Source organism: Quercus robur, chromosome 2, assembly GCF_932294415.1.
Source record: "Quercus robur chromosome 2, dhQueRobu3.1, whole genome shotgun sequence".
Lineage (NCBI taxonomy): Eukaryota > Viridiplantae > Streptophyta > Magnoliopsida > Fagales > Fagaceae > Quercus > Quercus robur.
The window spans coordinates 22,883,662-22,952,496 of record NC_065535.1 but is presented as its reverse complement, the minus strand read 5'-3'; the positions used below and the strand labels follow the sequence as shown (position 1 = coordinate 22,952,496).

Genomic DNA, 68,835 nt, shown 5'->3' with positions numbered 1-68,835 from the left:
CTATGTTAGTAAAACCTGGTCATTAATGTACTACGTATTTATAGGTTAACCCGTGCTTTATATGTTGAAAATTGTTACACAGGTTTCTATATCTTAAGTTATAATAACCTGGTTGCACATGCCATGCATGTTCAGCATTCACATATGTGCATATGTGAGACTATTAAACATGGGGGTTTTCTTTTCAAACACCCTCCCAATTTTTTAATCATGAATGAAACCATGTCAATTCCTGCCAAAGTTACTGTAGTATCACATTTATGTAAGCATGTCGTCTACAGGGGCAGCCCTAGACATTTTGGGGCCTAAGGCGAGAACTAAAAATGTATGTGTATGTGTGTTTATGTATATGTACGTGTATGTGTGTGTTTATGTCTGTGTATGTGTATGTTTATATTTATATGTATGTGCATGTGTATGAGTGTGTATGTGTATGTGTATGTGTGTGTATGTGTATGTTTATATTCATTTATGTTTATGTATGTGTGTATGTTTATGTATGTTTATATTTATAAACATAAACACATATACACATAAATATACATGAACACAAACACAAATAAACATACATAAAAACAAACAAACAAATATAAACACACATACATATAAACACACATACACAAACATAAAGAACAACACACATACAAATAAACACACATACATAAACATAAACATATATAGACATAAACACACACACAGACTGAGAAAAATTAAACCCTCATATAGATTGGAAAAAATTGCAAATTAACACCAATTCTTAAATAATTTTGTTAGTTACTTTGGTGTGCTAAATTGAGCCTTTATGTGTGTTTATGTTTATATTTAAGTTTATGTGTGTGTATGTTTACGTTTATGTGAGTTTATACGTATTTATGTGTATGTATGTTTATATTATGTATATGTATATTTATGTGTATGTGTATGTATGTGTGTGTATGTGTGCTTATGTATATGTGTTTATGTATGTGTATGCGTGTTTATGTTTGTTTGTTTTTGTTTATGTTTGTTTATGCGTGTTTATGTTTATTTGTTTGTTTTTGTGTACGTTTGTTTGTGTTTGTGTTCATGTATGTTTATGTGTATATGTGTTTATATTTATATTTATAATACATAAATATACACACATACATAAATATGCATAAACATAAATGAACATAAACATACACATACATACACATACACATACATAAATATCCACACGTACATAAACATACACACATACATAAATATAAATGAACATAAACATAAATATAAACACACATGCACATACACATAAACATAAACATACACATACATAAACATACACATATACATATACACTCATACACATACACATACATAAACATACATACACATACATTTTTAGTTCTCATCTTAGGGTCCGTTTGGATACAGCTGAAAATTGAAAATTACTGTAGCAAAACGTGAATACTGTAGCATAGCTGAAAATATATAAGGGGCGCGTTTTACTGTAGCGTAACTGAAAATATATAAGGGGCGCGTTTTACTGTAGCTCAGCTGAAAAAATCCTTTTTTTTTTTTGTTTTTTTTTTTTTTGTTTTTCCTCTCTCTCTCTGCTATTCACTCCTCACCCTCTAGAGAAGATAGTTCCGCGCCCACCAAAGAATAGAAGACAAGGTTCAACGCCGGCGAAGAGCTCAGAAGAGAAATCGATGATGAACGTCACCCAGTCCGACACCGACAAATACAACCCAGTCTTTCATAAACCCATTTCACCCTTTTCCCTAATTTCAGTCCTCTCCCACCCATGACAGTGCTCCTTGAAACCCAAAACTGAATTAGCCTGAGCTCAAAAACCAGAAGCAACCGTGCAGAAATGAATCTCACTTCCCTAAGGTGAGTGTTCTCAATTTTTTTTTTCACTATTTTCTATAAAGTCTTGTTCGAATTTCATTTCTTGTTAATGAGTTTCTTTTAATTTGCTGGAATTACTTCATTTGATTTGATAGAGTGCAAGTTCAGTCATCTCTATTCATTTGTTGGAATTTCAGTTCTTGTTAATGGGTTCATTTGATTTCTTTTTACAAATTTTTGATCTTGTTAATGGGTTAATGGGTTTCTTTTAAATCAGATTTTTGCTGAAGTCGGTTCATGTTTATGATCACTCATTGTTTTGAGTGCTGCATGAATGCTATTGAGTTTGCACCAACTCGTGGGAAGAAGGGATTCTGCAGTGAGTGTTTGAAGCTTGTTCTATGTGCAGAAGAAAACGTGGACCAGAGAAGCTGTTAGGGTGCTTTTGCACCAAAAAAAAAAAAAGCAAAAACTCATAAGCAAAAAAATAAGCAAAAAGAGGATAAATTGGAGAGGTATAAAACTCATCTGGTACTGTTCATGGGCTGTGTGAACAGTACCCGTGAACAGTACCAGAGAAGCTGTTAGGGTGCTTTTGCACCAAAAAAAAAGAAGGAAAAAAAGCAAAAACTCATAAGCAAAAAGAGGATAAATTGGAGAGAACATAACATATTGGGTTCGTTCAATGCGTTTTCTGTTTATGCTCTGGAGTTTCATTGTTGAAACGGTGCGTTTTTTATTGTTGGAGTTTACATGCATAGACGGTTTAGCGTTTCAGTGTTTTAATGAAATGATGTGCATAGATATTCATTTTGCGTTTCAGCGTGGAGGAGCAGCGTTTTACTGTAGCTGGGTCCCACGTCTTGGAAAAACGCAAATGCAGAATTGGGCAGAAAACGCCAAATCCAAACATAACCTTAGGCCCCAAAATGTCTGGGGCCGCCCTTGTAGACGACATGCTTACACAAATGTGATACTACAGTAACTTTGGCAGGAATTGACATGGTTTCATTCACGATTAAAAAATTGGGAGGGTGTTTGAAAAGAAAACCCCCATGTTTAATAGTTTCACATATGCATATATGTGAATGCTAAACATGCATGGCATGTGCAACCAGGTTATTATAACTTAAGATATAGAAGCCTGTGTAACAATTTTCAATATATAAAGCACGGGTTAACTCATAAATACATAGTACATTAATGACCAGGTTTTACTAACATAGTTCGAATAGAAGAACCAAAATGTTCCCAACCTAATAGTATTGTGTCTTAAAAAATTCTAAGAGAACTTTTCACAAACACCTTTCATACTCTTTTCACACTGAATTCACATCAAACTACAAGCACAAACCACATAAGCTCTTCAAAGACCCACATCCAAAAAAGATTTGCAAATCCTTATATAACCATATCAAGCACTATTTACAAGAAAATTACCGGTTTTTACTCAGTTTCTCGGCAAACAAAAAAAGTGTCAAATCAAGAAAAAACTGAGAGAGAGAGAGAGAGAGAGAGAGAGAGAGAGAGAGAGAGAGAGAGAGAGAGATTTCTGACCTATGGTAGAGGACTACGTAGACCACAAGAGCTTCGGGAACACGAGTTTTTGATTAGGCAGCTTGAGAATGATGGCTATGGCAGCTGAGTAAGAATGAGAACTGAACTAGGAAACTTTTTCGGGATTTTATTTTTTATTTTTAAAATAATTACTTATTTATATGGGTCGGGCTGGATAATACCCGTTGACATATGGGCTTTTGACATGAGCCACCACCAAGTAAAGCTAGGGATATTACTTCTATCATTTCGATCAAAAAAAAAAAAAAGAAGAAGAAAAAGCTAGGGATATCAGTATCACTAATTAACGTATTACCTATTTACAAAAAGGGGAAATTGCAATTTACCCACCTGTGGTTTAATCCGTTTTAACAATGCCTATCCGTGATTTAAAGGTTGTCACTTAACGCACTTGAGGTGAGCTCCATTAGACCCCTGTTACCCACCTCTGCCCTTTCCGTTAGAAAATCTCATTTACTATATAAGCCAAAATTAGAACATAATTAGAACCCTAAAAAAGGACTGAGCTCTCTCCCTCTCTTTACCTTCGAACCCTCAAAAATCCCCAAAATTATTTCCACTATATCAAGATCCCTAAAAAACCCTAAACCCATTTCCCTCTATACTCCGATTGCCTAAGCTTAATCCCCGAACATGTCTTCTTCAAGTTATTACTCGGGTTGCAGTCACCATTCATGCTTTGCTGATAGTTGTCGGCTACGGATTGCTCTGACCTTGAACAATTTTGGGAGAAGGTTTTATGGGTGCAGCTACTATGATGTGGTGAGTAATAGTTGGTTTTCTTTTTTTTCCTTTTTCAGTTTTTTTATTTTCTGGTTTTGTTGGCTTTATGAATAACCCTAATTTGATTTTGTTTGTAGGATGATGAACATACTTGAAAATACTTTAGGTGGTTGGATGGCAAAACATGTAAGCGTGGATCCGAAGTTGCACCCATTGTCCTTGCAAGATTCAGCATGTACAAGAATTAAGCAAGAGTTGTAGAGGAAGAGGAAAATGAGACTTTTGATAGGGAAACAGCAGCTATTGAGAGGGAAAACAAAGCCAAGCGAATGGAAGATAAAACTAGGGTGAGAGAGAGGATATCTAAAGAGAAGTTACAAAAGTACAAACTTGCACTTGTTGTGTCATGGGGGTTTTTTGCTATTTTTTATGTGTTTTCTGGTAGGATGGGAGAATTTGGAACAAAGGCATTGTGTCTGCCTTAAAGGCAAGTTGTTGTAGTTATTGTATAGTTTTGGGTACTACCACTTTTGACAAGTGTATTCTATGTATTTGGCACTATGTAATATTATTGTTTATTTGAATAGAGTATGCAATTTGTTCTTTTATGTGATGTATTCTTCTTTATGTGATGTGTTCTTTATGTAATTTGTTCTTGTTTATGTAATGCTACCTTGTTTGTGTAGTGTGTTCTTTATGTAATGTGATCTTGTAATTTGAATAGAGCATGCTGCCTTGTTTATGTAATGTATAATGCTGCCTTGTAATTTGTTCTTTATGTAATGTGATCTTGTAATTTGAATAAAGCATGCTGCCCTGTAATGTATTATTTATATAATGTGTTCTTGTAATTTGAATAGGGTATGCAACCTGTTCTTTATAAAGATTGTGTATGTTGTACATCAATTGGGTAGGCAAGGACAGGCACCCCACAAGATTCTGTTTACATCAATTGAAGAAGCATAAAGAAGTATGTTTTCAAGTAAGACCATTCCATACATATATATTAATAAGCATTGTTCAAAAACTGCCAAATTTCATCTAACATTAATGGCTAAATACTGACAAATTTCATCTAACCAAGAGTACCATTCAATACTATATATAATAAGCATTGTTCAAAAACAAGTGGACTCCATTAACATTAATGGCTAAACACTGCCAAATTACATCTACATAATAAGTGGTTCTGTCCCCATTAAGACAATAACAAAATAACTTTACAGTATAACGTTCTGCACAATAACAAAAAAACAAAAAAGTGATGACATGCCACTATCAGACAAGCACAATAACAAAAAAAAGTAAAGTAAAGTTTCTACTTCCACATTCTCCAATCTTCATTTTCCAAAGACCTTGTCCTTGCCTTTGCCCCTATCTGTTGAGAACATTGCACCAGATGTCTCAGCTTTTATTCCACCTTCTCTCCCATATGAGAACAGATGACTGCTCCCAATTACCCTTGGTGGTACCAACTCCCTTCGAGGCTGCAAAATACATAGAAACTCCATATCAAGATCTAATCCAATGTTTTATGTAAGTATAAAGGGTGGTGTTTGTGTTTGTGTTTGTGTATATACCTAAGATTCAGCTCTTCTTGTGTCCTATGTTTCCTTAGGAGTACGAGAGATGGGCTGGAACCATTGAGCTATAGGTGCTTTACTTGCTGGTGGTTTGCTTGAATCTGCTGCAGATGGTGGTGGTCTGCTTGAAGCTGAAGCAGATGTTTCAGTTGGCTGCCTCAGTGGCTGCTTTTGTGGCTGGTTGACTGGTTGACTTGCTTGATGGGTGGTTGGCTTTCTTGTTGAATGGCTAGCTACCCCACTTGTTGGTTGATTGGTTGTCTGCTTGGCCTTCTTGTTTACTGGTCTAGGTGGGTGCCTTGCTTACTGGTTGGCTGCCTTGTTTGTAGATCTGGGTGGCTGCCTTGCTTGAATGGCGGTTGCCTGGTTGGCCTTCTTGTTTGCTAATCTTGCTGACTACCTTGCTTGCTCATTGGTTGCCTGGTTAGCTGCCTGAGTGGTTGGTTGCCTTGCAAATCTCATTGGTGGTTGCCTATGTGGTTGGTTGCCTGCCTGCCTGCCTGCTTGGTTGGCAAACCAGGGTGGTTGCCTTGCAAACCTCCTTGGTGGTTGCCTAGGTGGCTGACTGGCTAGTTGGCTGGTTGACTGGCTAGTTGGCTGCTTGTTCCTTGTCCCTACAAACAAAATTACCTTGCATCAGAAATAGATTTGTAATATAATTGTCATAATGAACACATTCTTGCTTTACTTACAAATTTTTTTTGCCTCTCAAGTCTCTGCCTCCTTTGCCATGGTGTCTCACCAGTTATTCCAGCCTTACACCTCCCTGAATTATGCTCCTTCTAATGGCAAAACTCACATTTTATAGGTCTATATGACCTAGAAACTTTGTATGGGTTGTTTGGCTCATCTGCATCTTTCTTCCTTTTCATTGGTGGCCTGCCTGTAGGCTTGTACACAATTGGAGCAACAGGGGTAGGAAGGTTGGTTTCAACCCATTCATCTTGGCCAGACAGTGGGGTAATCATCTCCTTATATGCAGCCACATAGGCATCCTTTCTAAAGCATGCATGCACATAATCCTCAGGCCTCTCCAAGTTTTTATAGATTGCTGCAACACCATGCTTACATGAGATTCCTGTCAAATCCCAAACTCTACAAGCACAACACTTTCTTGTAAGGTTAACCACATGCCTCTCATACTCATTATCAACCTCATATATATAGCATCCTGATGGAATAGCAGAAAATGACTTAGAATCAACTTTCAACTACTCAAGTTTCATCACTACGTTTGGACATATGTCACTAGTGAATTTTTCAATCCCAAACCTCTTACTGTACATTCTAGTCATCAACCTAACCCTAATCCACTCTAGCATGGCAATGATAGGCTTATCCCTAGTTTCTAGTATTATAAAATTAAATGACTCACTAAGATTATTCACATAACAATCAGAGATGGCCTTTGGAGTGAAATGTGACTTGGTCCATTGGGTTGGTTGGATGTCTGCTAGATACTCCTATGTTTCTTTGTCCAATTCCTTCATATCTTGCATTCTCTTCTCAAACTCCCTAACTGTTGTTGCTGCAGCACACTTCCATAATGCAGCCTTCAATTCTAAACCCTTGAAGTTTAACTTAAAGTTGTTGTAAATATGCTTCACACAAAATCTATGTTCAATTGTTGGAAACAACATCTCCATGGCAGGTATCAATCCTTGGTTATCATAAATACAATAAAAAAACATCCAAAGAACAAAAATAAACACCATTTGCCTAAGAAAAAAAACAAAACTTTCAAAAAGTATAAATGTAATGATTAAGAACAAACAGGAGTATCAAAAAACAAGTGAATTGTTGTATTACCTTCTGCCTATCTGAAATGAACACCAGATTTAGCTCATCTGGCCTCCCAATATCATCTGCAAATGTCTGTAAAAACCACACCCAAGAATCATTGTTTTCTTGCTCAACTACACCTAGTGCAATAGGGAAAATATTGTCATTCCCATCCCTTACAGTTGCTGATAATATATGTCCACCATACTTGCCCTTCAAGTGGCAACCATCTAATCCTACAGGTGGCCTGCACCCTTCCAAGAATCCAACTTTCTGTGCATTGTATCTCACATACATCCTCTTGAACTTAGGTTGTGTGTTAGGCTCAGTAATCTCAGTTTGCAAAATCACCTTACTCCCCACATTAGTTACTCTTATCATCTCTGCATAGCCCCTAAACTTCCCATACTGCAACCTCTCATCACTTAATATGAACTCTCTAGCTTTCCTCTTAGCTCTGTACACTCGATTTATGCTCAAGTCCACATATACATCCTGAATAACTCGATGCTTCACACCAGAAACTGCCCAATAAGGGTTTTTGTTGAAATCATCCAAGTATTTCCTAGCCACATATGTAGAAGTGACCTGGCTATGCTTGAATGTCCTCCCACATGTACAAGTTAGAACCATGTTCTTTATTTAGAAGGTTAACTCCCCTGCAGTTTGTGATGCATATACCCTCCAACCACATTCATACTTGCAGTGGATAGAAACTTTGATCTTCTCATTAAGCTTGAACTTAATGTCCACAGGCTTCCTCACTGCATATTCCCTCAGGGCAGCCCTAAACACCTTCTCATTTGGGAACTTCATACCCTTGCATAACTCTGGGTTACTCATGCCAGTCTTCTCATTAAACTATGGACATCTCACCCTTTCATCCTCATCCTTTGAACTATTTATGCTCCTAGTGTCATCATCATCAAGAACTTTTTCAGCCCAATCATTATTATTACCAGCTTGATCACTTGCAGTAGCTTGATCACTGGCAACAGCTTCTAGTCTCTCCCCATTATCTGTAACTGGCTCTCTCACACCATCTCCATCGTTTACATTTTCAGTATCTTTTTCATGCTCTCTCATATTGGGCACTTGAGCACCAAATATGTCATCAAGATAATCTAGTCCTTCATACCCTTCATCTAGCCAATCAAGTTCATTCACATAAACAACTTGATCACTACCAACAGTTTGTCCATGGGTAGCATGGTCATCCACATGCACAGCTCCACCTCAACTGCCATCCCTTAAACCCTCAACAAGTTCTACACTAACATCATTTTGGTTAACCACAGATGATTTAATAGTATTGGTCACCTCCTCACAATCAGTATCATTATCAGTATCATCATCTTCATCATTCATTTCCCATGATTGGTCTACTGTAACTAGTTGATCTGGTTCAACTATAGTTTCTTCAATAGCAATTGGTTTAACTTCAGGTTTTACATAAAGTGTGACTTCATTTGTTGGCCATTCAGCATGTAGTTCACACATGTAGGTCACATCATCATCTGAATTAATTAACCTTAACCCTTGCTCTAAGTCACTACCAGGTATTAAATAATAAATCCTACTGTTAATGGGTCCCCCAACCTCAGCACAAATGTCTTGTATCTCAAAATGACTTAGTAGATCTGGATCAACATTAGCCATTGTAGATACCTCACCACCTACATACTCTAAACCAGGGTTCCACTCAAAATTCCCACTATGGTGAATGGTAAAATCAAAACGAATTTCAGCAGCCATCTGCAGGAGTTAAAACACATGCACAAACAATAGTAATTAAATACATAACCAACACACGCATAGAGAGCAACAATGACAAAAGCAAAATAATTTCAGTTGCACAACAAACACCAAGTAATGTGGGGTCAGAGACAAGAAACACAACCAACTAAACGATTTGTCTCCATGGGACCACAGACAACCTAAAAATGCATCTAACCAAAATATTCCTAGGGACCACAGTTATCAATGTCAACTATAAAAGAACAAAACCCAACAATGGTAAACCACTAATTTTATGACAAAAACTTTAATCCGAATCACCTTCATCAATTGTTACACAATGAAAAAGAATAAACACAACAACGGTAAACCCTAGAAACTCATTTCATACCTGATATAGAGGAAAACCCAAGCTTCAGCTTCAGCACACCTCCTCCTTGCTTGCAAGTGTTCGGGGATTAAGCTTTGGCAATCAAAGTAAAGAGAGAAAGGGATTATGGTTTGGGGATTTTTGAGGGTTCGAAGGTAGAGAGAGGGAAAGGGCAGAGGGTTCTTTTTTAGAGTTCTAATTGTGTTCTAATTTTGGCTTATATAGTAAATGAGATTTTCTAACGGAAATGGCAGAGGTGGGTAACGGGGGTCTAACGAAGCCTACATCAGGTGAGTTAAGTGATAACTTTTAAACCACGGGTGGACATTGTTAAAATGGGCCAAATCACAGGTGGGTAAATTGCAATTTCCCCTTACAAAAATGCAATTCAAATATTAATTTATTATATTGTTTAAATACTCATAATTATATTTTTGTCATATCAATTTGTAAATTTTTTATTTTAAAAAAATGCAAATGTTAACAAGCAGTGCATAGGTGCTTGTTAAGGTTGTATAAAAGTGAGTCCCATTTAATAAAAAAATTAAATGAATAAATGAAAAGGACATAAAACTAGTCATTTTGGTTATTTTAATATTTTTTGGGGATAATTATAGTAAACTCACCTGTGGTTTGGTCCGTTTTCACTTTGCCTACTCGTGGTTTAAAACTTTACACTTTACCCACCTGAACTTCAATCCGTTACTCATCCGTTACCCACGGTGGGCAAAGTGGGCAAAGTGTAAAGTTTTAAATCACAGCTAGGCAAAGTGAAAACGGATCATACCACAGGTAGGTTTACTGTAATTATCCCTATTTTTTTTTTCTTTACAAAGTTGACCCCACACTGGAAAATATGATATAAAGCTGCAGAAAAAGAGAAAATTGTACCCAAAAAAGGGTCAAAAGTTGCTATCCGTTGACACAACCCTTGAAAAAATTGTAAGTTACTTAAAGTAATATTTGAAATACTTTAAACATTTTTTCGAGCAAATGATTGTCGCTATCTCTTCCAATAACTCCCAATTCTGTCTAGCACATGAGAAATGGGGCTTAAAAGCCTTAAATAGGTAGGCTAAAGGGTTAGAACAACAGAGAATTTCGTAATAGAATTCTATCAAGTTCAGTGAAGTTCGTACTTAGAGGTGAACTCACTGTCCAATAGAATTTCAAACTTGAAGTTTGTATCTTCTTTGCCTTTTGCCTTGCAATTTGTAGGAATGAAACATGCTACCACTATTTTCCATTTTTGCGTTCTGAAACTTCACAAGCCCAATACAAGTAAAAGCCCACAAAATTACATAAAAACAATGAAATTTTAAAACCCAAAGTTAAATTAAATTTGTCTTTGAATTAGCCAACACTATAGGACTTAACATTCATAATATACTACAGTCATCATATTGTTTCCAATCAAATTTGTCATGGAATTAGTCTACACTACAAGACTCAACATTCATAATATACTACAGTCATCATATAACGGTATATTTTTTATGAGATTTTTCTCAAAAAAAAACATTTGTGATATTATGGGATATGAAATGACTTCTTCCATAAAATTCATCCATAAATTTCATCAATAGAAACAAAGCTCAAATTCATAAATTGACATTAATAAAGCTCAAATTCATCCAAAAATTTCATCAATAGAAACAAAATTGCTATTTTGTACTATATTCCAGTTATATAAACTAAAATTTGAAGTCTAAATCATTCCATTTAAGTTCTTTTTCCAACTGAACCATTATTGAAATTTTATAAGTACTACTTAAAAAGGAAGAAGAAGAAGAAAGAAAAGAAAAACCCACGATCCAATATGAATTAAATTGGCAAGCTTCATTAGTAATTTATTCACACTTCTTGAAAATTATTCTAACAAAAATTACAGCATCACACACAACATCTAACCACATTGATGCACCCATTCCCTGTATATAATTTCTGTAAATACATCTGCAATCTTTTTAAAAGAGAAAAAAAAAAAAATTCCTGATTAATATCACACGCTTTTCCACTTTGCACCAGAACTTACTAGTTTGGTATAAGCATTCTTAAAATCTTCAAAGAACATGCTCTGATTTTCAGCATACTTTGTGATCCATCTGTGCAATAGAAGGAGTGAGCTTCCCTTCAGTTAAGCAAAAAGAAAACAGACAAATATTGCACCAAAATTATGTTATCATTTTTCTAAATTGAAAGCTCATATGCCAGTGAATTTTCAGCTAAATTCCTAAAGAGAGAGAGGGAGAGAGTTCTAATTATTTTTCCATGGCTTTATTGGTTCCAGGACACCATTTGGAAGCCACTGCCATGAACCACAATAAGTGCATATTCAAGTATGATCAAGTCACCTACATCAGGTCCAAACTTTAGAAAACCTCGGATTTTAAAACACAAGGTGAGCAATTTGGATTAGTTAGGCAAAATCTGTGAACAAGTTGATAAAAATTCAAGATGAAGTTGACTGGGTCAGAAACAGTGTGAGAGAAAACTAGATGCATGTATTAAATTCAGGAATTTGGAAAATGACAGGTTTTGTCTGCAGTTTGGACATCACTCTGTGAAATTCAATCGATTTTTTTCCTAAAATCTGAATATAAAGTGTGATAAAACCCAATATTCTCAAACATGTTCAAATAAAATGTCAATTATCAAGGACATTTGTGTTGCTTCTACAGTTCATGTATTGCATTGTTTAGGATCATTTTGCACCACACCCACTAGCAAGTATGTTTCCAAATTTCATATATCTTTCCACCCAATCAGATTCATTTTCCTAAACTTTTTTTTATAAAACAAGCACATACCCTACTATAGCTATTGAGTGCTCAGCAAATTAGTGAAACAATACAGATCATAAGGGAAGCTCAAGAGATCTATGAAAGACAAAGAACCTTAAGCATTCGTTATCATCAGTAAGTGCACGATCTGAAGGAAGCCCAACCATGCTTGCCATACCACCTGCATGCAAAGAACAGAATAAGTAAATGAATAAGGAGAAAAGATTTTTCTGATAATTAAAATAAAAAGTGTAAGTTGCTTAAATTAAATTTGTTGATAATAGTTGTTAAAGACAAAACCGAAAATAAAAATGTTAACCCCATCTCACTCCTCCCTTTCAATCATACCAAATATATCATGCATTAATCTTACATTTATATAGGCTAGACTTGAGCAAGCAATTTAAGGCCAATAATGCCGCATATGGCAGAGTTTAAAGAAGACAAAAGAAAGTATTAATAGATAAACATCTCGGGCCAAAGATAAAGGCAATCATCAATAAACAACTCAGAAGATTGCTGGACTAAAATGATTTTTATGATCAGTTAACTACCTGAAGACGTCCATGGCTTCTGCAGAAGAATTTTAAAGTATGAATTGTCAAAAACAGTTGGATTTCCAAAACCTTTACTTCCAAGGGTATGAGCTCCAGACAGAACAACAAGATCTTGTGTTCTGCACAAAAAATTAAGAGAGTCTTGCTTCAAGTAAGGCCTTTGTGAAGTTACTTACACAGTAAAATATGCCAAAGATGCATACCTATTAGCTATGACCTACTAAGGTTTCAGTTGTATAGCTCAAGTAAATAACATAAAAATTTAGACTAGTTAACACCTAAAATTTTAACTATTAAAATATTTATCAGCAATTCATAGCTTTATCACTTGGGGACAGGCTTAAACAGGTATTTAAGCTTTAAATTTGTCAAATCCACAAATCTAAAAGTAAGTAGATTCGGCATTGCAGCATGTATAAATGTCAATATGGGTTCCATAATAAGCAATTTAAATTCAAAACACATGGACCCCAAAACTTTCTATTAATTCACAGGTAGGAAGTACACTTTAGCTCTATCCAATTATTGTAAATATGCTTTTATCTACACTTCTAATAAACTGAGTACTTTGCAGGTAAGGGACAGAATTTACAAGTGTCATACAAGAATTCGTCAAAGTCTTGGTGCTTGGCCAGAATTGATACTTCATTCATTTTGTAGTGCATAGGTAATGGTATGTTTTTTTTAAGAAGTCTTGCATGTGTGTTGCCCAATGATAAAGGATGTCATCATTTGCGTGACATTGACAGGTAGGCCTGTTGTGTAATGCATGGTGGGTGGGTTATAATGCACACATAACCATCATGTTAACAGTTTGATGGCTGATGCTAGCATTTTCCCTAGTTCTTTTGAAGTATTAAAGAAAAATTGAAATCTGGCTCATCATGCTCTTATTTCATGAGATATGACCTGGTACAGCCATTGTAGAACAGTTATTGCCAGGAAAGAAAACCAATGAAAACAAATATCAAAACGAAGGAAAATGAAATGACTGTTTGCAATCTAAGGTTTTATGTTGCTTTTGAGTTCCCAAAAAGGAAAAGTTCCATCAATTAGGAAAAAGAGTATTGTAATGACAATTGAATGGAGGCTGATTTTATATTGTGAGAAGTCCTGGATTCAAAATTCAAACTTATTTTCTTTATCTACCATTTCTAAGCTACCAAGCCAAGCATTAAATAAACTGAAGGATCTGTCTAACGTAAATGTAACTACTTAGTAATGCACAACCAAGCATGTTAAGTTAAAGTTGATAACAAAGGAGAATTTAAAAAGTTATTAAAAAGGCTAATAAGCACAGTAAAATTTTAAAATTGTACAATAAATTACCCAAAATCCAAATCCCCCTTTAAATTCAGTGCTATAGCTGTCCAGCTGACAAGTTCACCTTTTGTGCCCCAGGAAATTAATAAAGAAGGAAAAAAATGGAATTATACTTAATACATCTAAATTTAGTTCTAGACAAAATTATTTTACAACCAAGAAGAGGTTATCCATCTTTCTAAAGCACCACGTCACTAATTATTTACAGCAACTGCGCTGAAGATGATGACAAATATGTAAATTGTTAATAGGAACATGTGAATAAAAAAGGATTTTTGCAAACTATAAACTCACGATAAGCCTTTTCTTTGAAAGCTTTGCTTCAAACCAGGAGCATCCAGAGATTCTTGAGGAAGTTTCCCTTCTGGATCAGGCTCCCTATTAAGAAAAAAGTAATTATCAAAATCATAGGCAGCGAGCCTTCAATTAGGTATTTTCGAATTAATGCTGCACAAAAGAAGGATTTGAGGTTCTCCAAACTAAAAAGTAAACATTAAGTGGCAAACAACTCAAACACTCATTAAAAAAGACAAAGCTTGAGTTTAATATTTTGGAAGGATCTTAGGACACCAAGTGACCCGACATTCAGTTTTCTGCCATGTCATAAATTAGGATAATAAGCTAGCCTCTTACATTGAATCTAGTCTGCCTAAGGGAACTGGAATTGTTGGACCTCCACACAATGAAACTGCTTCAGCTCCCGCCACAGCAATCATGTCTGCCCATGATACTAATAATGGAAAAAAAATTTCAAAACATGATGGCAGGCACCAAAATATTCCCATTAAATTCAAACCCTTGAATAGTGGCATTTTCAGAAATAAAAACCTGGTTTTACTGCATCCACTTCAGTCTTTGCTTTCTCTAAAATCTAAAAAACAATGCAAGTACACTGGGTGTCAGCTGGTCAGAGACTGTATGAAAGTTAATCATTTTCATGTTCACATTCAAGAAATACAGAACAATAAACTTTCTATTGAAAATCATAACAAGGAGTTGCATAGATACATACAAGTCTACAATATATGTCTGCCTATAAGTAAAAAGTTGTGTAGGAGAGCATGCCTTCATAGGTTTTTTAAGACCTGCATTTTCTGGTCTATCAAGTTCATAAACGATGGAACCATTCATACCACCTGCAGTAATAATAATGATGCATAGTAAAAGAAGAGAAGAGTAAAAAAAATAAGAGTTGTAATTTGGTGGAAAAACAGGCTTAAAAAATTTCAGAATGAAATGTATGATTGTCTTTTATGTTGGAATCAGTTGGCAATAAAGCAGAATTTAACTGAACTACTCATAGCTTTACCCTAGTTACTCAACTTTACTAATGTCTGGAACCTCTATGTTGCCAATCCAATAAAAATTAAACTATCACTAGCATTTGCATCTTGTTCCTGTTATGAAAATGAACTATCAAGGTGAAAGAGATGAATGCAGAATATAAGTCTCTACTATGGATGGCACCTAATATCTGGAGACATTTTGTGAACTATAAAGCCTCAAATTATCTTTCCCATCTTTAGAACATTAAAACTTTAATACTTTTCCAAGACTTACACCAGTTTAACCAAAGAATGTTCTCTAGTCTGCTGTCTTACATCAGTTATAGTACAAGAGTGGTTCAAAAATGATTAATCTAGCTATCAATAGTAAGCATAAATCTGGCAACGAATTACAAACCAGACCGATAATCTATTGTAAGAAAACACATCAAATAGGTAAATCAATTGACTTAGATAAAAGACAGAATATAGCATAATGTATCCTACTAGTAAGCAACATCCACAATATTATCACTCTATAAAGCATCCCAATAACATTTCATCCGGACCATACCTGAATTTTCATCCATATCAAAAGTTCCTGCATCGTGAAAAACCAAACGAAGCACACCAGCTGCCTTTGCCTTTGACAATACCTTCCTGACCTCTTCCTTTATGAGCAGGTAGTTCTCACTTGTAGTTGTAGCCAGCCTTCAATGTTCATAGAGAAGTATAAAGTAAAACAGAAATGAGAACAGCATCTAGTCAGAGGATACATAAGCACACAATTATATAACATCTGGGTATGTAGTTTAACTATATTCTCCACTGTTCCAAAAGTTTATGGTACCTAATAACACCTAATTTAAAAATAAAACCTATCAAATTGAATTCATATTATACACTACAGTTTTATAAACGAGCAATGTTTATTTTACACTCTCACTTACAAACATAGTACACATACTCACCAATTTTGCAAATAAATCATGACTTGAAGTCATGATTTCCAATAGTTCAAAAAGTTGAGTGTGTGCAATAGAAATTTCCTTTTCTAAATTATATGCAAAATATCATTAGAGACTACTGCTGATGTGGTTTTTTTTTTTTTTTTTTTATTTTTTATTTTTTTTTTTTTTTATAGTTCTTTTAGGACAACTTTTGCCACAATTTACTGAGATGTTCAACCACTTTCACATAGACCCACCACTTCAACGAGTTGTGGCAACCGTTGTGACCCAGACTGACTTTACCTAAGCCAAGCAAGTAGTATCTAATATCTGTTCAGAATCATCAATTACATCGAAAAAAACATAAAAAAAGAAGAAGTAAAAATGGAAAAGAATTCAGGTATGAATTGAAGGTAAGAAGAAGTGTTGGCAGTAACTAACTAACCCAGCAGCCTTAACTGCAGAGGCCTCATGATTGAAAAGAAGAAGCAATGGCGTTGTTGTGGCTGCTACAAATACAAGTGATCTCCTTCTACTTGTACTTGCACCTGAGACAGACTCATTCTCAATGCTTATGTGATTGTGATTGTGATTGTGAGTGGAAGCCCTGGGCTTAGTGGCGTGGAATTCGACCGTTGGGAGGGGTGAACATTGTGACCTGGCGGGAAATTTGAATTTGAATATGAATGAAGAAGTGGAGGAGCAGGAGCAGAGGAGAGGGCCGGGTTTACAGTTGAAGAGAATCGATGAACTCATACTCATTATCTGTAATGGACGGTTCACAGTCTCTGCTTTTGTTTCAAAGGTGGTGGGTCATTACATTAAATGGGAAAGTTGAAGTTGCTTACTGAGTGGAAAAATAGAAAGCAGCTCGTCCTTGTTAAAAAAGTGATTTTCCGCCGCTAATAAATATTGAGGAGCAATGTCTTTGTAATATTTTCACAATAAATTATAGATAGTTAATTATTATTGGTTTTAATTTGAACCTAATATTAAAATTATTTTTTTGTCAACTTATAACATTCAGTAACAACCTGTCATTTAAAATTTTTTTATAACATTTCTCATAATTATTAGGTGGTGATGTGGTGCTCAATTCTTTTATATTTATAGTAGACTCTATTAATTAAATTTATTATGAAATCTATTATGAATGTGAGATAAAAAGAGCATCACATCACTATTTGCTCTAAAAATACTTAATAATTTTCTATCTACCACTATAGTTGAGACCACATTAGTAAGTTATGGTAAAAATTGCAAGCTTAAAGGTGATAATAAATGAGAGAATTCCTTATATTATTTAATTAGCAATTTTGGATTTTAATTCTAATATGTAATATTTTTAGCTTTTTGAGATACAAAATTATTAATTAAGTTTAAAAGTAGATTTATTGGTGGCTAATATTTCTTAATACTACTAAAATTTTTGTATTTAGGTGTTGCTAAAATCTCATTTTTAATTAATTATATGACTAAGAACTTGATTTACAGTAGGATTTTATTGATTCTAAAAAAAAAGTAGGATTTTATTTATTTATTTTAAATTTCTTTATGCAAAAACAATTATAACAAATATTACCATTAAAAGTTGACACATTATTTTTTTTATATCAATTTAGCACGTAATTCAATAAATTAATTCTAACCAAACTAATATGGATTTCATTTAGAGAAACCAAATATCATGGCTAAAAGAATAAATATAACAAGAGATGAAAATTTTTTTTTTTTGAAAAAGGAGTTTCACTATGCCTAGGTTAAGGTCAGTATGGTGAAGAAAATTTGAAATCTAATTTCCAATTTTGATTTTGGTGTTGAGAATTGTGGGGACCGGCCCAAAATAACAGGCTGGCTGGGCCCTAGGCCCGTCCGAGGAGTCAGCGTGGCCCAAGCAACCCTTATTCAGGCCCACTGGGGCAAAGAGAACATGTCCAGGGAGTAATTTCTCCTCGGATACTACAAATTCCGGAGCAAAAGTACATCCTATCCACTATAGTCAATCTTCCCAATATGTAAAAATGAAAGAAACCCAAAATATCTCAGTAAAGGCTGCCATCATCACATTAAATACATTACAACTACTATCTTGGTCGTATTAATGAGGAAAAGACCCCTGAACAGTGCTACCTTGGCTACTGCAACTCACAAAGAATTGAGAGGGGTGTTTGATGGGACAGGTGCTTAAGTGGGGGTTTGGATGATCAACAAGTGTAAAGCCCAGATGATATGAAAGGGCCTATATAATATGTAAAAGTCCCCCAAGAGAGGGCCGGAGAAAAAAGAGGAGAGAATATTGTAGAGAAATCTTACTGCATTAATCTGTGTCCATTAATCAAGTTTTGAGCCTTATCATTTGTGAGGGACCTCTCTTCACGGTGGCATTTTTTCGTTCTTGTTTCTGTATTTCCTTAACTCATGCAACAAACCGTTTAAACTAACTGAAATCAAATTCTTTAGCCCATACTCTACAAAAAATTCATTGTGTGAGACTTTTTGGGCCAAGACTTGACCGACAAGGATTGGGCCACCAAAATGGAGACCCTACAAGAATAATGAATTTTTTGATGTGTGGCCATGTGAGAGATTGGATTGAGAATAATGGATTGTTTTGAACAACCTTACTTGAGGATCCCAAGATTTTGGGTTCAACAAAAGTAGAGTAATGTTAAGTTTACAATATTTTCATAACAAATTTTAAGTGGCAAGTGATTACTAGTTTTTTAAATTGGACCCACCACTAATATCACTTTTTTATCCATTAATATTAACTTGCTACCTAAAATTTGTTGTGAAAACATTGTAAACGTAGCATTTCTCATAAAAAAATCTTGGCCCCCAAACACAATTCTTAACCCTTAAAAAAAACCCAAATAACATCAATAAAAATTAGCCTAAATAACAACAAAAATAACCCATACAACAACTAGATTATGCCCAACAACAACAAAATGAATAAAGTTTACAACAAAAAGCCCATTCAACAATAAAAACTCCTAATCATTTAGATTCCTAACTCACTCACCAATTCCATAAAAATAATCTCTAATTTCATTTTTCCTAAAAGACAATATCAAGAGATATATTGTGGCGATGAACTTTCTTTGATGACGTCAGTAGCTCTGCTCTCTCAGTTTTATAAATTGCAAGTGGAGTAGCTTTGCTCTCCTCGGCGACTCGACTTGCAGTCTGAATAGTTATCATCCCTCTCTCTCTCTCCATTTGTACCTTCTTTATTATAATTTCAGATTTTCTCTCACTTTATTACTCTAATCTCAACATTCTCATTGCTCATTTTATCTCTCATACCTTCTCTATTATAATTTCAGATTCTCTCTCACCTTATTATTCTAATCATTCTGATAGCTCATTTTATCTCTCATTAGTCCTTTTATGTGTTTTTTATTTTGTTAGTAGAAGGAAATTGTAAAACATTAAGTAGTAGTCTTTTTTTTTTTTTTTTTGTGTGTGTGTGTGTGTAATGTCGATATATTCAAATTCTATTTTTTATTTATTAGATTTTATATAATTTGAGTTTTTTAACGAATATCAAAAAATAAAATAAAAAAAATTTCTAGAGCCCCTGAGATTACTTAGAGGCATGAGACAATTCTCTAAAAGAATTTGGCAAAATAGCCAACTTGGGGATCAGGGTGCCTCCTCACAAAAGACTCATCCAATATTAACAAAATAAGACACTTAAACCACCCATTGGAATAACCAGTGCAACCGTGTTTAGCATATTTATTTTCCGGCTGCCAAAGTAATTTTCATTGAAAATGATGGCACATTAAATCAGCTAACTAGTGGCTTACTATTCTTGGAAAGTGTTAGCAATATAAACAGCTATGTGCAACAAAACAAACCTGAAAAGTTAACAAATACCTCCAAGGGATTAGTTTAAAAAATATTTTTAAAAACTTTTTATGGAAAGAGAAAAAAATAATTAATTTTTTTTGAGTTTTTTATATTTTTCATAATAATAATATCAAAACTTTCCTAAAATGATTCATTAACAAATGAGAAATGTTATGTCCACAACATTTTCATAACAAGTCCTAAATAACAGATTGCTTTTGGCTGTTATTGATGGACAAAAACATAAATTCAGTAGTAAATCCAAATTAGAAATTACCACCTAAGTAGAATTTGTTGTAAAAGTATAATGAAAATATTATAGACGTAGCAAATCTCTTAACAAATATTTGGATCCCAAAACTAATACTATTTGCACCAAAAAGCTTGTAATTCAACAGACTCAACAAAAACACTGAAATCCAAATCTCTTTTTCCTAATTGTAACTATCGATTTTCCTCCCTGTCGAGATTAATTTTGAGGTCACTCCAATTGTAAAAGGGCTCTTAATTGGGCCCAAGCAGAACCAACCTCTGCAATATTTTTAAGGGCCTCCGATGCAAGTTTCAAGCAGTAAAGACACAATAAATTATAAGGACAATAAAAACAAAATTTCATATTATGATTTTTTGTGTTTTTGTTTGAAGAACATACGATGAAAATAAGTGTCTTGCTAAACATCATCACAATAATGTTCTTGAAATACTATCTGCGAACCTTTTTTCTACAATTACCTCCAAAATCAAGATAAGGATATCGGAATAAGAGCCTTGTAACTCAATAACATCAACCTGTCTCATTTGTAAGGAGAATCAGGGTTCAAATTCCCCTCCCCACTAGTTGGTTGTAACTTGTAACAGTTTATCAAAATTTTTTAAAAATAAAAACAAGAATTCTAATGAGGATAAAAATAATTACACGTGCCATCTATGAGGATCTCAACTCCTTGACTCCATCTACTCCAAAGCAAACAATGATCTGGTTTATTTATTACTGGATGTGCCGTTTCCGCTACTGCCAACCCAATATTGTTTGACTGCAACCAATATCTTCTCAGGCACAAGGGGACCATCCTCATGATCCATCAGCCTGATAGTCCATCTCATGCCTCCAGCAATTTTCTTAACCTTGTTCATGACATCAACTTCATCCCTCAAGATGACAGCCCCTTCAGGCCTCAATATCCTATCCATCTCCAGAAGGATGTCTTCCAGTTGGCACCTATTCAAGCATTTGCATATATTTTGTCATAACTTAAAGGTAGTAAAAACTTCTTACAAATGAGGTTGTCTATCAGAAGAAAACCCCATATAACCAGGATTTAGTTAATAAATTAAGATCATATAAATTGCAGCAACCTATTTTTTTACTAAGTATAGGAGATCAAGGAGTTACAGAACTTTTTGCACATATAGTGCTATGTCCACTTCAGCTCTCAAGAAAAAATCAAGCCTCGAAAGCCATTGTTATCATTTGTTAGGTTTTAGATTGTTGACTAAATTCCTATGTCAAAACAAAATGTCACAAGGGTAATTCATTCATGTTCGAGTTGTGCTAAGTTGAGCCAAGAAGCAAATTGAAAAATTTAAGCTTTAGAATACTCGCTCAATTGAAATCATTCTTGCTTGAGTGAATGTCAGACAGAAAGTTCTTGGGACCTCACTTGACAGAAAATTTGACAGAATGTGAAACCTGCACTGACCGAAAATTGTGTGAATAGTAAATTGAATTGTTGTCACCTATTTACCTAGTTTTCTCTATGTCAACCAACCCTTGCTACAAAGAGAGTGAAAGGCTGTTATACACGAGCAAATCTAGGAACCAAATCTCCTTGAGCTTAAAGAGTCCTAAATTCCTCTATATTTTTTTAGAGATACATTTTGAGAGTTCCTAGAGCCCTGAGCTTAAAACACTGTGAGTTTTATTCATCCAAACCACACAAAACCCAACCCTTTGTCAGTGAATTCATTGATAGAAAACCTCCAAAGAATTCTTTGGAGCATTGGATTTCCAGGTCCTTGTGGACAAGGTTATTCATGAAGAAAGTTCCTGTAGAAAAATTTCAGAGTTCTAGGGCCACTAGGTGGGAAGGCAAGTGGGGTGTTTACTAAGGTTACATAGAGAATTTAGCTACAAAGGTTTTGTAAGTAGGCTATTGTAATTGTTACTTTTTTTGGCATAAGGGGTTGAATCCTCTGGAGTGGTTTTTCCTTTAAAGAGTTTCTTCATTGGTTTTCCACTTTGTTTCCAGATCTGTGTGTTGTTTATTGCTTTCAGTATCTTTATTGCTTTTGATTTGGTGATTGATAACTGTGGTTGAAGTACTTGTTTGTGTTGTCTATTTGTGCTAATCTGTTTGGAATCAATCAATCCGTATGCTTCTAGTTGTTTGGGGGTCTAACTCGAATTTTTCATCATTGATTCAAAACCTCACAGAAAAGTTAGTGGGCACTCCTATGTTGTTTACAATTTCTAGCATCGTAGCTTTTTGCTGAGTTCCAATAAAGTAGGACACATTAGCATGAAAATGATATATATATATATATATGTATGATATGTTATGAAAATACCTGGAAATTCAGCACCTATGACTACAAAAACAATCGTCAATCTTAAGGCTTCCAGGTCAATTAATTTAAAGTCGCCAAAACCTGATATGACTTCTGGCATACAGGAAGAAGAAGAAGAAGAAGAAGAAGAAGAGGCTTACCTGTTCTGGTACAAGCTGAATACACCACTAGCATGAATAAAATCATATGTCCTTGGGTAAGTAGAGAAGCCTTCACACCTGATCATATATATAGGGAATAAAAAAGTTATCGAGATTACATAGCCTTTGGCATTGTGATAAAGAAATGGAACTGGTAACAAGAATGAAAGCTTGTACTATTTGACATTCTTATGTTGCCCTCAGCATTGTGATAGACATTACCAAAAAATTTGAAAAAATTAATTAGCGATCATATTGCACATATGCTTAATGAGTTGCAAAAGAAGTTGCTATGCTATCAACAAAAATAAGAAAAGGGAAGCTTATAAATGAATCCCTCAGAGAATGTACCAAAAAAATTCAAATTCAACATAAGCAGCTATTATTTGGTCATATAATAACAGATTTTCATCTTTATCAAAATTGCAATTAAAACTCTCATGCTAACAAATCTCAGCAATTACGGTATATAAAAATATAGGGAAAGTGTAAGAGACTTTAAGGGGGCAACAAAGAGAGAGAAAATTGTAGGGACATACCAGTCATGATACATGCCAATTAGACCTCTCTCATAGATAACACCTAAAGTGTTCTTGGAAATTGTAGGCACCACATTCATCACCCAAGATTTCGGTGATTCAAGTGCTGCTGCAAATCCTCCAAGGCCTGCATTCATATCCATCACATTCCGATATCTTGTAGTGCCAATCAATCTATTGATCCTTTTGTAGGCATTTACACGTTTTTTCCAAAGTTTATTGTCCTCTTCGTAAGATTCTGCTGTAACCCCTTCAATGAATCCCTTAGCTATTCGGGGAGGAACTGCAAAAAGCCTAGCTGGAAACTTCTTCAACTCCCCTCCTGCTACTTCATCTTCACTACTTACCTCAGGGAAAGGAGTTACACATGTGCCCATTTTCTTGTACCTAATATACACCACAAAAATAAGAATTAGGATGATAATACCAAAAGCAACAATTTTAACAAATTTGAGAAAAACAAAAACATCTGAAAAGTCTATCACTGGATTTGCAAAACAGTAAAATTCAATGCCAACATTTAATTGGAGTAAGGCAAATTCATAGATTTTTATATAACATTTTACCAAAAAGAAGGGAGTTGATCAAATTAGATGGTTGCAGATTCAACCCTTATTTATCAACTAAATGGAATTTCGAGGCACAATTGTGCTTGTATTAATCCATACTGGCTCAAATTGGATCGATTCAACCAGTACAGGACAACAAAGTGCAATACACAATAATATCCCATATATCAGGGAGTTAATTGTCATGGATACAAATCAACCAACATATTAAGTTATACATACAAAAGTCCATTCCTCCCAACCACTACTTACATGCACTGCCTCCACATAACAGAGAATGAAGCTTGCTTAGCATGCAGTTGCCTTAGTTAAAGTAAAAACAGAACAAGTACTCACAAAGAAATAGATAACAGATCATAGGGAGTTAGGATTCTGAGTGTTGGATGACACAACTTCACAATGGCTTCATTATAATTTTTGTAAGGCAAATACCACATTTGGTCCTTAAAATTCATCCAATTTTCCAATTTGGTCCCTAGGTTTTCAAAAATAGCAATCAAATCCTTACATTACACAAAACACTGATGTATCATCTGTCTAGACGCATTTACAACAAAAAATGGTCTAGGTGTCTTACAAAATACATGCATTCAGCCTAAATAGTTTTAAAATGCCACACTATCAGCATAGCCTAGATCTGAGAACCCAAGCCATGTGGCATCATAGTGCCAGATTTGTTTTTGATAAGTAATAAGATTTTTATTAAAAAGAAAATGAAGTAACTCCCAAGAACATAAACAGTAAGGAAGCTACAAATAACATTGAAATGACATAAGTCAAGGAACTCATCTAGTGAGGAAAAGGGGTGACTACTTAAAGCAAGCCAGCCAATCTAGCAAGGAAAACATACAACCATAGTACCAGATGGTCCAATAGTGTGGCACTTTTATCCATTTGTGCTGCTCACATCTATTTTTTTAAGACACCTAAACCTTTTTAAAAAAAAATTATAAATGTGCCCAATCAAATGACATATTAGCATTTTGAGTATTGTAAGGACCAAATTTGGACCATTTTACATTTTTCAAGGATTTGATTGTTACTTTTGAAACTCTAGGGACCAAATTGGAAAATTGGACAAGCTTTAGGGCACAAAGACATGCTTCTAACTTTGGCTAGCTCATTTATGTGGAAACTTAGCAAACATGTAGCTTGAAGGCAGCACTAAAGTAATCCATGACCATAGTATTTCTTCAAGCATTAATAAGTATAATAGGACAACTGTTGAAAAGAATAAGTACCAAAGATTTCAATTGATAGAATTGTTTCATACCTCTATCAGTGAATAACTATAACAAAAACAAACACAATTAAGAAAAAATTCAAATTCCCTTAAACCATAAAATGACTGACTGATGGCTGAAGTATCAAAGACAAGTGACTATCTCATACCTCAAACAGTGAACAATATCACAGAAACCTAGTAAAAATATAATTGAGCAAAGATTTTTTCAACCATAAATTATAAACGAACACTGATGGTAGTACCAAATGTGTTATACAAGTAAAAATGTCGTACCTCTAACAGAAAATAACATTAAAGCAACCATAGCATCATAGCATCACAGGGACTCACCAGACATCATCAGCATCCTTTGATGTACATATATTGGCAGAGTTTCTTTGGCAGGATTTGGCATTTACTTTTTTTCTCCAGATTGCGATATCTCCCTTCTCATACTTCTTTTCCCAGCAAAGAAGTTCAGCCAGCTTTTCAATCTTTGTTTGCTCAGCATTGAGATCCTCCTTAGACCGCTTCCATGTTTGGTAATATGTCTTCCAATTGATTGGAGGGCCGGACAAAATCCAGTATCCACCAGGTCTGAGAACTCGATCAACTTCCATGAGGTACATTCCATCTGTATAGAGAGGTTCATATGTGAAATTAACTTCCACCAGGTATAAAAAAATTCTACCACCTATGTTCTAAATTGAGAGTCCATTTTTTAAACCATTTTCTACCATTTTGGTGTGATTTTTCATTAACTACAGAAAACATTTTCCATTGACTAGCATTTTCAGTCACACCAAAACACACAAAACATTTTATGCTGAAACAAACGGGTCTAAGTTTAAGTACTTTTTGCATAATACAAAAAGTACAACGATCAATACATGATTGTCAACCAAGATATTGGACATTCCTAGCACTTACCATTTGCAGTCCATGGTATTAGACATCGAGAGCACTGAGCCATATCAAAGGCTCTTGATGGGTATGGAAGATTTATTGATCCAAGAACACCTATAATAGCAGGAACACCTCGCTCCAATGCAAACTGAACCTGGGCTTCATGATTGTCCCTTGGTGCAAAGGACATAGCCAATACATTTCTTTTCAGCAAGTATGCACCCCAGCTTGCAACCTGTGTTATGGACAAAATTATTAGTCCAGCAACCATTACTGAATTGAAAAGCCAACTGTGAAGCACATTAGGCAGCTTGTAGAAATAACAAATGAGCTACTGCCATCATATTGATACTATAAATTGGAGCAATAAATTATATTATATAATTATAATGTGAACCTTGTCAGAAAGAAATCACATTCATATGGATAGTTTAAACCCCCAAAAAAATGCCAAGTAGTCCAGAATAGAAACTACAAGATGGGTATTCAAGAGCATAAAGCTAATGTTGATTCTCAATATATCAAGCCCTTCAAGGAAGATACATCAACTGCTTGTGACTTTCAGGCCTCAGTACAGGCATTGGCATTTTAACAATGACATCAAGACAGACATTATGCACGACGAGCATCTCTATTTTATAGTTTCCACGTAACACAGAGAGGAAGAGGCCTAATTGGGTTATGTGTTAAAGGCTTCTGAACTGGAAAGAAAACAGACAGTTCAAGGGCTCAACATGCATCCAGGCAAGCTAGAGGGAGAAGGAAGATTGGGAAGGGGGGAATTGGGAACAATTTGAGTTCTAAACTATTGATGAATATTACTATGTACATATATGTAGACACATAAACAATAAATAAATAAATCATTGTAAGTTGAACAATCAACATACTCCACAACCAGTATCCAGTGCTGTTCTGACTGTGCCATCTGCAATTGGAATAACAGATGCAAGTTCGTCAATATATGCATCCGCGCCTTGAGGAAACATTGTTCCCCCACCTGGAAATTTGAACACATCTCCCTGAAACTGCACCCAATTCTGGACTGCCTTCTCAACAGTCAGATGTTTATAAGGAACATTAGCATAGTGGACATAGTCCCGGCTTTTAGGCCAAGGGAATGGAGTCACATATCCCTTGGGTGCTGGGATAAGACACTGCAATTTTTCCTCCTCTGGAGGGCAATGTCTTTCCCTGTATATCATATTTTCCCTTGGGAATTTCATTGCTCGGTCTTGTTCTTGGCAAGGAGTATAATCAGTATATTGGATGTCACAAGGCTTGAACACTTTGGCTCTGGGTTCATCATGTTCAATAATTTCAAGATCATTGTGATGAGCCTCAAAATCTAGAATGGTAACGTTGTTGCAATCTGTCTGCCTGGTTATTTCCAATGGTATGCCATCCCCTTTTCTGAAACCACTCTTCTGCCATGCTCCCAAAAGGTAAAAGAAACAGCACAAACCAATGACGACAAATATAGTCAACGTGCCTCGTGTTCTGTAGCCTGGTAAGTGATACTTGGAGCCCATCATATGATTAAGACAATTCCCTCAAACCTACATTATTGTGCATCAAAATTAGAAAGCAAAACCTTGAAACATATCATCAAGGGTTGAGAAGTAATATTAATCTTGGGGAAAATACATTTATAACTGTACCAACTATGTAATATTTATCTATAACCAGAATAAGTGTATTGACTAGTTTAACTATTACATAAACATATATCCAAGAGGCTTCATGTAAAAAATAGATCAATTTAAATCTAAAGATAATGACCAATTGGGACAATTGAAAAAATGCAACTCCAGCACATAGTTTCACTCTTTTAGACAATAGTGCTTGCATTCAAAAGATACAAACTTTAGAGTAAGAACTTTGCGGATGGGAAATGTGAATTTACAATCACATCATGATCAATATCTCTTTACATCAGTTATTTACACACTATGATTTATTGGCAGGCCAATTCTCATTGCTATAATAAAAATATGGATTTAATTAAATCAAGAAGTGGCATACTGGAATTTTCTTCATTATACAATCTAAAACAGCTACAGAGATCTCTTATATTTCTTTATCAAGTTGGTAAACTAATGGAACTTTACAGCCAAATCTGACATATTTGAGTGTCTAGATAACAAAAAGAACTCATAAACAAGAAGCAGCAGAACTAAACTCTTAAGAAATCGCAAGCTTCTCAAATACCCAGAAGAAGGAAAAAACACAAGTGCATAGATCTTATAAGAATACACAGTAAAAACCCAAAAAAGAAGAAAAAAGAGATCAAATGCTTTACCAGAGTGAGAAAGAGTGGTCAATAGCTCCAAAGAGATGATATGATGATTTTGAAGTGAGTTCTACCAGCTATGTAGTTAAGGGTCTCTCTCTCCTTCACTCTGAATCTCCCACACTTATTCAGTGCCAGTGACAGTGAGCGCCGCCACAGAGAGAGAGAGAGTTTGCGCGTGCAAATTGGAGAGAGAGAGAGAGAGAGTTTGAGCTTTTATAACTAGTTTAAATTTGAAGTTAGATACTTTATAGTATTAGATTAGAATTAGATACGTAGATAGTTTGAGTAGTAACAGTGATCCACTTCTTCGTGGGAAGAGTTGGAAATTTGGAGGACTATTTTTTTTTTTTTTTTGGCTTCAACAAGTTGTAAATAATAGAGAAAAAAACAGTATTCATGTAAGTTTACAACTCATTACTATGCGGTAAATTATGAATATTAGTGAGTTGTGACAAAAATTATATAAATAGTTAAAAGAACATTATAGTCACAAGGCTAGAAAGGAAGTAGAAATTGGATCTTATTTAGTGGCCCCACTGCCCGTGATTAGCTGTTTAAAGTGATCACAGCACACCCGCACATGGTGTTGGTGTCTATTTAGTCACGCGAAGTGATTATTAGTCAAGTTTACACAGATCCTTGCACATGAATAATTTTACAACTTTTACCTTCTTTTTTTATTACTTGAAAAGAAAAAGATCTGATCCCAAAAAAAAAAAAAAAAAAAAAAAAAAAGCCAATGGGGCTGAGGATTCTTAGGCCCTGTTTGGTTTAGAGCTCACTCAAACCTCATTACTCAATTCTCATAACTCTAGCTCAAAATTTCCCATACTCTTCTCATTTTTCTGTTTGGCTCCAAATTCTCAGCGGTATTTCAATTGAAAATCTCAGTTTTATGTACAGCTGTGGGACCCATTGAGGTCTTCTCACCAAAGATCACCATGAAAGCCACTTCACAAAGAACAATTCCAAAGAGTAAAAATTATTAAAAAAAAAAAAGGGTTAGAAATTCTCTTATGTCTGAAGCAGTATAGAATGGCTGGAAAAAACTTGCTACAGTTGATTAAAAAAAAAAAAAAAAACCGACCCATTAAGGCAGTCAGAGACCCAAAAAGATACACACACGGCTTGTCACAGCAGAATCTGGTACCAGGAGCTGTCACCAAGGGAAATGGCGAGCAAGGCCGAGAGTTGTGGAAGAAGAAGAAGGAGATTAGTGATCATGGAGATTTCAGAGAGCAATCTCACCTTTGACCTTTCAGAAACAACAACAATAGAGGCTGAGAGAAACACACATGTCCAAGAAGAGGTTAGGAGAAATGAGGGAAAAGAAATAAAGGCTGAAATGAACAGTGGTGTAGCCGTTGGCTGGGCAATATTGCTCTGCTACGGATGTGATTTAACATGTGGGTGGGACCTATTTAGTGATGAAAATTACAATATTGCCGCAAAACTCATATTTCATTAACATCCGGGAAAATCAACCAAACAGATATTATACATGTGGGGCCTACGGTTTTTGAGTTATGGGTTTTGTTAACTGAGTTTGGCAAAATCCAAACAACACCTTAATTTTCTAAAATTTGTGATTTTTTGGGCTTAATCCATTTGAGCTTTCGGATTTTGTCATAATTGTACAAAGCTGAATTTTTAAGGAAAGCCCAAACGACTTTTCATTGTAGTGGAACGGATTCATGGGTTTTAGGCCCAATTCAAGGATTTTTTGAGTGAGTCAGCCCAAAGAGGAGAGTTTGGTCATGGCCCATGATTCCATTTTCTTGAAATGAGATTATATGCGTCGGCCGAGGGAGAAAAGTTTATTGTTCTTCTTCTATTTTAAAACCCATGTCCGAGCCCATTTTTAGTTCTTAGGACTTGGGTCATGCCAAATTAGTCTAAAATGACCAAAATATATCCTTGGAACCACAAAAATAACTAAAATGAACTACGAATATCCAAAAACCTCTTACCAACTTTGCAATGTCTGTTTCCCTGAGAGATTGCAATGTCTGGATTGTTGGTTATAGTGAGTAGATCTGGCTGAAGGCCTCCACATGTTCCAAACCAGATTGTTCTAGATATCTGCATTGGAAAAATAGGTGTATGCTGGTCTCTGGTTCATAAATTTGAGCCCATTCTCCAAATTAACATTTTGATCCCACTTACATGCTTATTGAATTTAAAAATGTATGAAAAATCTTAGTACCAGTGTGAAACATTGCTTTATCATGATTTGTATGAAAAATCTTAGTACCAGTGTGATTAGTCAATGAACTGCTCATGTTGACAATATTTTTATTTGCCTGGTAATAAGCAAATTGAAAATTACTTGACTGTGAAGCAGGTTACTCAGTAGTATGTGACAAAGTTGTAGAAGGCATTATATATTAGGTGCATTATGAGCTGACTCATCTATGTTGTAGTGAGAGTCAAAAAAAATCTTGTTACAAACATCTTGCCAAAGTTGCAAAAAGCATCTCTATATAGCAAAAGACAGCTAATCTGGGAATCCATAGAGATTAAAACTACCAGACTTTTGCACATATAATATCATTCATAAGCAATTCCTTTCTTTATAAGTAATAACAGTTTTGTTATATAAAAAATAAAATAGGTATAGCACTTTTACGCAGTTAGTATATAAGAGATACACAAAAGATAATGAAAAAAGGAGATCTAAAAATTCCAAGAAACCAACAAAGAAGCAAAACCCCTAATTGTTCTGATCCAAAGCAACTTCAACTCAAGCACTGAGACATCAGTTTCATCAAATGTCCTAGCATTCCTCTCCCACCAATTACTCATTCTTAAAAAAAGAGGAATTGACATTTATAAGCAATGCATGATTAATGAAAACATGAGGGGTAGTGTATCCTTCTTTTCTCTTCATTTACAATTTTCTATCTAAATCTAAAAGTATAGCTTAGAACTGGTTCCTTTTACTTTTAATAGGGTTCCGGGGGTGTTAAGTAATTGGTTCGAGTATTATGCTCTTTTGGTTTTTTCTAGCTTGGACCAAAATCATGAAGTGATCTGCCATTGTACAATATAACCTAATTGGTACCTTATCAAAAACATTGGAATCGTCCCTGTTCAGCATAATGATATCCAAGAACTCGCAATGAAATATGGATAGCAGGCTCAAATGGTAAGAATTGAGATAGACCATTAAAGCATTAACTGGTGGACTGTGAATCATGTTAATATATATATATATATATATATATAGCTAAGTATTAGAGAGGGTACCCCAAACCATAACACATGCACTTCCCTTCTAATATTTTCTTTCAGCCCTTTTACTTTGTGGAAGAAGGGGGTTGGCAACTTTTACATCACCTCTTTTATTTCAAATCATGAAATGGGATCAAATTTCTTGATTTTTTTTTCTTCATGATTTTGCAAAACTATTATCATAATCAAGACTATTTATTTACAAAGCAAGCAGGAGCACATGAACATGTAAGAAAGCTCAAGCTATGGCTAGTATTACAAATTTGAGTATTCAAAAATGAAAAATTTACAAGAACTTAAAACTAAGGAAAATAATACATAACTCATCCAGGAACACTACCTCCTATCTTCAGTAACTGTTTTGAATGTCATCTTGGGCCAGAAAGCCGCACAGCAGAAAGATAAGCATCGCTGTTGCAGTCTGATGGGCCTGAGGAAGTGCCTTCCCCACTGACTGATCTAAAGAAGCTTGAATATAGCCGAAATCCCAGAGGAGAGGAAGTGGGAGGGTGAGGAACAGCACTGAGTCCTTCAAGCATTTGGAAAACCTTGGTCATTGATGGCCTTAGATGCATATCTTCCTGTATGCACCACAACGCAACCTTAATGGCAGTAGAAACTCTCTCATCATTTACATTTATATTCAGTCTTGAATCGATGATGTCTCCCAGTTTCCCTTCTTCTAACATCTTAAAAGCATAGGATGGGAAATGGGATTTCTCTGAAGTTTCCTCTGGCTCAAAATTTTTTCTTCCACTAATGATCTCTAACAATACCATCCCATAGCTATAAACATCACTTTTCTCTGATATGGCATAGTTTGTGATCCACTCTGGTGCAAGGTACCCCCTTGTGCCCCTTAGTGTTGTGAAAACATGGCTTTGCTCTCGAGTCATTAGCTTAGCTAATCCAAAATCTGAGACTTTGGCAAGGAAATTATCATCAAGAAGCACATTTTCTGGTTTTATATCACAGTGGACAATCTTGGCATCGCAATCTTCATGGAGGTAAGCTAGTCCTTTTGCTGTTCCCAATGCAATATTGAATCTGGTCTCCCAATCCAACAGGAACTGATCATCATTGTTTTTCTTGAATATCCATTTATCCAAAGACCTATTTGCCATGTACTCATAAGCAAGAAGCCGATGACTTCCTTCAGCACAGAAGCCTTTAAGCCTGACCAAGTGAACATGATGGATGCTGCCAATGATGCTAACTTCTGCTCGAAACTCTTTCTTTCCTTGTCCAATGCCTTCTAACTTCTTCACAGCCAGTTGAGTTCCATCAGGGAGAGACCCTTTGTAAACTGAGCCAAAACCTCCTTGCCCAAGCTTCACAGAGAAGTTATTAGTTGCACTTTGAAGGTCTTTGTAATTGAAACGAATCGGCATCCCAGACAAGTTCTCCAAAAAATTATCCTCTTCTGAAGTCTCCCGTGGAGATTCAGGCAATTGTCTCTTTGCTCTGTAGTATCGAAATCCCACATAAAGTAGACCAATGATGATAAGTACTGTTGAAATAGCTATAATCACAACAAATGGAAAGCCTTTGTGGTTGCTTCCACCTCCTCCATTACTTACGCCACTGCCTCCATCACTCAAGACCTTAATGTATGAAATGAAGCCAGAGCCTTTACCAGAGTTTTGGAAGCTACCTATGCTGTCAAGTAGAAAACAAGCTCCTGTACTGTTTTGGAAGAATAAAGCGAGGCAAGAGCAGTTACCATCACAGGAGGCTTTGCAACTGTTCAAATCAGTAATAGAAGAGGGTGTAAGGAACCCAAGTGCAAAATAGTTGAGCACATTTCCAGCATTTAACAGCTCTGTACGACCGTTTGAGTGATCACATGGAGAGACAATCCCAGTGTTGCAATTTCGGGAGCTAAGAATTGAAGGGCATTGGCACATGTTTTCACTGAAACATGTGACATATGCACTACAAGGTTCCGGGGTGCTGCATGGATCGTTCGGTATTTTTGTTTTTGAAGCACTACTTGACTGTCCATCTTCGAGATTGTAGAATGAGATAAAGCCATCATTTCCTAGGACTGCAATCCAAGTGGCATTTGTGTCAGTGTAGGTTGAGAAAATAAACTGCCACTGTAAGTCTTTGTTTTGATCATAGATATTCCATGAATTTGCAATGAGAGATGCATTAGTGACCACACCACCAACTTGATCGATTGTCTTTCTGCTGTCCTTCCCCATAGACCAATAAGGCTGCGGAGTTGGAAAACCTGCAGAAAGTATCATGTCGCTTGACTTGATCTCAAGAATATAAGTCAAGTTCTTAGAGCTGGGATTGCTTACGAGCTTCATTCCTTCAACAAAATCTTGGTTTGGCAATAGGGTATCTGTGGGATTTTTAAAACTCTGCCAAACTATTTCACTTCTATTCCCATACATAACCAAATTTCCCGAGTTCTGCAATTCAATAGCTGAAACTCCTTTGCCTTTAGTATCTGGTGTCCAAGCCACACCATTTCCTTTCTGTAAGTACACATTACCCTTCGCATCAAACACAAATTGATCAGAATTTGCAACTGGGGAATCTCTATTTGCGGACCAGACTGTTCTTGAACTCTGCAAATGGATGATTACTAGTAGGAACAATGTGACATCTGGGGTTGTAACGAAGCCAAAAGCAAAATTCGAGTTGTTGGATAAAAGAAAATGTCCATTATTATCAATAAATAACATCTGAGACGCTAGAAACCCAGGCTGAATTTTGCCAAAACTTTGAATACTAGCCAAACTTGTCTCAGAGAGAAGGACAACAGATAGCCATGTGAAGCCCATGAAAAGAAAGAAGCTCCAAGTTTCCATGGCTAATCCAACAACATAAGACTCACACAAATTTGGGAAAACCCAAAAGTCTAGGAAGAAGTATAGAATTGAAGATTGTAAGGAGGACGTGGAAAAAGAAAAATTGACATTCAAGCCTTTACATTTGAACACAGTACCAAAAACCCAAAAACTAAAACTCGCTAAGGAAATGGTTAAGAATTTGAACAAATGTCAATTGGGTCAATTGCCAAACTGCAGAATTGTCCAAAAATTCGGCTAAAAGTTATGGAGACATGATATAATAACAAACAAAAAGAGAACCTATTTGTTCCCAGTTCCCACTTACAAAAAAGTCTCTTCAGCTGTCCTCTCGTAACCCAGTTCCTTTTGAATCCCAACTTAGACTTTGGCAACAAAGCTTGTAAAACCCAAAATAGGAAATTTAAGAAAGCACATCAGGAAACATGATTAAAGATCAGAATTTCTATATTTGATACTGAAGAAAGAACCAATAGGACAGAAAAGAGAGAGACAGAGATGATAGGGCCAGCTAAACTGGTACACTGCACATGGCCATAAATTGAAAGAGGCCCACCTACTTAAACTATGGCTGGCATGGAACTACTACCGCTCACTTAGCCATGACACGAGAACAAGTTGTTAGGAAAAGAAAACACAATAAAATAATGTGAAAAAAAGAAGAGGAAATATATATCACAAAAGAACAAGAAATGGATAAACAAGGAGAAGCTATTTCAGCTAAAATATGGTATATAAGACAGGAAGCAGTGATTTTTTTTTTGTTTACCTCATTATCATATATTGGGTGAGGTTGAAGAAATTAAAAAGTGGATTTTTTTTTTGTTGTTGTTTCAGACATGGGACTCTCTCTGTTCTGCTTTTTATCACAGGGAGAGTTGGAAGTTTAAGATCTGAGGTAGGTTGTTTTGTTTGAACAACTTTGGTTTTACATTGTAAGGCGGTTTCGCAACAGTTCTAGGAAATGCGTAGAGCTTTGTTTAATGAAGGTTGACAGATCCAATGATTTCTGCTGAACAAAATATACATGCCCCCCTTCCCTATCTATCCAAGGGATGAAAGGGCGGAGACCTTTGACTTTATCATGTTGTCAAAGAGTTGAACAATGAATTTTCATGTTGTCAAAGATTTCAACAAATGGACTATATAGAACCCATGGTAATAATATATTAGCATGTGATATTTTTCGTTTTTAAAGGAACAGACAGTAAAAAGTGGCAATTATAAAATGACTTTTTGTTACCCGGGTATGAGGAATTTTTTTTTCCATTTGGTCTTAAATTTTTAACAATTTCGTTAGCGGCGATTTTACCAAACAATGTAGAAAAATAGCTTCTTGAGTTTTATTATAGAACTCGAGTCTTAAATGCTCGAGTTCTAGAGCTGGCAAACAAAAATTATCCACGTGGAACTCGAGTTCCTTCATTAACATATCCCCTTCAACTCTATTTCTTCGTTCTGGGTTTCTTCATCTTCCTAGGTTTCTTCTTCTTCTTCATCTTCGTTCTATTCTTCTTCTACTGGGCTTCATCTTCGTTCTGTTCTTAAGAAAAGGAAAATTGGAATTTACCAAGAGTAGAATAGCAAGCAATGGTGGATTTGAGAACCAAAAACGCAATTCTAACGAAGAGAAACGGCAGCACGATCCCGAGCACCAGCACCACCGGAAGCAAAAGTTTGGCTTGGAATCTGACAACTCAATGCCGTCGTTGGATTGTGTTTCCGCTCATTTTTTAGTGCGAGATCTAGAAGGAAAATATATATATAGAAAGCAAAAGAGATTTGAGATTTGAAATGCAAGGAGAGAGTGAAAATGGTAATGGAAAAGCATTTACCTCAATTTGGGAGACTCAATGAGATCACACAACTTCATTGTTAAGGTAGGGTTTTCTGGGTTCTTTCTTTCTTCGGTCGGGTTCTTTCTTCTTTTTCTGGGTTTATATTGTTTGAAATCAAGTGTAAAACACTCGAGATTCATGTTTTTTTATACTCAACTGTTAGAAACTTGAGATCTATGTGGCATAACCGTGTCCAACTCAGCAAACTCAACAAGTAGAAAGCGAGTCTTTAAGGCTCGAGATTGATATGGAACTCGAGTTTCTAAAATTCAAGATGCTAGTTTCCATTATTCTTACAAACCTGTATTAACTTACTATATTCTATTCCCTCACAATGTTAGTTTGCAAATATCCCCTGGGTATGAGTATATTTATGACCATGACATGGTTATTCGAAATTTGAATTTAGGGTAATTTTTTATTTTTGGTTATTGAAATTTAGTCACTTTAGTGTAACTTCAATGTTAGTTTTTTGAGGGGAACTTCAATGCTAGTTGATTATCAAAAAACTTCAATGTTAGTCTCTTAAATTTAACAAATTTGGATATAGTCTATGAAATTTCATATTATAAACAATTTGGTCCTACGTTTATTTTTTATTTTATTTTATTCAGTTTAAAGTTTTGAAATTTTAATATAAAAATAGAATTGAAAAAGAAGCATGTATAAATGTACATACAACTGCTACAAAAATTACAAAAAAATGTCAACCAATTGAGCTAAAAGACTCTTAAATTTAAGAATTTGAATCAATAAGAAAATGTAACTTAGGTAGGAGATAAATCTTGCCGTCTACGTGATTTTCTTATTACAAATTTTTTTCATAATACTAGCAAGAGAATAATATATATATATATATATATATTAATATATTATACAAGATATAATTTCTACTATAGCCTAATCTAAGTGTATATGTGTATGAAGCTCCCTCCTGGAGATTAAATCTTGTTATTGAAATTAAATCTTGGAAATCATCTATTGTTTCTGTAAGGACACGATTCGTAACGAACCACAACAGTGTTGGGCTCGCTCGTAAAAAGGCCCAAACAATATCATTTGTAGAGCATGGGTTTGAAAGGTTAGGCCTTGGTCACCAGGCGGTGGGTTTTTTGTGATATCCGTACATGATTAAGTCGTCTTCGCCCCTGGAGTCTTTCTCCTGGAGGCGGGCTGGGAGGCTCTGGTTTTTGGCCATTTTTCCCAGCCTCTTCTATGAGTTACTTACTTTTCCTTTTATAGTAGCCTGTGTTTTTTTATCCTTCGTCCACGTGTAGGATCGACATTCCAAGACTGATACTTGTCCCATCAGCCCATACCCGGAGTGGTTGGGGGTGGTTGAAAAAGCTGGAGAGTATGGCTCTGTCAGGTGCAGAGTATTGAATGACAGTAAGGGCAACTTTTTCCAGTCGTTACACTTTCCAGCATACCCCTTTCTATTGGTACAGATATTTTAGATTTTTTCCCAAGTTGTTTCTATACCATTTTTGCCCTTTCTTCCGAGGAGACTTCAGACAGGCTGAGGACTGAATCGTCCTCGGCTGTATCCCCGTGCTATTTTGTACTTGCATTACCGTGCCTGAACCATAACCTTCCTCGGCTTGGGCCTTTTGGCTCCAACGAATAAATGGAGCTGGCCCAAAAATTGTTGGGCCCCACAGTTTCTAAATACAATAAATATATTAATTTTCATTGTTAAGTGAATTATAATTATTACTATTTAGAATATTTTTATTTATTAGTTTATGTTTATGCTCTTTTACCTACAATTATTTTATTTAATAGTTAAACTCAACTTTGATAACTATTGGCCTTTGTAATTATATTAATAAAAATTTTGTTGTGTTAACATTTTGTCTTCACTCAATCACTCCCATTTCCCGCGTCTCACATCCCACATCCCTTGTCCAAATTTTTTTTTTTTTTTTTTTAGAATCACCATTTGTCTAATTGTTTAATTGTCTTTTAATGTTAACATTTGCCACCCACTAACTTATTGCCCAATGCTCCCATTCCCTTATCAACAAATAACAAATTAAAAGCACATTTAGTTTTTTCTTTTTCTTTTTAGGAAAAGACATGGAACTTTTATTAAGAAACAGTGGCCAAATTATCTTTTAATGTTAACATTTGCTACCCACTAACTTATTGCCCAATGCTCCCATTCCCTTATCAACAAATAACAAATTAAAAGCACATTTAGTTTTTTCTTTTTAGGAAAAGACATGGAACTTTTATTAAGAAACAGTGGCCAAATCAACCTGAAATACAGCGTTAAATTGTGGAGGAACAGACTCTATCCACACAGCATAGTAAGAGACATTTGTCGCATGGCTAGCTAAACTATGAGTTAACTTTTTTTTTTTTTTTTTTTTTTGGGGGAATAGGGGAAGAGGAAACCTAGACTTAATACTTTGCGGAATGGAATAAAGACTTAAACTCACATGCCAACTCTAAAACTGCATGCGGCAGTTGGAGTCGCGGAGCGAGTTATAAATCCCTCTCCTAACACAGACCTAAGCAATGTGCTATGAGCTAACTTATTACCTTCTCTCCTAGTATAAGAGTAAAGTAGTTTGACAAAGGACCTAGAATAGAACTTAGCATCTTCAAAGAGTAAACCTTGGGAAGCCAAAGGTGAACTCTCCTCCTATAGAGCTTTAATGGTTAACCATGAATCTCCTTCCAGAACAGCTTGGGTAACACCTACTTTTGCAGCAAACAAAAGAGCTCTGGCCACAACTAGCCAAAGCTTCCACCTCCTCTGCTTGGTAAGCCTTGAGTAAGATCTCAGAAAGAGAGGCAATAGCAAAGACCTTGTGCATCCTTAATGATAACCCTAATACCAGACTTATTCTCAGCTTTGAAAGTGGCACCATCAAATTTGATTTTAAACAAATCAACTAGGAGGGGGTTGCCAGGAAACATGGAGGCATGTCGGGGTTGGGTTCGAAATGGGTTGCACAACTAGGAATTCTTCCTAACATTCCTTAGAGACTTGGGCAAGTTGAAAAGGCACATTTAGATTAAACCACTCCACTCACATATTCTGTCAAAAGTATAAATTAATTGAAAAGTGTTATCTCCATAACATATTCACAACACTTTCATAACAAATTTTACGTGGTAAGTTGTTAATGATTATAATTTGAAACTACCATTGAAATTATTATTTTTTCCTAACAATAGCAGCTAGTAACAACTTGTCAATTATGATTTGTTGTGAAAATGTTGTGAATATATGATTTCTCAAATTAATTATAATTTTATTTGCAAGAATAGATTGTTGAGAGCATCAACATATAGATTGCTTAAGCTCTTAATATCAAGTCAAGACATTAATTAATTTTCAAATGTAAGTAGGGATCAAATCTCAAATTTCTTATTCTACAATAAGAGACTTTAACATATGAATTAGAATTAGTTGCAAAACTGCATGGTAATGTGTGACTGCAAATTGATTTTTTTTTTTTTTTTAACATATATCCATTGACAACAAATTTATGGATTCAATTATAAGAGTGATTTTTCGAAAATGAAAACTCTTTACAAATTTTCTTTAAAAAATTGTGATAGATTAAATTAAAAGAGAATCTTAAATTTATTTAAATGGTTCTAAAGCAAAATAAATGACTGATTTTTTTTTTCTTTCACTAGACATGGTCCCAAGGGGGAAAAAATTACTTTCCCACTTGTTACCCAACACCCTCTTCTCCCCTCCCTTTAAAGTTCAAGCGCTAAACGTCTATAACAAAAGAGAACGAAAGAAAGATGGGAAAAAATAATAATAATAATAAAAGACGGATCAAGAAAATATTGTGGAAATAGATCTAAAAAAAATTACACCTCAAAATTTTTATTGGGTTGCATTTACATGATTGTTTAACTAAATATTTATACATTTATGGCGGCTATAGGGATAATAGGCTCAGTAGAACATATCTATGTACATATTGGGCCAGGCGCCCAATCCGAAGACATTAAGTAGTCTGAGGACGAGTAAACATTTTCATGAGAATCCGTGTTAGTAAGTGAGGAGGTGAAGTGTGATCATGATCATCCAAAAGGGTGGTCTAAGGAGGAATGCCTCCTCAGCTAAGCAAAGCCGAGGTCGGAAGGTATGGTCTAACATCTAAAGTAATGTTCCGGACAATTCCACTGACTAGAATAAGTATCAAGAAGGAACAGGATATAGGGAGGCTATAAAATATCTAAAGGGAAAGCTGCTACCACCGCATTAAATGCTCTGCAGCTAATTCTCTGACCGCATTAATGAGGAAGTGATACCTGAATAGTAACTTTGAGCCTTACAGCTACTACCCAAAAACTTCAAGAATGTGTTAATGAGACAATGATCAACACCAATAATCTGATCTGCACATGGAAGGTGAAGATGAAAGGGAAACATAATATAAAATGGAAGAGAGACCCTGAGAGAAGGGGATCAAGAAATTAAGAGAAAAACAATGTAGCAATCAAGAATTGAACTTCTAATCAAATTTGAGAGAAATATAAAAGAACTGATTTCCTCGGACTGTGCCGATGACGATTTTCTTTAAATTAAACTAGTTTATCTTCATTTTATTGTCATCTAAATCCACTTTACTTGTTGTTTGATTCATTAAAGTCCAGTTTTTCAACCCATTCTCTACAAATTCATTATATTGGGCTTTTTGGGCCTAAGTTCATTTATCCTTTGGGCTAAGGACTCATATTGCATCCTTACAATTGGCATCGTCTGTGGGGAATTCTTATGTTGTAGTGAGTTTGACGTTCAATTATGGTAAGTTCAGGTCCAAACCAGGCAAAATCTAGGGGTCCCAATGTGAAGATCATTTTGTCAATCTTGAGCGAAGAAGGGATTGAGAGGTTAGTGTGCATACCAGCCATACTAGCAGGAGCCAATCCCGAAATAGGAGCCACATTTCTCATGAGGAGGATACTAGAGCCCTGTAACTAGAGATTGATCATTTGAAGAGAAAGCTGCGCTACGAATGGCGAAGGCGAACTCCTTCTAACTCTGACTTCTCTTCTCACGATAAGAAGGATGATAGTTATAGACCCAGGTCAAGGACACCTCATAATGAGTCCTTCTCGTATGATAAGGACTATCTCCATGAACGCAGAAACAGCAGCTCATCCTCTAGAGGCTTGAGAAATGATGCGATGAGCAAAGCGTTCAACCAAATTTCCAGATCACATTTCACGCTTAGAATTGAAGGAATGAGACTCCCTCGGCGGTTCACTCAGTCCACGTTCATCATGTATAATGGTTGAACAGACCCTGTGGAGCATGTAAGCCACTTCAACCAGAGGATGATAGTACATTTCAATAACGAAGCTCTAATGTGCAAAGTATTCTTATCCAATTTGGAGCCTATGGCAATGAGGTGGTTTGATGGCCTGGAAGCAGGTTCCATTGATTCCTTCAAAGAACTCACTCGGGCGTTTAGATCTCGCTTTATTATGTGCAGTAAGATTCCTCGGTCCTTAGATTTCTTGTTGTCTATGTCCATGAGAAAAGGGGAAATCCTGAAAACCTACTGGAACAAATACTGGGAAATGTTCAATGAGATAGATGGTGATTTTGATGATGTGGCCATAAGGACTTTCAAGGTCGGCCTACCTGCCAAGTATGGTTTGAGGAAGTCCTTGACTGGGAAACCTGCTAGCAGTGTAAATCTGCTCATGGATCGAATTGATAAGTATAAGCAAGTCGAGAAGGACCAACAACAAGGCAAGGAGAAGGGTAAGGTTGTTCCTCAAGAGAGGAGGGATTTTAGGTTGAACCGTTACAATAATAGCAAACCCTAAAGGGATTTTGTTGGACAATCTGGGTCTACGGCTCCTCAGGTAGTTAACATGATATTCCGAGAGTCAGTAAATCAAATCTTGGAGAAAATCAAGAATGAGCCATATTTCAAATGGCCAAAAAAGATGGGAGGAGACCCCATGAGGCACAACCAAAGTCTTCATTGCCAAATACCATTAGGAATAAGGACACACCACCGAGGACTGTAGAACTTTGTGGAATCACTTGAAGCAACTGATCAAGGATGGAAGGTTGAAACAGTTTTTGCATCGGCCCAATGGGCACAAAGACCAAGTAGGCTCAAGGGCTCAAGGGAACGCTTCTTCAAGACCCCTTTTAGGTACAATTAATGTCATTTTTGCAGCTCCTGGGAGAACTGGCTCGCAGTCCTCTAGGGTGATGTCTGTAGTTCGGCTACCCATCGATGACTCTAATCCTAAGTTGAAGAGAGCTAGAGTGGAGGTCCGACCAACATTGAGCTTTTCGGATGAGGACAAGGTTGGAACCATACAGCCACACAATGATGCTTTAATGGTCACGCTTAGGATAAGAGGGTATGATGTGAAGAGAGTGTTGGTAGACCAGGGCAGTGGTGTAGAGATTATGTACCTTGACTTATACAAAGGGTTGAACCTGAAGTCTGAGGATTTGATAGCTTATGATTCACCTTTGGTAAGTTTTGATGGAAAAGTTGTCATTCTAAAGGGTCAGATTAGACTACTTGTGCAAGCAGGTTTAGAGGTAATGGAGGTGGACTTCATTGTGATGGATGCTTATTCTCCCTACACGGCCATTATGGCAAGACTCTAGCTCCATGCCTTGGGGGCTGTTTCTTCCACCCTGCATTTGAAGGTAAAATACCTGTCTGAGAACCAGATTGAAGAGTTTGTTGGAAGTCAATCCATGGCTAGGCAGTGCTTGGTGGCTGTAATTATGCACCAGCTTGAAGCTGAGTGATTGGCCTCTGTTGAGGGGGGCTTATAGCAATCAAGGATTCTGGTCCTATCTACGGATGTGGTGTCGGAAAGGGCAAAGTGTAAGAAGCTAGAAGAAATTGTTATAGATGGTGATCCAGAGAAGTTCTTTCAGGTTAGAGAGAACGTTGATGTGTTTGCATGGAATGCTTATGAAGCTTCTGGGGTGGATCCAGACTTCATTTGCCATCATCTGAATGTCAACCTAGCTGTTCTCCCTAAGAAGCAACCACCTTGGCGCTCATCTAAAGAACATTCTGATGTTGTTAAGGGGGAGGTGAACAAGCTTAAGTATGCTGGAGCTATTAAGGAAGTGTCCTACCCTAAATGGTTGTCCAATACAGTGGTAGTAAAGAAGAAAAGCGAAAAATGGCAAGTGTGTGTGGATTTCACAAACTTGAACAAGGCCTATCTAAAGGACTCCTTCCCATGCCTTGGATTGATCAGCTAATGGACGCAACTATAGGCCATCCTCGGATGAGCTTTTTGAATGCCTTCCAAAGGTACCACCAAATACCACTGGATTTGAGTGATAAGAGAAGACAGCTTTTGTCACCCCCACTAGAAATTACTACTACTAAGTGATGCATTTTAGTTTAAAGAATTGGGGGGGGGGGGGGGGGGGGGCTACCTACCAAAGGATGATGATTAGAATGTTCAAGCCATAGCTAGGAAAAAACATTGAGATTTATATAGACGACATGGTGGTCAAGACTAAGTTAGAATCCGAGCATGTTAACGACCTCAGGAATATCTTTGAGATTTTGAGGAGACACAAGCTGCGACTTAATGCTTCTAAATGCTCTTTTGTTGTCGGATCAGGAAAGTTCTTGGGATACATGGTTACTCACCGTGGAATTGAAGTCAATCCTGACCAAATTAGAGCAATTAACAATTTATAGCCACCTTGGAACCCCAAAGAGGTCTAGAAGTTGACAGGAATGACTGCTGCCTTAAACCAATTCATCTCTCGATCAGTAAACAAGTATAAGCCTTTCTTTCAGTTGTTGAATAAGTGAAAGGGATTTGAATGGACCGAGAAGTGTGTCCTGGCCTTCCAGCAGTTGAAGGAATACCTTTCTCGGGCACCCATTATGTCTAGACCCAAGGTGGATGAGGTTTTGTTTGCTTATATTGCAGTGGCCTCCCACACGGTGAGCTTGGTGCTGGTACAAGTTGATAATGGTGTGCAAAGGCCAGTTTACTATGTGAGAAAGTCACTACATGAGGCCGAGGTCCGTTACCTACCATTGGAAAAGGCCATTTTGGTAGTGGTGCATGCTACGTGTAAGCTCCCCCACTACTTCCAATCACACACAAATGTTGTCCTAACCTAACTTTCGCACAGATCTCTACTCCGAAGTGCTAATTATATAGGGAGGATTGCCAAGTGGGGTTTGATCCTAGGGGCTTTTGATATCAAGTACATGCCTCGCACCTTTGTCAAGGGTCAAGTCTGTGCTGATTTGGTGGCCGTGTTTGCTAAATCCCTATTAGAAGAGAGAATGGAGAAACAAGACATGGATGGAAAATCTGTTGGGTTAGTCTCCTTACAATAACCTTTTTCCTGGAGGGTATACTTTGATGGTGCAGCGAATCACAGAGGATCTGGAGTGGGGCTAGTTATGATATCTCCCAAGAGAATCATAATTGAGAAATCCTTGAGATTGGACTTCTCAGCCACAAACAATGAAACTGAGTATGAAGCTCTGTTGGTAGGAATGACCATATTTTAGAAAATGGGTGGAAAAGCAGTTGAGATATTCTCAAATTCAAGGCTGGTCGTGGGCCAAGTTTAGGGAGAGTTGGAGGCTAGAGACGTGAGAATGCAAGAGTACTTAAGTCAAGTTAGGCATTTACTATCAGGGTTTGAATCTTTCAATTTACAACACATTCCTAGAAGTGGAAACACCTATGCCGATTCTCTGGCCACGTTGGCAACCTCCTCTGCATAAAGCCTACCTCGGGTTATCCTTGTTGAAGATTGTGTAAGTCTATTGAGATGAAGAATGAGGTGGTCCATATCCATCAAATTAGGGTGAGACCTAGTTGGATGGACTCCATAGTATTGTTCCTTAAAGAGGATATCTTACCCGAAGAAAAGTCAAAGGCTGACAAGGTGCGAAAAAAGGCTCCTCGATTTTGGCTGTCCGAGGACCAAAAGTTGTATAAGCGCTCTTTTTTTGGGCCGTATTTGCTGTGCATACACCCTGAGGCATTAGAGCTACTTCTAAAGGAGTTACATGAAGGGATTTGTGGAAGCCACACATAATGCAGATCCTTGTCTCACAAAGCCCTTACATAGGGATATTGGTGGCTGAACATGCAGAAGGAAGCACAAAAATATGTGAAGAAGTGCGACCAATGCTAAAGATTTGCCCCAAACATTCAACAACTAGGAGGACTTCTTAATCCTTTGTCCAGCCCTTGACCCTTTGCTCAATAGGGCTTGATATTGTTGGACCTTTCCCTAAGGCAGTAGGGAATAAGAGATGGTTGCTAGTCGGCATGGATTACTTCACCAAGTGGGTTGAAGCTGAACCATTGGCAAATATCAAGGACATAGATGCTAAGAGATTTTTTTGGAAAAATATTTTCACTCGGTTTGGGATCCCCCACACCCTTATCTTTGATAAGGATCTTCAGTTTGATAGCAAAGCCTTTAGGAGATATTTTTGTGACCTAGGAATTACAAATTGGTATTCCACTCCGGCTTACCCACAAGGGAATGGATAGGCTGAGGCTATCAATAAGGTCATAATGAATGGACTCATGAAGAGATTGGATGATGCAAAAGGAAAATGGGTGGAAGAGTTGTCACATGTCCTTTAGATATATCGGACCACGCTTCGCAGGTTAATAAGGGAGACACCCTTTTCAATGACTTATGGTGCCGAGGCTGTTATTCCTTAGGAGACTGGATTCCCAACGTTGAAAAAGAGTTCTTTCACTTCGAGTAACAATGATGGACTATTAGGGAAGAGTCTAGACTTAATTGAAAAACGAAGAGAAAATGGCATGGTCCAATTGGCCTATTATCAACATAAGCTCAAGCAATGGTATAATGCCAACGTGAAGCTAAGGCCACTGGCACTTAGAGACTTGATATTAAGAAACGTTTTAGGTACAGCAAAGAACCCAGCATGGGGAAAGTTAGGGCCCAACTGGAAAGGGCCGTATCGCATCACCTCGGTGGCTAGAATAAGTGTATATTATCTTGAAAATCTAGATGAAAATGTTGTGTCATACCCTTGAAATGTAAACAACTTGAAAATGTATTATTATTAATGAAAGTTTTCCTTGTCATATTCTCGTTTATTACGTTATGTGTTGTACTTTCTATTATTTATTTGAATATCAAACAAAACATTGGTCATATCTGACTCCTCGGACCATATACCTTGGGTAAATTGATATTTTCATATATCTTTCTAAGTGTTAAATAGAACCTTAGTCATATCTAGATCCTCGGATCACATGCTTTGGGTAAATTAATACTTAATGACATCTTTCTAAGTGTTAAATAGAACTTTAGTCATGCTTGGCTCCTCGAATCTCATGCTTTGGGTAAATTAATACTTCCTATCATTTTGCTCAGTATCAAAATAAAGCCTTAGCCATACCTGGCTCCTCGGACCACATGCCTGAGGTAAGTTAGTACTACTTACTAAATATTTGAATGTCAAATGGGGTTAGCCACTCTACATGGCAAAGGTCTTCATTGTGGTAACATGTTTAAAAAAGAAAAATGCTTATGAGCATCACTTGAAGCATTTATAGGAATACCTATATCTTTTTGAGAATTAATTGCTCCTCTAGTCCTTTAAACTTACTAATGAGTGGAGGATTGAGTAGAGTTAAAATTGTATGTATACTACATCAATGTGTATGTTTTTAAAGATAAAATTGAACTTTGCTGAGACAGGGAACTTAGCAGATTTAACTTATCATGCTGCTGATCATATAAGGTGGGATAACTATGCTGCCACTTATGCAGAAAACTAAATGGAGCTTTATCTCATTTCCATGTTAGTTAAGTGTTAGATAAAACAGAAACTGTGTTAGAATTAACATCAATATCACAAATATGAAGGAAAAACTTGTAAATTATCATTGATCTGAGCCTTAGAAAAATGAAAATTGCTTACAAAAGGTCAAACTGGATTACAAGTTTTGAAAAAAAAAAAAAAGATTAAAAAAAACTACTCTAAACTAATTTTTTATTACAATTTTTTCTTTGGGCGAGGCCTTGGATTGGGAGACTGCGGCCTACGAGGATCCTTGGTCTTTGCCTTTGGGGTCACCTTTGGTAGGTAATGGAAGAGTTGTAAGAACAATCTCCATCCTAGGTGCCTCCTTGTCTTTAATGGGATCCTGGGGAGCAGTCGAGGGCTTGGTGGCATCAAGGGCCACTCCCTTAGTCATCTCAGCCTCTTTTTCAGTCACCCTATGCTGCTTACCCTCTTTTGGAGGGTTGCAAGAGGAGGGAGGGACTTTGTTTGGGTTGTTCTTCTCGGGCTCTGCCACCTTGGAAGGGGTGTCTGCCTTGGAGCTGATGGAAGAGGAGACACGGATGGCAGAGGGGTAGTATACACTCTTTGCCCTCCTGAGTATAGAAGAGGCCTCAACCCCGGCTTGGTTGAGGGCCTCATTCCACACTTGGAAGCAGTAGTTTCTACATACCCCTGAGACCTCGACCCTTAAGGCCTCCTCGGTCTCTGTCACCCCTTTGTCATAGCCATCCTACTCGGCTTTATCTCTAGCCTTCTTGGCCTCCTCTAATTTCTTCTTTAAGACAACAATTTGCTCTTTAGAGGCAGCCAGTTGGTCCTCGGCCTGGTGAAGGAGCACTCTTTGACCTTCGGCTTGCAGCATTTCTTTTATCCTTCTCCGCCTTAGTCAACTTATTCTTAAGCTCTTGATTGCTTTTTTTGGCCACGTGGAAGACATCCACGGCCACTATTCGTCTCCTTTCTTCCTTCTTCATTTACCGGAAAGAGTAATTTACCATCCCCTCAGCCCTGTACGTGGCTTGAGTAGCCTGCCAAGGAGAGAAGCATTTAAAAAATGAAGAAAAAGAAGTAATGAAAAATAAAAATATAATAAGTGAAAAAGAGAGAGAAGGTTAAAGGACTTACCACTGTGAGGTCCCTTTTTAGATCGAGGAACACCTCACGTTTCCTCATGGATTTGAGGTCGGCCATATCCTTAGACAACAACAGAGCCTGATCCACTAAGTTAGCCATATAGCCCGCCTTGCCCCCTTAGAAGTCTCTTATAGAGGCATCACTTGGCAAACGAGCACCATCCAGCACCAAGGATGGGGCCCAGGTTGGTGTTGTTACTTGCTGGTCACCCCTCCTCTCACCCTTGTTGGATGACCTCATCTACATGCCTCTGGGTTGTTTGGCCCCCCTTTGGGGCTCGTCCTCCTGGGAGGGGTAGGTTCCTCCTATTTCCACCACCTCCTTACCCTTTTGATCCTTCTTCCTCTTATGGTCTGCGGAATCAGCTCGGAGGGGTTAAGAGGGTGGAGGGGTGGGAAGCCTGGTCTAGGCTGCCTTCCCCCTAGGTTAGGACTCTAACAGCTTCTGAAGAGTTGATCTCGGCTTGCGCTAAATCCCCATCTCTTCAGGAACTGTGGTGTCTTCTTAGGTGTTATTTACCTAAACCAAAAGAGGGTGGCTAGAATCGCCGACTTGAAGCTCTAGAGATAGTGGTTGGTTGAAAATGGCAAAATCATCTTCAGAGTTAGTCACCTCAACCACTTCTTTGTCTTCTTCCTCTTCCTCCTCCTTGGTGGCTGGTTGCGATGAGGTTGCCTCCTCTTTGGTAGCACGTTGGAAGGGCAGTGTTACATTTGGTATGCCTTCAGGGATAAGATCGGTGGTGAGAGTGCCTTCTGAGACAGGACTGGTGCCGAGAAAGCCCGGAGTGACAACACTGAACCGATGTAGGCGAGGGTCCTTTGCTTTGATGACGCACTTCGGTGCCTGGTAACTTTTGGAGATGGGGGTGTAGTTGAGGATTAAATATGATGCTCTAAGCTGACCATCTGTGTGGACGAACACCTTAGCCTTCAATATCTTGTCCAAGCTTAGCTGGTTGACAAGACTGAAGTTGGGAACTGTAGCGCGCTTATCTGCAAAACCATCAGGAAAAAAAAAAAAAAAAAACCATCGTCAGTAAAAGATAGCGTGAATCAAAGGAAAACACATGTACAGACGCGAACAAAAGAAAAAAAAAAGGATGATTTTGAAATAATGAACCTAAACCTAGAGCCCCACTTGGTGTCCCCTCTCTCGTCGGGTAGGGGAGGCCATCGTGCCACTCCCCCGATTAAATCAAGAAGTCCTTGTTTAGGTATTTGTTGGAATCTGGGAGGCATTGGATAAGCCAAATCTCGGGGTACCTAGATTTTAGGTAATACCCCTACCTCGTTAGGTGTTGGAGGTTGGAGGTTGTAAATCCAATTAACGTCATAATGGGTAAGACCTAAGTCCATTTTTCATTTAGGGCATCGACACTACCTAAGATCTTGAACATATTGAGGGGGGGCACATTGGGTGGGAGCTAATCTATAGGCCCTAAGGTAGTCTTTAGTAACTCTGCCCATAGGGATCCTCATCTCTTCTATAAAGGAAATCAATGGAATTACCACCTCTCCCTCTTGCCTCTCCTCATGTCATTGCCCTTCCTTATAGTACCTAATGGCTACTCCTAGAAGGATTCTATACTGAGATCTAAAGCTCTCTAAACCCTCCTCAGAGTCTACCAAATAGGCGAATCTACCTATTCCTAAGAAAGGTTTAGAGGTACTAAGAAGATTAAGAGAAGTAAGAGGAGCCAAGGAGAAAAAGACAAAAAAAAAAAAAAAAGTATATGGAAAAATAAAGTGAAAAGATTTGTGAAGACTTACAGAAAGAAGAAAACTCTCCTCGGATAGGCTTTTGGTATTTGTGAGGGCACGGGTAAGTTGGGTAAGTTTGCAGGTTCAGTGTATGATTGCTAAAATGAGAGGAATGATAGATTCGGGCAGTATTTATATTGAGAAGAAAATTACAAGCGGAAAAATTCCCGCTTGGATTCAAGCAAAATCTTCAGCCGTTGGATCTGCATCGCGTCGTAAAACGTGGGGAACATAGAGCCATAAAATTTAATGAAGGTGTGTCTCAGATGCTAAAGCGCTAGGAGCATGCCTTGGGAAGTTAAAAAGGCATCTGTGCAGTTAGAAATGATGTGTGATGTGCACAGAGTGACTATAGGGACATCGAAATCCTCCTTTCTTACCGAGGAGCCAGAAAGAAGAATCTCGAGGGGCTATTATAGAGATAATAGGCCCAATAGAACATATCTATGTACATATTGGGCTAGGGGCCCAATCTCAAGACATTAAGTAGTCCGAGGAGGAATGCCTCATCAACTAAGCAAAGCCAAGGTCAGAAGGTATGGTCTAACATCAAAAGCAACGTTCTGGACAATTTTACTAATAAGCATAAGTATCAAGAAGGAACAAGATATAGGGAGGTTATGAAATATCTAAAAGGAAGGCTGCTACCACCAAATTAAATGCTCTGCAGCTAATTCTCTGGTTGCATTAATAAGGAAGTGATACCTGAATAGTAACTTTTAGTCTTACAGCTACTACCTAAAGACTTCAGGAAGGTGTTGATGGGACAAAGATCAACACCAACAATCTGATTTGCACGTGGAAGGTAGAGATGAAAGGGGAAGATAGTATAAAATAGAAGAGAAACCCTGAGAGAAGGGGATCAAGAAATTAAGAGGAAAACACTGTAACAATCAAGAATTGAACTTGTAATCAAACTTGAGAGAAATATATAAGAACTGATCTACTCGGACTATGCCGATGACGATTTTCTTTAGATTAGACCAGTCTATCTTCATTTTCTTGTTATCTGAATCCACTTACTTGTTATCTGATTCATTAAAACCCAATTTTCCAACTCATTCTCTACAAAAAAATTCATTATATAGGGCTTTTTGGGCCTAAGTTCATTTATCCTTTGGGCTAGGGACTTAAATTGCGTCCTTACAATGACTATCTACTTCCTTACTATATTGAATATAATGATAATTTATGATTTTCCTCTCATAATTTATTCAATTTTTTTTGCAATTATTTATTTATTTTTTTTTTTTTGAGAATTGAAAATGGTTATTTTTTAGGTGCTTAAGTATTGATGAGTAGAGTTTACATTATTAATTATTAAATAAATCATATTAGGTTATCTCTTGAAAAAGTTGTACAGTACAAGCATTAGAAGTCTAACATTAGAGAGAGAGAGGGGTAAAAATGGGAAAGAAGGAACAAGAAAATGTTATGGTGATTGGAAAAAAATTTATTTAAACCTCAAATGTTATATTGGGTTGCATTTATTTGATTGTTTGACTAAATAAATTATATGTTTTTAGTGTTTATTTACTTACTTATTATATTGAATATTCCGCACAATTATAATTTAGGATTTTTCTCTCATAATTTATTTAGTTTACTGCTTTTTTTTTTTTTTTGAGTTGGAAGTTTACTGTTGTTAATAATTTATTATATGTTGTTGAAATTGGTTATTTTAGGACTTTTATTAATTAATAATTATGAGTAATAACTTTATTAGATCAATTAGATGTTATATGCGCTTAGGTATGTTTGATTGGATGGATTTTAGGAAGGATGGAAAAAAAATGATAGAAAATGAGAGAGAAAATATTATTGGAAAAATTGGTAGAGCATAAGTTTTTTCTCCCCAAACCCACCAAAATAAGGAGAAAGCTGGGTGAAAAATGCTCATAACTTGAGTGGATGAAAATGCACATGTACAAAGTGCACAAGTAGTTTGCATCTTTCTTTTTTTTCCTTGTTTTTCCTTTTGATTTTTGTCTCTCTGTTATACTATCTATCTCTTTTTTCTTTTTCTTTTTTCATCTTCTTTGGTTTTTGTCTTTTCTTATAATTCTTATTCGGTTTTTTTTTTTTTTTTTTTATACTATTTATGTTAGTTTTTTTTTTTTTTTTAAATCTTCCTTTGGGCTGTTCTCTTTAAAAAAAATTTGTCCATAAATTTTTTTTAATAAATGTTGAAGTTGAATATATTATTATTTTTGGTAGTATTGATATGCAATACTTTTAAAATATAAAAATTAATTGAGAATAGTAGTACTTGTAACAAGTTATTGATTTGAAATAAAAATTTTACGTACAAAACGATATCCAATAAATGTATATAATTTTATTTTATTTAATTGGAATTTACACTATTGGAAAAGAAATCCTAACTAGCAAACAAAAAAGGAAAAAAAAAAAAAAATCTAACAATCACTTTCGTGTGAGCATTTTTCTCACTTGAGACATCAATATATTTTAATATGACAAATATCATTTGTCAAATGAAGAGTCCCTTTCTTCTTTGTTTTTTATTTTTTATTTTTCCAGTGGAACCAAACTAATTATGCTATTTCAAGTCAATATATGTGGCTTTATAATGTAGGAAAAACTATTATTTTTCTTGAAGCACGAGAGCCGAGCTTGGTGGATAAGACTTTGGCAGTTGGCAATTCGTAATGAATGATGGTAGCTCGTTGGAATAATTTAATTGGGGTGGGTTTGGAAATTGGAAGTCTAATTTCTACAACCGACTCGGGTGGTGGGTCCCGATTCGAATCATAAATGTGAAATGTCTGCCCGAATTTCATTTCATAATCAACCTTCAAACCAACTAACAAGTGTGCTGCAAAAGCCTAACAGATACTTTCTCCTCAGTCATCACCTTGAAATTCATTTAAAAAAATACCTTTGAATTTAGGGCGTTTCCTTCTTGTAATCTTAGATTCATGGAATATCATTACAATAATATAACATTATAATGTTTGATTCATTAGTTATATTTCTATCCTATTAAGAATGTAACATTTATTTTGTTTGATTGGTTTCTAATATTCTTATTCAAAAAAAAAAAAAAAAAGTTTACAATTTTTTTTAATGAATTTCAAAAAAATATCCCTTTGAAATAACAAAAAATAAATAAAAATAAAAACTACAAAATAATTGAACACAATTTTATTTCACTTTCTTCCACTTTCTCACCAACCAAACAACTCAAGATTCATAAAAAATAATAACAAAGTTTTTCACTTACTTACACTTTCTCACTAACCAAACAATTACAATCCATAACCACAAAACAATTAAACAAAATTCTTTTTCACTTTCCCACACACTTTCTCACCTACCAAACAACTTAAATCCACTAAAAATATACAAAACCACCAACATTGAATTACTTAGCACCACTGCCAACAAAACCACTCTACCCCAAGCCATAGCCCTAACTGATAACAATTAACAACAATTCAAACGTCCCTATTTGACGCATTCGCCCTAAAGCGGGACGACCTAACCCAACCCAAGTCCAGCCATTTGCGATGGGTCACAATCGTTCGAGTTTTCACTAAGAACTTTGCTCTCAACTCTTCGCAGACTCACTTAGAAACCCGATCTCAATAGGAAAGGAAATCTTAAAATCGAAAATGATCCAATAGAGTTCTCTTTGTACTTCTTTAATTCACTCATGTGCGACTACACCTAAAAACTTGATTGATTACAATAATAAACTCAATCTTAAACTCAACTTTCAATCACTCATTGACTGGACCTATAATTTAATTACAACATGTCTTTTCGCTTTATATATATATATATATATATATCACGTTGCCCCTTTGTAACGTGGCTCGCATGCATCAAATATATTCAAAAGAAGATAAAATAAAATTTTGCATTGTTAAGTAGGGATGGCAAAGTAAGTCCAAACCCATTTGGCCGCCCAAACTCATTTGCCCACCCAAACCCACTCACTCTAATTGAACCCAAACCCACCCAATTATTAGTTGGGTTAAATGGGTATCAATCCAATTAGACCCAGTGATTATTGGGTTTTAACTAAAAACTCATTTAACCCAAAAACAATATACCTAAATTCAACCTAGCTCTTCCCATAAAAAAAAATAAATAAATAAATAAAAACCCCAACCCTCAGACATTTTCCCTTATTTTCTCGACCTCCAATCATGTTTTAGTCGGAGACCTAGTGATCTTTTATCTTTCTTTCTATTCACCACTTTGCACTGTTTGGTCTCTGAGAAAGTTTAATCTCCATCAAATTCAATACTACATTTTTCTTCAAAGTTTGAAATTGTTTTGTTTATATTTTGCTGAACCACACTATTATACTCAATACAGCTTTCTCAGATCCACGAAGTTGTCAATTCTTATATCTCACTAATGGCGAAACTCGCACAATTCTACGTCGTTTTACTCTTGGTGGTTTCCTTGGTTGGATTCTCCGTTTCTCAATCTTTGCCATTGGCGACATCTCCATCTTCGGTTCCTCAACCCAAATTTGACTCGCCGTCGTCTCCATCGTCTCCTGTTCCAGCTTCGATTCTGGCACCGACGCATTCTCCAACGAATCAGTCTCCGAGTCCATCCCCTCCATTGCCTCCTCTGGCACCAGGCTTGTCTCCAACTCCGACACCATCTGCTGATGATACAGAGGCGGGCGATGTCAACAGCAAGGAGAGTTCCGATTCGAACCACTCCTCCAGCGGTGGAAAGAGTGGAGGGAAGGTCAAGATCGCGATCAGAGTGATTTTCACTTTAGGGGCATCTTGGTAATTTTAATAATTGGGTAATTGGGTGGGTTGAGGTTTACCCATTATAATTGGTAATTAGTTAAATGGGTTTTAATGGGTGAATGAGTTTTATATACCAAACCCAATTATGCCTACCCCAAACCCACCCATTTGACACCCCTATTGTTAAGTAACCTTGCCTTAACATGAAAAGGTAACAAGAACACTACAAAACAATTTTTTTTTTCCTATTTATGATGGGAGCTATCTTAATCTTTTAGAGTTGCTGGAATAATTAAGTAATTTCTTTTACCTTCTTGAAATTCAGAATTCGCTATACACAGAGACGGAACTAGGATTCAAAGTTTTGGGGGGGGGGGGGGGGGGGGGCTTAATATAAGTTTGTTGAATTTCAAAATGTCCATTAACATCTTAATCCCATATTTATGGACAGATATATGATCATGTTGCAATGAACTGATACTTATTTTATCAATAGCAATTTTTCAAAATGTTGTTCAATGATTTTCAGAAAATAGGATATTAGTAATGACTTTTAATTTATTTTTATTCTTCAAAAAATCAAATATTGCAGTTGACTTTCTCATTATCTACGAATCATATAAAAGTTATATAAATTATAAGGATAAATTTTACATCTATGTAACATTCAAATAATTTATTGACTTGTAAATAATGAGAAAATCAATGTTTATTTGGTTTGGTTTGGCTCTAATTTTTGGAACAATGAATTTATAAGATAGAAAAATAATAATGAAGTATCTCGAAATTAATTAAATAAATAGTGAAATGAGTGTTCCTTTTATCATTTCTTACTTATCTTTTGAACCAGAATTTTGACACATATATTGATATATACTCAATCTAGCACTATAGCAAATATGTGCCACAACCCCCTCTACCCATTTAGGCAATCAAAAGTTTAGCATTCACACAACCCAACACACCTATTTTATTTTATTTTATTTATGGAAAGGATATCCACAAGTTCACACACTATTAGTTACTAGCATTCAAAAGAGAGGGGAGAGCATAGACTAGAGTAGTGATATGTGAAAAAGAAGAAGATCTAGAGTGCTTTCATCCTCATAAAAATTAAAAATTGGCAAAGGATTTACCTCACAAGCTCACACAACAAATATTAGATAGAGCAGAGAGAGGGGACTGATGAAAGATTTCAAAGAAGAGAGATCAGATTAGAGAAGGAAAAGTCTGATATGCTATATTGCCTAAAGGGTATTCTTGTTATCTAGATTTGTGATTTTTTTGATTGGTTTTTTTGGTTTGTCTGAATTTTTTTTGGGGATAACTAGGCAAAGAGTAGATTATATATATATATATATATATATTTTTTTTTTCTATTTGGGTTTCATGGATCAATTTGTAAATATTTTAGGGGAGGGGGGCCGATTATATAAATTGTGGGATCATATGTTAAAAATTTTGTTTATATGCATACAAAAGTCAAAAATTTTTTTTTTTTTTGGGGGGGGGGGGGGGGGGGGGGGGGTGGGGCGGCGCATAGCCCCCCTTTGTCCAAACGTAGTTCCATCTCTGGCTATACATTATTTCTTTTAAAATAAAATATCACGTAGAAGATTAATCATGACCCACCTAATCACTTTGAAATATTGGGCAAGACAGCAAGTACAATTCTTGTGTGAATTTTTATTATTTGCTTTGAACCGTCATAATATAATGATTAATAGACTTTGAACAAATAAATAAACCATCATATTCATTTCTATCCAGGTTCGGTTCAACCTTAGGCCACTTAGGTGATGTCTAAGGCTCATAAATAGAAGAAGACCCTTATTAAATCAAAATAACATATTATATCTATTTGTCTTACAATGTAGCAAAAATAGATAAATTAAGACTCTTTTATTGGCCAATAAAATAAATTGTCTATTTGTCCAACAATGTAAAAATTTTAATCAATAAAAATTATTTTGAAAAATTGTCCTCTTCGAATTTTATGCACTATGTTAATGTGTTTTACTCATAAATTATAATTTTCTATTATGTGATCATGTTTAATTTTTTTTTTTTTAAATTATACGTGTTTACTTGAAAATATCCATGTGGATATTAAAAACTTAACACACAGAGAGAGAGAGAGAGAGAGAGAGAGAGAGAGAGAGAGAGAGAGAGAGAGAGAGAGAGAGAGAGAGATTAATTTTTGGGTAAATTTTTTATTAGTAATAAATAAAACATAGCAAAAAAAAATGGGGGAAAAGATATAAAAAATTAAATAAACTGGAAAAAGTAAAATTACTACAAATTTTACTTCAAAAGGTTAACAAACTAATGTAGAAATTAATATAATTGGTGGAATTTAATAAAATAATAAATGATTGTCAAAAGTTTTTTTTTTTGATAAAAGGTGCTACATCAATTGATATAACAAAATTTGTAGTATCTCTATCACTCAAATAAGTATGGGTATAACTTAAGTACGGTTTTATAGGTGCAGTACATTAGGTTCCCCAATTAAATTTAAATATATTGTTTGATGATGCGTAAGATCATCAATCCTGTTAGTTCGTCCAGATGGAAATGAATCCTCATCGCTGTTCCTGCAAACCAAGGACACACAGTCTCTCCTAAGGTGGTCACCAGTGTGGTACCTATCACAAAGTCTCCGATGCCAAAGTCAGTATACGGAAGCTTTTTAAGAATAATAAGAGATTTCTGAATATCAAAGTATTTTTTGAGTGGATCATATGTACCTGGTTTGCCTCTGATTAGGGTGTATATATATAGCTTCATGGTTTCTAGCCGTTGGGGCCTTAATTGTAGTTTTAGTGCCCTTTTTGTAACGCCTCAGGACTCATGAATATGGATTTTGATGAGATTCCAACGGTCTGCACACTGGTTGGTAACTGTCCACGGCATTGAATGCTCTTATTAATGGTTCTCCTGTGTTCGTCCGTGTCATGCCAAAGTGGACGAGTATATTTGATGAGGTCGTCCAAGGAAGGTGAGTTCATCAATCCCATCATTGTTGCATCAAATTTAATTGTCATTGAAAAAGAAAACATTGTTTGTGTTTCATTGGTCAATATAACCATGTATTTGAATTTAATTTCAGTATCTAATATATTGCACATAATATTTAATTATACCTAAAAAAATTTCAATAAATATTATTCAATTAATAGTTAAATATATTAAAAAACCACACTTAAAGTTATCGGTTAAGACTCCAAAATGCATTATGCAGGCCCTGGTCATGAAAAGCTTGTCAAAAAAAGAAAAAGATTAAAGACGAAGGTGAACTGCATGTTAGCATTCGACCACATATACTATTAGCTAGCCTGATTTTGTGTAATTTATAATTTTGTATATATATTTTCCTATTTCTCTAAAACAAATTTAAATTAAATTAATTTAATTTAATCATCTCTATAAATTCACAATTATATATTTTTAATTTGTTTCAATATTATTTTGTTTATTGCTTTTGACAAAGTATAAGAGAGATGTAATACGTACGTGCTACGTACTCTACAGGCAACAATGACATAGTTTCATAGATTTCTAACATTTGCACATAAAATATTGTAAGGTTGAATTTATTCAACCATCTAATTGGCTTTATTCCGTGCCAAATTTGCTTGTAATTCAGCATTTAGTAACCCTGTATTTAGGTGGGATTGTTGTAAGGGTAGTGAGTGAGATAGTGTGAAGATTGCTCAAGAGTGTGCATGAAAACAGAGTGTCGCGGCTGGGACTCGCGGCTGGACTCGCGGCTTCAACCCGCCAGAAGATGCACACGTGCCAAGCATGCTGGAAGATGAACAGTCATGCTAGCTGGAGCACTACAGGACAAAACAGGACAACTGGCCATACGGTTAACTCGCGACTGGAACTCGCGACTTAGTCAAGCCACGAGGTCAAGCCGCGAGCCACCCCTGTTTTGGAAAAACCTGACGTTTCGCATTCCACTCCTCTTCAGTATAAATACCCTTTTAACCCACGATTGAAAGAGAGCTTCCAGAGAGAATTTTGAGAGAGAAACCCTAAAGAAAAACCAGATTGTTTCACCCACAATCTCTACCTTAGAGTCTCATCAAATTCCCTCACTCTCTTCCTCTCCATTGTCAAATCCTTGAGAGGCCTTTATACCAAACCTGGTTCTCACCATTATCATCTCAGTGAGACAGTCGTTTGGAGTTCTGGGAAGCAGTTAGGAAGGAGCCAATATTCATTGGTTGATGCTACGGTGTAGTAGCGGAATCCGGAAAGCTAGAAAAGAAAAAGGTTCGGCGCAACCTCGTTGGAGCAAGAAGCTTGGAGGGCTTAGGTGCATTGGGTAGATTAGGCTTGGAGGGTCTATTGCTGTCCTTGTATCCCAACTGTATTTTCTAGTGGATTGATTACCGCTTGGAGGGCGGCGGAGAGGTTTTTCGCCGAGGTCTTCGGTTTCCTCTTCGATAACATATCTGGTGTTATCGCTGTGTTTGCATCTTCCTTCCTCTCTATCTCTGCCTTTACATTAATCTGCTGTGGTTTATTTTGATGTGGCTTAGATAGTTGTTTAATCAATTCTATGATATAGCATATGTTAAGTTTCCGCACACTAGTTGTTTAACATATTGCTTGTATTGATTAAATTGGTTTTTGGGGGTCTAAACGTTCAAAAGTGTTTTTGTACACGTTTTTGAACTTTCAATTGGTATCAGAGCGGGTACACATCTGTTTGGTTTCATTATCATTGTGTGATCCTTGACTCCCTTTCTTTTTGAGATGGATAGGTCTCAATCCCTTAATGCACCTCCATATTTTGATGGAAGTAACTATGCATTTTGGAAGGTTCGTATGAGAGCCTTTTTATGCTCTATTGATGAATCCGTGTGGGATGCTGTTGAGATGGGTTGGACCAAACCTGAAGCAGCCAAATCCACATGGGATAAGGCAGCACTTACTGCATCTAATGCTAACAGTAAAGCACTAAATGCTATTTTCTGTGGTGTGTCTCCAGATGAATTTCACAAGATTTCTCACATTACTATTGCCAAAGATGCATGGGAGATTCTGGAAACAACTTATGAAGGCACGAAGAAGGTGAAAGATACCAAGTTACAAATGCTGACCACTCGGTTTGAGGAGCTCAAGATGAGTGATGATGAGTCTTTCGACTCTTTCTATGAGAAGTTAAATGAAGTGGTTGTCAGTAAGTTTAACTTGGGAGAGAAGATGGAGGACTCAAAGATTGTCAGGAAGATCCTCCGATCATTGCCGGAAAGCTTCCGTGCCAAAGTGACAGCCATTGAAGAGAGCAAGGATCTTGACAACATCAAGGTGCAGGAGCTAGTTGGTTCTCTACAGACCTATGAAATGTCGCTGCCAAATCAACGGAAGGGTAAATCCATTGCTCTAAAGACCACTAATGAGAAGGTGGAAGATCAAGGCTCGTCAGGAGAAGATATGGTGGACAAGGATGTAGCCTATCTTGTTAAAAATTTCAAGAAGTTTTTGAAATTCAAAAACAAAGGAAAATTTGATGATAAGAGAAATTTCCAAAATTCTGGAAGGGAGAAGAGGGATTTCAAAAGAAAAGATGGAAAAGAATCCCAATCCACACAAGGTGTTGTTTGTTTTGAATGCAACGGACATGGACACTTCAAGAAGGAATGTCCTAATTATTTGAAGTCGAAAGGCAAGGTGTATGCCACAACCTTGAGTGATTCAGACTCGTCCGACTCAGAATCTGAAGAGAGCTGTGATGGAGAAGGGAACTACTCAGCTTTCATGACTATTGCTCATGTTGAGTCTTCGGATGAATTGAATTTGCTTGTTCAAGACCTTGGAGAACATAGTGAGGATGACTCACTAGGAATTGTTGAAGAATCTGAAGCTGAAGAAGAAGAAAGCACAGCTACTCTTCAAGAAAATTACAACTCACTTTTGGAGAAATCTGGTGAATACACAAGGGTGGCCAAGGCTGCTGTGAGAAAGATGAAGAAGGCTGAGGAGGACTACAAAAGTCTCCTAATCCGTTATAGGGAGGCCAAATGCGAGATTGAAAATCTTAATGGTGAGTTGTCCGAAGCCTACACTAAAGTGAGATTCCTTGAGAATGAGGTTGTTCAAGCAAATGCAAAAATAGAGAGGGTCACCACCAAGAAGCTTGATGATGTTATATCATCTCAAAAGAGCTTCTCAGACAAATCCGGACTGGGATATACCGGAGGAAGTAGCTCAATTGGAAATGTCACTAAAGAAGTGAAGTTTGTGAAGTCCAAAGATCCAGTTGTAGCTGACTCTACTAGTGTGAACCTCGAGGTGGAGAAAAAGAAGAATGTGGTGGACCAACGGATACTGAATCATCGGAATCAGTCTATGGGCAGGTCCGAGTCTCGTGCCAAGTCACGTCCACGACCACAAAGAGGTCCTAGAGGAATGTATGTGTGCCATTATTGCGGACTTCAAGGGCACACTCGACCAAATTGCCAAAAGCTGAGGGCAATGAACAGTGCAACTCCTCAAAGGTCAGGAGGACCAAGAGTTGATAGGAGAACTTGGGCAGGTGATCAACCTAGAGAGCAACATGGAGATCCCAGAATGGTGAACGTGATGAAGATGATTGGTGCATTCACCAACTGCTTGGAAAGCTTCTCACGAAGGTTTGAAAGCCCTAACTCCCGTACCCAATCCTCTAAGGAAATCACCCCAAACGCAAGTGTCGTGTGGGTGAAAAGGGGTACTCATGCATAAGCATTACAACATGTCCATGCATTAATACTTCCTATGCTTTGTGACTATGTTTGTTCGGTATGCTTGTTGCTTTTGATTTCGTTTGTTTGTTTGTCTTCTTGTGAATATCTCTTAATTGTGTTTTATCAATCTTTTTGTTTCTTGAGTCAAAAATCCAAAAAATTACATAAAAAATTTGAAAATCAAAAAGCTTGATTGACTTTGTTGAGTTTTGTCTTAAAACTCGTTTTGCCGTGTACCTTTGTGCTAATGGCTTTGTGCATTGTCGAGCATTGCTTGTCTTCATGCACTCATATCACTATGGGAAAAATCTTGAAATCTATGTGATTGTTGTAAATAGATCTTCAAACTTGTCATGAATGATTAGTGAATGGTTATGTTGATCTTGAAACATGCATAGTCTTGTGTCTATATCTCTTCCCATTTTTTATTTTTTTGTTTTGCTAAAAAGAGCTCACTAAATGTAAATCTCCAAATGAAAAGAGATATTGAGCTGCAAAAGCCTGTCGCACATTCTAGTATTTGACTAGGAAAAAGGGTAAGCGACCTTATATCAAAAGTGAAATTTCTTTCAAAAAGGCCAAAGGCCTGTTCTTCAAAGAAAAATGTTGTCTATCCCTCTCACAATGAGAGATGATTGCCTCAAAAGATCAAATGTTATGGCTGAAAGTGGAGTCAAATGAAAGGCTCCTAGTTATGTTATCAAGTTGTGTGGGAAGTCATATATTCATATTTCTATAATTGAGATTGGTCACATGATCTAGTGCTAATTGTGTATGCCTTGGTTGAATTGATCATTGAAGCTTCACATTAGACAAAGGACTATTTCATTGTTGATATCCACACACAACACACAAGTTTAAGTTTGATAAATGCCATATTCATTTGTGTGATTGTACTTGATAAAATGTGTTTTCACATACTCAATCTTTGTTAATTCAAGCACAAAAAGATTTTTGAGTGTTTTAGGTGTTTTTGGAAAGTGTTTTGCTGAAAAATCTGAAAATTTCAAAAATACAGTTTTGCCCTGTTTTGGCGGCTCAGTCGCGGGTGCTTCAAGTCGCGAGCTTCAGTCGCATCTTCGCTGGTCAGTTTTGGCGACTTGTTCGCGAGTGGAAGGTCCAGTCGCGAGATTCACTCAGAGATTTTCGCGGCTCAGCTCGCGACTCACTCGCGGGTAGACCTTCCAGTCGCGAAAAACACTTAGAAAAATTTTTCAAAATTTTCCTCTTGAGTGCTTTGGCGGCTTGAGCTGGCGACTGTGTGGCGACTTGAACCAGTTGCGAAAATCACGTGTTTTGCAGAAACAGGAGCAGTTTTTAAACTTCTTTCAGTTTTCCCTCGAACTTTTGTAACTGTTCACCTTCTCTTAAAACTGCTGTTTTCTCCCAAACCTCTTCGTGAATCCTTTTTTCAAACCCTTTTGGTACTTCATTTCTTCTCCAAATCATCAAGAAAAGGTATGGGTTTTGATTTTTTAATCTCAGTTTCTTTTTCCTGCATATTTCTGTTACTGTTTGGATTGGTATTGTGTTCGTTATTCTTATCTCTATGTGTAATGGGTTTGGAGTATCCTGTTTTTGATATTGTTCTCACCCGTTTTCATGCTGAGCAGTCAATGTGTTTTTCATTGTTCTGAATTTTTGCTGATTATTGAATCTGAGAATCTTTTCTGAAATGGGTTTGGTGTTTATGTGACTTACTCATTACTCTTGCCTGAATATTGATGTGTGGATGTTAGGTTTCTTCATGATTGAAATATTTTCCCCATGTTCATGTCTCTGTTGGAGTGATGTTTGCTATCTGTTCTAAATGTTCATATGCTGTTTGTTATTGCATATCATGGTCGTGTTAACCTGTCTCCATGACAGTTGTTGCGTCTCTCTTTGTCTTGGTGCACTTTCACCAAGTTTGATGCACGTATTGATTTGAGTTCTGTGGTTTGTTGGAAGGATTGTTTGGGTCTGCACTATATTCAGTCTGGGTTTTTATATTGAAATATTGTTTATACTGAATCTTGTTGACAATCTTTTGTGGGGTATTGTTGCTTGGTTCTTTTCTGTTGGTCTGTTCTCTTGCAGATGTCTCGTCGATCTTCCAGGGGTAAAGACATTGTTGCTGACGAATCAGCATCCCCAGTTGCTAAAAGGACTCGTCTATCATCTCAAGCATCTCAAGATCCCAATGAGGATAGATTCAGAGTTCCCCTGAACTCACTCGCCTACTCAAATGTGTTTGACAAGTCCACAACTATAGTGGAGCGGGTAGTAGAGTTCAACACCTTAGGGACTACATTCATCCCTCGAATCTTTGAGAAACGAGACTGGGCAAACTTGTTCGGAAACTTTGATGATCCAATGGATGAGCTGGTCAAAGAATGCTTCTCCAATGCCTCTGATCTTGGACTTGTCCTCGTTTTCTGGGTCAGAGGAACAGAGTTTAATGTTACCCCAGACTCCATCGCAGATCTTCTCAGCATCACCAGACCTCAGAATGTGAATTTAACTCCCTATGATGAACGAAATCCAGAGGTTGGGGAAATTCTACAAATCCTAGGACACGATCATGAGGTGTCTAGTGCAGGAACTTCAATCAGCACCGCAAAGTTTGCACCTGAGTTGACCACACTGAAGTTGATCATGTTCACCAACCTCTACCCACTGTCCAACACTACATTCATCAATCTTGGGAGAGCTATATTTCTGTGTGATCTCATTATCGGAGCCCCCATTGATATATGTGCTCACATCTACTACAACCTGAGGAAGACCGCTTGTCGATCTACAGCTCGAGGAATCATTCCATTTTGCAGTCTCGTCATGAAGCTCATCCTTAATGCAGGCATTACTCCTCCTGCAGATGGTAAAATGTTGACTCGTCAACGTCCCATTTCTTTGTTCACTCTTCAAGCAAGCAGAAGTCACTCCTCCAAATCACCAAGACATGCTCACATCTCTCCGGGTCCTTCATTTGCCCCTGACTCAGAGACACCTGCACATACCACATCTGCATCTCGTGATGTTCCTGAAGCTTCACCGGCTGGTTTTCCGTAAGCACAAACTGCTTCTCCTACTGACAGAGTCGGCAGTGTTCTTGAGCATATTCAGAAACGGATTGATGAGCTTGTGGCACTTCTCTACTCCACAAACAACCATGTCCAAATGCGACTCGAGACTATGGAGAATCAGCTAGATGAGATTCAAAGAAAGTTGGACGAGAGTCTTTAGCTATTCGTGACAAAAAGGGGGAGAGCATTCAGTAAGGGGGAGAAAAGTTCAAAGGGAAGTGTGCATAGCGATAGGGGGAGTACACACACACACATATTTTTGTTTTCGTCTTATCTTCTAAACTAATGGTTATTTTGGTTTTGATACACTGTGTTTTGGTGTATAACTGTTTCTAACTTTCTTCATATACTCTTGGATAAACTTTTATATATGTTTAATGATATTATTCAGGTTTTTGTTAGTTTGTACCCATATGCTTTTGTAAGCTTTGAGGGTTTATGTTTTATGCATAGTTTGTAGGCCTTGTGGTATGTACCATGCTTAAGTGCAGCCTTTATGCTATGTGAAATCAGTATTTTAAATCTAAATGTTCTGCATTGTGGTTTATGTACTGTCACTCTTGTGCCCTTGTAGGATTGTTCCTAGATGCATATGCCTTGTGTGCTATGCATTGGTTGAGTGTTGTACATACAAGTGTCTTGTCTTGTGCTTGTTAACTTGTATGTCCTTGTGTTCATTCCAAGTGTGAATGAACACTGTGATCACTACCTTGTGGTGTTCACTTGGTTGATCAAGCCATGGTTTGTTCTTTAACTCCATCTTATGCTTGATCTTATATTGCCTGTTTCATATGCATTTATAATTTTCTGCTTACAATGATCATGGTGTATTGTTGTGTTTCAGGAGTTTATGTTCATATGATTCAAGTGCTTCACAGCTTCTAGAATTAGGTGTGAGTGAGTTTTGATCAACTGTTCCCAACTCACATGTTAAGTCTAGAGTCTGTTTTAGGGTTTTGTCACGGAATAGCCAAAGGGGGAGATTGTAAGGTTGAATTTATTCAACCATCTAATTGGCTTTATTCCGTGCCAAATTTGCTTGTAATTCAGCATTTAGTAACCCTGTATTTAGGTGGGATTGTTGTAAGGGTAGTGAGTGAGATAGTGTGAAGATTGCTCAAGAGTGTGCATGAAAACAGAGTGTCGCGGCTGGGACTCGCGGCTGGACTCGCGGCTTCAACCCGCCAGAAGATGCACACGTGCCAAGCATGCTGGAAGATGAACAGTCATGCTAGCTGGAGCACTACAGGACAAAACAGGACAACTGGCCATACGGTTAACTCGCGACTGGAACTCGCGACTTAGTCAAGCCGCGAGCCACCCCTGTTTTGGAAAAACCTGACGTTTCGCATTTCACTCCTCTTCAGTATAAATACCCTTTTAACCCACGATTGAAAGAGAGCTTCCAGAGAGAATTTTGAGAGAGAAACCCTAAAGAAAAACCAGATTGTTTCACCCACAATCTCTACCTTAGAGTCTCATCAAATTCCCTCACTCTCTTCCTCTCCATTGTCAAATCCTTGAGAGGCCTTTATACCAAACCTGGTTCTCACCATTATCATCTCAGTGAGACAGTCGTTTGGAGTTCTGGGAAGCAGTTAGGAAGGAGCCAATATTCATTGGTTGATGCTACGGTGTAGTAGCGGAATCCGGAAAGCTAGAAAAGAAAAAGGTTCGGCGCAACCTCGTTGGAGCAAGAAGCTTGGAGGGCTTAGGTGCATTGGGTAGATTAGGCTTGGAGGGTCTATTGCTGTCCTTGTATCCCAACTGTATTTTCTAGTGGATTGATTACCGCTTGGAGGGCGGCGGAGAGGTTTTTCGCCGAGGTCTTCGGTTTCCTCTTCGATAACATATCTGGTGTTATCGCTGTGTTTGCATCTTCCTTCCTCTCTATCTCTGCCTTTACATTAATCTGCTGTGGTTTATTTTGATGTGGCTTAGATAGTTGTTTAATCAATTCTATGATATAGCATATGTTAAGTTTCCGCACACTAGTTGTTTAACATATTGCTTGTATTGATTAAATTGGTTTTTGGGGGTCTAAACGTTCAAAAGTGTTTTTGTACACGTTTTTGAACTTTCAAATATAAACTTAAAACTTTATAAATTAAAAAAAAAATGATTAGCGATTAAAAGATATATGAAGCTCTGAATTGAAGGACCATAATATTCTAAAGAATATGATCATTGAGAGATGTGATTCACGAGAATGTTGACCAACGTTTTTTTCTTTTTTTCTTTTTCTGGTCCACATCACATGAAAACTGCTTAGAGATCGGCCGGCTGATTCCACAAAACACATTTTACATGAAAATCATCCTCTATCTCTTGAAAATCGTTTGGTGGTCCACATTTTACACAAACCTTATTAATTAACTTAAAGTAATGATAAGGCCTCTAACAGTTACGAATATTTCTAAGATGATTGGCTTACTGACGAATTTGTGCATCGTTACATTTCATGAAATCGTTCTCTCATGTGTGATACTTATAGATGGATGAGTTCTATAATGAGGATAACTTTATGAGTGAATCTATAAGATGATTTTTTTGTAATGGTAGGAGATAATATAACCATTTTCTTTCTTTGGGTGAGTATATAAACAATTAGCCATAATCTTCCAATAACGGGTTTATCGGAATTTGCTAATTAAACATGAGACATAAACTGGTTGATTGACTAATAAGTTGGACAAGATTTTCAGAGTGTGATATTTTCTCTAACATCAAAAAAACAAAGGGACCACACAATATTAGTGTTGTATGGCTATAATGTTTTGATTGATTTGTTTTGTAGTTACTCTTATAATTAATACTTTTAGGTTAAAGTGTAAACTACACTTTTGGGGATCCTTAAATTTTATTCTTTGAAATCATGTTCTATTTGCCATCTATCCATATTTTTGTTAAGTATCACATAAATTTGCCACATATTTTTAGTTTATCTAATAAAATGATGTTGTATAATGAAAATAATATGATACTATGTTTTATTGTATGAACAAAATAAGCGTGGCAAGCTCATGTGATGTTTTACGGAAAATATAAATAGAGGGGTTGCTAATGAAAATAGAATATAATTTTAGCAGGTAGAATCTAAATTCTGAAATTTCATGGTATAAAATTCCAATACCTCCAAATCTATCTTACTAGTGTAGTTAATACTTTAGCCTGTTTATATATACACAAGATCTATATTTCGAAATCTAACTGCAAAATTTCAAGAATTAACACGTTATACTGCCAGTTAATGTGTATGACATTACCATCGCACACTCTTGGTGCGATGGTCACTCCACAAATATAAGTGTTTGGGGTATGACATTACCATCGCATATTCTTGATGCGATGGTCACTCCACAAATATAAGTGTTTGTGGAGTGGGAGGGACAAAGGCCAAAATTTAAGTTTTCAAGAGGAGATTTCACATACATATACACTTAGATTATGTTAGAGTAGAATTTCTATCTTGTATATAATAAAAAAAATGGGCATGACATTATTTCTATCATAATAGAGGTTATTTATTTATAGTTAATTAATTACTACAAAATCCTGAGATTTTGGCCTAAATCTGTAAACATAGTTGCAAAGTAACTTTTATTATGATTGTTTTTTGCTTTCTTGTACTACAAGATCTATATTAGTTTTTCAAATTTTTTTCTTTATTATTATTTGCATGTTGAAACAGTTTGAAATTTGAAAGAGATGGGTGCGATATGAAACATTTAATGTTATATCAGACATTCACATGATAAAGACAGACAGCCGTGGCCTTTGGAGAATTGAGAGGATTCGTAGACTTTACTGGCAGTGCGTGGACTGTGTCTGTGGAGAAGCCAGTTGGGCATTCAATAAATAAGGATGTTTTCTTTTCCCACCGCCTTGATGGGGATTTTCGAGGATTAAAAAAGAATACCATTGAACACGCATTCATGTATCATATCTCTTGTTGAGATTATCCAATAATAAAAAATTAATTAATTGTTGGTTAAAGTAAATGGTACAGTGTACAGGGGCAAGTCTTTTCCAGTTCAACTACCATCTTTTCATGTGCAATTACGGACCTTTTGTCTTACAAATTTTTTTCACTTTTTATTTCTCATATATTTTTTCTTAACTTTT

General features: G+C 36.5%; 4 protein-coding genes across 4 annotated transcripts; 1 reads left to right on the top strand and 3 right to left on the bottom strand.

Annotated features, from left to right (window-relative positions):
- Positions 1-11,408: 11,408 nt before the first annotated feature.
- Positions 11,409-17,302, bottom strand: LOC126712926 (putative L-ascorbate peroxidase 6). Its single transcript, XM_050412466.1, has 9 exons — positions 16,912-17,302; positions 16,091-16,227; positions 15,317-15,387; positions 15,080-15,122; positions 14,885-14,981; positions 14,546-14,629; positions 12,926-13,047; positions 12,486-12,552; positions 11,409-11,693 (listed from the first exon to the last, which is right to left on the bottom strand). The coding sequence occupies exons 1-9, from the start codon at positions 17,226-17,228 to the stop codon at positions 11,591-11,593; spliced, it is 1,041 nt and encodes a 346-aa protein (XP_050268423.1). The 5' UTR covers positions 17,229-17,302; the 3' UTR covers positions 11,409-11,590.
- A 3,774-nt stretch (positions 17,303-21,076) lies between these two features.
- LOC126712925 (probable methyltransferase PMT14) lies at positions 21,077-28,797 on the bottom strand. The gene is made up of 7 exons (XM_050412465.1): positions 28,574-28,797; positions 27,162-27,830; positions 26,296-26,506; positions 25,717-25,999; positions 23,572-23,958; positions 23,033-23,110; positions 21,077-21,543 (listed from the first exon to the last, which is right to left on the bottom strand). Exons 2-7 carry the CDS (start codon positions 27,804-27,806, stop codon positions 21,306-21,308), a joined length of 1,842 nt encoding a protein of 613 aa, XP_050268422.1. The 5' UTR covers positions 27,807-27,830; positions 28,574-28,797; the 3' UTR covers positions 21,077-21,305.
- Positions 28,798-31,817: 3,020 nt separating this feature from the next.
- LOC126712924 (G-type lectin S-receptor-like serine/threonine-protein kinase SD2-5) lies at positions 31,818-35,669 on the bottom strand. The gene has a single exon (XM_050412464.1). The coding sequence runs from the start codon at positions 34,624-34,626 to the stop codon at positions 32,170-32,172; it is 2,457 nt and encodes an 818-aa protein (XP_050268421.1). The 5' UTR covers positions 34,627-35,669; the 3' UTR covers positions 31,818-32,169.
- An 18,880-nt stretch (positions 35,670-54,549) lies between these two features.
- LOC126696343 (vegetative cell wall protein gp1-like) lies at positions 54,550-54,942 on the top strand. The gene has a single exon (XM_050393103.1). The coding sequence runs from the start codon at positions 54,550-54,552 to the stop codon at positions 54,940-54,942; it is 393 nt and encodes a 130-aa protein (XP_050249060.1).
- The last annotated feature ends 13,893 nt before the right edge of the window (positions 54,943-68,835 follow it).

Coding starts and splice junctions, on each gene's coding strand:
- LOC126712926 (XM_050412466.1), bottom strand. CDS start 17,228: ATGAGTATGAGTTCATCGATTCTCTTCAACTGTAAACCCGGCCCTCTC. Junction 15,123..15,316: donor GTCTTAAAAAACCTATGAAG/GCATGCTCTCCT, acceptor ATTGTTTTTTAG/ATTTTAGAGAAAGCAAAGAC. Junction 11,694..12,485: donor GATGATAACGAATGCTTAAG/GTTCTTTGTCTT, acceptor TCTATTGCACAG/ATGGATCACAAAGTATGCTG.
- LOC126712925 (XM_050412465.1), bottom strand. CDS start 27,806: ATGATGGGCTCCAAGTATCACTTACCAGGCTACAGAACACGAGGCACG. Junction 26,507..27,161: donor CACTGGATACTGGTTGTGGA/GTATGTTGATTG, acceptor TCCATAACACAG/GTTGCAAGCTGGGGTGCATA. Junction 21,544..23,032: donor TTCAGCTTGTACCAGAACAG/GTAAGCCTCTTC, acceptor ATGCTTGAATAG/GTGCCAACTGGAAGACATCC.
- LOC126712924 (XM_050412464.1), bottom strand. CDS start 34,626: ATGGAAACTTGGAGCTTCTTTCTTTTCATGGGCTTCACATGGCTATCT.
- LOC126696343 (XM_050393103.1), top strand. CDS start 54,550: ATGGCGAAACTCGCACAATTCTACGTCGTTTTACTCTTGGTGGTTTCC.